At 33.0% G+C, this 55297-nt stretch overlaps 3 protein-coding genes across 4 annotated transcripts; 2 read left to right on the top strand and 1 right to left on the bottom strand.

The window, feature by feature from the left end:
• Positions 1 to 9118: 9118 nt before the first annotated feature.
• LOC112289991 (L-type lectin-domain containing receptor kinase VI.2) lies at positions 9119 to 12323 on the bottom strand. The gene is made up of 2 exons (XM_024535818.3): positions 11457 to 12323; positions 9119 to 11048 (listed from the first exon to the last, which is right to left on the bottom strand). Exons 1-2 carry the CDS (start codon positions 11647 to 11649, stop codon positions 9589 to 9591), a joined length of 1653 nt encoding a protein of 550 aa, XP_024391586.1. The 5' UTR covers positions 11650 to 12323; the 3' UTR covers positions 9119 to 9588.
• A 20427-nt stretch (positions 12324 to 32750) lies between these two features.
• On the top strand, positions 32751 to 35425 carry LOC112289228 (peroxidase 63). 2 transcript variants are annotated; one of them, XM_024534269.3, is made up of 4 exons: positions 32751 to 33001; positions 33189 to 33748; positions 33882 to 34047; positions 34204 to 35425. In XM_024534269.3, exons 2-4 carry the CDS (start codon positions 33236 to 33238, stop codon positions 34710 to 34712), a joined length of 1188 nt encoding a protein of 395 aa, XP_024390037.1. In that variant the 5' UTR covers positions 32751 to 33001; positions 33189 to 33235; the 3' UTR covers positions 34713 to 35425. The 2 variants fall into 2 exon arrangements, with proteins under 2 accessions (XP_024390037.1, XP_024390038.1); XM_024534270.3 differs by having other exon boundaries at positions 32796 to 33001; positions 33264 to 33748.
• A 1233-nt stretch (positions 35426 to 36658) lies between these two features.
• Positions 36659 to 37447, top strand: LOC112289942 (ubiquitin-ribosomal protein eS31 fusion protein). Its single transcript, XM_024535702.3, has 2 exons — positions 36659 to 36737; positions 36887 to 37447. The coding sequence occupies exons 1-2, from the start codon at positions 36716 to 36718 to the stop codon at positions 37330 to 37332; spliced, it is 468 nt and encodes a 155-aa protein (XP_024391470.2). The 5' UTR covers positions 36659 to 36715; the 3' UTR covers positions 37333 to 37447.
• The last annotated feature ends 17850 nt before the right edge of the window (positions 37448 to 55297 follow it).

Below are 55297 nucleotides of genomic sequence, written 5' to 3'. Positions count from 1 at the left end.
ATAAAAGAGGTATATAAGAGTATAGATGAAATTGAGTAAAATGGATAAATGAGTCATGTTTACCATATGATTGGTAGAACATTAAAGTTGAAAAGAATATGGAGTGATTGAAATTTACTCTTATTAGAATTTGCAACAAGGACTTTCATTTTAGTTGGTTAATTACATAAAAGATATAATTTGGTCGGATAATTTTTAGGTCTAGAGTTTACTTCTTTTTTTTCAAAAAGAAAAAAAATATAAATTTAGGATTCAAAGACTAGGTTTAAAAAAACTTTAAATTACAATGTTATATTATTATTTTGAATTTTTTAAAACATGTTTGAATCTTGTCGAAATATTATTTTAGTTGGATATTAAATTTTAGAAGATAGATTTTCTTAAGTAGAAGTTATTTAATGTTTAGAATTGTAATTTAAAATAGCTATTTTTTAAATTATAGTTGTAGGTTTAAATTATATATTAAAATATAAATATATTAAGTATTGAATTTAAGATTATTTGAGAATGATATTTTAATAAGAAAATTTAGATTCAATTTGTAGGATAGAAAATAATATGATTTGTGGGACAATTTAGATAAAAGAGTGTTTCATAAATATGTTTGAAATACCAAAAAAATCTAATATATACTTTTTTACATGTAATGAGGTGAAATAAGAACATCTTTTTTATTAATTCATTATAAAATATCCTTTGGAAATATTCAAGAAATATATATTCATGGTTAGGAGTTATTTACATGGTTCTTTCACATCAAGATCTTCAAGCATTGTGTCAAGGACAAGAACTCCATGAAAAACAATTCAGACAAGTAAGCCTTCACTCAAACAAAGGTAACAAAATATAAATAAACAAGTATGTATATTAAAAGAAAAATTGGAATGGCTATTGCCAAAAGTTAAGAAAACTAGAGACCCTTGAATCTACATTGGAAGCAAGAAAAGAGTTCACAAGAGTGAAGAAGGCTTCACTCTTGTCTCTATATATACTATCTAATTAGGGGCTACATGGCGACGTTCTATAGGACCTCCAATATGTGTTGACTTTGTAGGACACATGCCTTGACTTACTAGGCTAGTTTTTCTACGTGTGGGCCACATAGTTAGCTTCATCTTCAAGCTAACAACATGTGTTGCACATGGCCAACTTATTGACCACGTTTCTAATCCAAAAAGTCAATTAAAGACACCTATGAAGTCAAAGTAGTGTCTATGAAGCTTCTCGTAAGCTTCCATATTAAATACTATAGAATTAACTTATTTTTATCTACTTTTACTTACTTCTACCTATTTGTATATGTAATTACTAGCTTACATGAGTATGTCCGTGACATTACCCCCTCTTTTAGGGACGAGTTCCACGAGGAGCGGTCATCATATATTGAGGAAATCTATGATGCGACGAATTGTATTTGCTACATACTTTGATCTTTAATCTCTTCAAAGATGATTGATAGGGCCTCTCAACTGTCAATAGTGTCTCATACCAGGGTGGAAAGACCACTCAGTTATTTGATCATTGTTGAGGCCTTCATAACTTCCTTCGAATAGAATATTTAGAACACCATCAGGAGTTGTTCCTACCTCTAGTAAAGTCACCAAACTTCGGGAGTCCCTTCCCAAATTGTGATACCAAATGCATTGTATCTTGCCATCTATTCGAGGAAGAACGTGTCATTCTTGAAGATCTTCATCTCGATTGCATCATCTTGAAGGTTGTGACAATCGTAATGTCTCGTCCGACACATCAATAAATGAAGGCTCTTGAGCGAATGCATTAGTTGTTGATTCTCCATTTCTTGAACGTCACAACTACAAAGAAGCTATGAACAAGGATTGAAAGTAGAATGTTGTCTTGCCTAGATGTTGTTTATTTTATAAAGAAGGTTTTCATCTTGATTTTGATGGATGTCGTCGATGAAAAGCCTCCACCATCTTTGTTACATTTGCAAGATTCTTTACTGGCTCCCATATGCATTCACTAATACCATATCCGTACCAATGGACAAGATATTTCAATTTATTTTGACGTTGCCTTGAATCAAAGACATCTTCTACTACAAACCCTTCAGAATTGTCCACTTCTATAGGAGGAGGTAGAGCTTGTCGTCTTCTTGATATGTCCAGTGTCTTGTATGGTTCAAGAAGAGACACGTGGAATACTGGATGGATTTTCATTGCCTCCAATAGATATAAACGATATGCAACTGGATTGATTTGTGCAGAAATAGAAAATGGTTCCAACCTTCGATAGTCCAACTTGTCACAAAGACGAGTGGTCTTGATATTGCGATGAAGTAGCCATACCTTATTACTCAAGAGCAATGGTGGTTGTTTCTTTCGATAGACATCCGCATTGACCATTTGTTGTTCTTGAGCCTCTTTTAACTACGACTTTATCGTTGCATGTAGCTTTAATAAATGAATCGCCAAATCTTTCGCAGTAGGATTATCAACTTTTGAAAAGTTAAAAGTATCAAGTCGTGGATGATAACCATAATTAGCAAAGAAAGGTGTTTATTTTGTAGAAGAATGTATCGTGTTATTGTAAGCAAATTCTGCCAATGGCAAAAGAGTTGTCCAATCATCTTATTGGTAGTTAATGGTATATCTTAAATATTGCTCTAAAACTTGATTAACACGCTCCGTTTGTCCATCAGTTTGAGGATGGAATGCCGAAGATAGTTTTATATCCACTTTTAGAATCTTCAAAAGAGTCCGCCAAAATCTTCATACAAATTGAGTTCCCATATCTGATATAATATCTTTAGATAATCCATGATAGCAATAGGTATTGTCAAGAAAGAGCTTAGCTGTTTCTTCACCTGTGATAGATTTTGTACATGGTACAAAATGTACCATCTTGGTAAAATGATCTACTGTCATGAATATAAAATCATAAGAACCTGAGATTGGAAGATCCGTGATGAAGTCCATAGAAACAGAAGACCATGGTTGTTCTAGAATGGGTAATGGCTAAAAAAGTCCAAAAGGTCGATGACGAGGAGTTTTTGATCTTGAGCAAACATCACATGATTGTATAAAATCTTTGACTGCCTTCCACATTTGAAGCCACCAAAAATCCCTAGATATCAGCTCCAAAGTCTTATTATATCCAAAATATCCTGCTATTGGGAAGTCGTGACGATCTTGAAGAATACGTAAACGTACTTCTCCTTCTGGAACATATAGGCATCCTTCGAAATAGAGTAGGTTGTTCTTGAATTCAAATTTAGAAGGATCATGAGATTTAGAAGAATTATTCTTGATATCATGAACAACAGGATCTGAAGACATACTTAACTGGACTTGCTTAAGAAAAGTTAAATCAATAGTCAATGTTGATTTTATTGCTCGAAGATGAAATTCCTCCGGCTTCAAGAGAACCGTTCTTAATTGCTCAAAAGCTGTATCTCCTTCTTTTGGTACAAGATAAGAATGTCTAAACAAGGCATCGGACAAACCTTGTTGTTTTTCTAGCCGATAAGTGATGATGAATTCGAATCTTGATAAAGACATGCTCCAACTGGCTTAACGACGATTTCATACGCGTGCTAACATAAGATATTCAAGGTTCTTATGATCCATATATACGATGATTGGTCTGGAAGCGCTTTCTAGATAATGATGCTATTCTTGAAAAGAATCCACAATTGCAAGAAGTTCTTTGTCGTGGATCTCATAATTGATTTCTGCTGCTGAGAATTTTCTTGAATGAAAGGCTACTGGATGAAGTTTGTCATCTGTTCCCATTTGTGATAAAACCGCACCCAGAGCAAAGTTTGATGCATTTGTTTCCATAAAGAATGCTTTGAAAAAATCAACACGATACAAGATAGGTGTAGAAACAAACGCTGTCTTCAAAGATTCAAAAAGTAACTTCTGCTTCTTGATTCCATTGGAGTTTGTCTTTATAAGTCAAATGTATAAGTGGAGCTGCAACTCGAGAAAAGTCTTTGATGAAGATCCGATAGTAGTTGGCAAATCTCAAAAAACTTTGGACATCTCTTACCGTTTTTGGGATCTTCCAATCTATAATAGTTTAAACTTTCATAAGATCCATCATAAGTCCATCATTTGAAATGATGTAACCTAAGAAATCAACTTGAGTAGTGTAGAATACACACTTTTCTATCTTGGCATAGAGTCCTGCATCTCTTAATTTTAGTAATACACGACAAACATGATGTTCATGTTCTTCTCAATTCTTAGAATAGATCAAGATGTCGTCTAGATAACAGACCACAAAATCGTCCAAAAACTCTCAAAAAACATCATTCATTAGATGTTGAAAAGCTGATGGTGCATTTATAAGTCCAAAAGGCATGACGTTGTATTCAAAATGTCCATACCTAGTTCGAAATGCAGTCTTTCATTCATCTCCTTCTTTGATGCGTACTAGATTGTATGCTCTCCGAAGATCTATTTTTGTATAGATCTTAGCTTGATTCGGCTGATTAAGAAGTCCAGATATTAAAGGTAGTGGATATCTGTTCTTGATGGTAATCTTGTTGAGTCCTCGATAATCAATACACATCTGCAATGATCCATCTTTTTTCTTCACAAATAGAATTGGAGCTCCTGCCAGAGATTTAGAATGGCGTATGAAATTTTTAGCTAGATTTTCTTCAATATACTCCTTGAGTTCAGTTAACTCATTTTGTGATAAACTGTAGATTGGTCCAAATGGCGGTTGTGCTCCTTCTTGAAGGTCAATTGAGCAATCATGGGGACAATTTTCAGGAGTGTATTTACATTCTTTTTTTCGAATACATCTTGAAATTCTTAATATTGGCTTGGAATGCCACTTGAAGTCTTTTCACCAATAGAAACAAGTTTGGCATAAATAATATATGGTAATTCTTTCATAGCCGCATGCAAGAAGGCTTTTGTACCTATAAATACGGGTTTAATTGAACTGGACTTATGACTTTTTATTTGATTAACTACACTATTAGTTATATTTTTTAGAAAAAGTAAGAATTCAGAAATCTAATCTATTTGAGGGTTGTATTTTTTTAATCATGATAAACCTAAAATGACTGGATTAGAGAGAGATCTAATGATATTAAATACTACAAAACTATTATGACCATTGATTATTACTTCTATATGAAGGATTTCGTGAGTAATATCTCCAGAAGACAAAAAAATGATCATCTATGACTTCTACATGAACAGGTTTAGTTTTCTTTACTAAAGATATGCTATGTCTTTTAATAAATTCTTCATCTAAAAAACATGTTGAGGCTCCCGAATCTAACAAGGTAGAGACTTTGTAATGTTTAGGTCCTAAAATAGCATTTAATGTAAAACAAGGAGAGGGCTTTGAGGAGAGAATAGGACCTTTACTAGATGTTGTATAAGGTTCCAGCTGCACGATCTCTATTGTAGCTGGACAAACTTGTTTTCTGACATATTATCTTCTTTCACAATCATACTCCTCATTTTTTGATTGCATCGTTTCTTTGGACAATGTTGAGTACTGTGCTTTGGTTCTCCACAATATAAACATAATCCTTCTTGACAACGACGAGTCTTTTCTTGCTATATAAGAGGTTTGAAACGTACTGCATTAATTTGCATATCCTCTACTTTCGAATGTATGTGTTGAAGAGGTCTTGGTTTTGCCATTGAATTATAATAACGTTGAGGTCCAAAAGTACTGTTCTCAGATCAGAATTCGAAAAGGCAATTGTTGCAATTCATAGCAAAGTCAATTGCTTAACTCAATGTTTGAGGATCTGGTAAGTTGAGCATTAATTTTTTTACCATTAATCGCAAGGTGTCAAAATTGTGAAGCATACAACGTTACTGATTGATTGCCTTGTCGTAAAATACGGACCTTATTAGTTGCAACACGAATTGCATCATGTTCTCCATACATGGATCAAAACTTGGCTAGAAAAGCTTCTAGATTATCTAATATTGGATCTCGTCGTTCAAGAAAAGATAAAAACCACGATAGTGCTAAACTTGAAAGAAGTATATCAATGAATCTAACTGGTGATGCTGGAGTTGGATAGCTTTGGGGTTGAAGTTCAATCACAAGTTGCACTTGATTGATAAATCGTCAAAACTTGGATCTGGTTCCATCAAACTTCTCAGGTAGGACAATTCTTTGTTCTCTAACACTAGAAGGGCGTTCCACCATAGGAGAAAGGACATGATTTGATGCAGATGTTGAAGCAACTCCAACCATTTCTATATCTTCACTTCCTGCAAATCTTGTTGCTCCTTGTAGTGGTAAATTGAGTTGATGCATCGTAAGCATTAACTCCCTCAATTGCTCTTGCATTTGTGCCATTGCATTCTTCATTTCAAGAAGTTCTGCCATGATAACACTTAGAAAAGAGAAGATGTCTAATATTGCTCAAGACAAATAGAAGAGAGGACTTGAGAACAAAGAAAATACTAAGGACAATATCAGTTTAGAAGAGGGTAATCCGCAACTTCTAATATGCTTATATCTTATCAAGAAAAAAAGGTAATCCACTCTTAATCAAGTTTAGACAAAGCTTTGATATTATAGGTGTATTCTTGTCAATCTGTCAAGAATAAGAACTCGATAAAAAATAATTCAGACAAGTGAGCCTTCACTCAAAGAAAGGTAACAAATTATAAATAAACAAGTATGTACATAGAAAGAGAAATTGGAATGGCTATTGCCAAAAGACAAATAAACTAGAGACCTTTGAAATTAGACTAGAAGCAAGAAAGGAGTTGATAAGAGTGAAGAAGGCTTCATTCTTGTCTCTATATATACTATCTAACTAGGGGCTACATGGCGACGTTCTATAAGACCTCCAATATGTGTTGACTTTGTAGGACACATGCCTTGACTTATAAGGCAAGTTTTTCTACATGTGGGCCACATAGTTAGCTTGATCTTCAAACTAACAACATGTGTGGCACATGGCCAGCTTATTGACCACGTTTCTAATCCAAAAAGTCAATTAAAGACACCTATGAAGTCAAAGTAGTGTCTATGAAGCTTCTCGTAAGCTTCTATATTAAATACTATAGAATTAACTTATTTTTATCTACTTTTACTTACTTCTACCTATTTGTATATGTAATTACTAGCTTACATGAGTATGTCCGTGATACATTGTAGAAATATCTATATATATATATATATATATATATATATATATATATCAAGTATGCAAGGAATATATATATACTTGAGAAAGATCTAAAGTCTATATAAGAACATTTGATATTTTATTGAAGAAAAATAATTTGTGAAATAAAAATCAATTTACTAATTTGTATAAAAAATGATATATTTTACAAACATTTTTGACTACTTAATAACTTATACTTATGATAAATCTCAATTTGGATTTTTATTAAGTGAATTATTTTATTTATCAAATAAATCTTATTTTTAGTAGAGAAGTGTGAAAAATCAAATTGATATGAAGAAGTTATTTTTTTAATTGAATTATAGAGAAAAGAATTTAAGGAATTATTTTTAGAATTAAAATATTGTTATAATATTGCAAGTGATAGGCTTTTAAAGAATTATCCTAATAAATATGAGGACATCACATTTATTACTTTTAATGTTGTTACATGTGATGACGTAGAAGGTAATGTTAAATTTCTATATTTGATGTGGATGCAAATGGAAAAAAAGATTTTAAATATTATGGATTATCAAAGCATCTATTATAAATTTTGGAAGCATTTTTTTGCATAAGAGATAAGGAATTAGATTATTTAAAACTATTGTCAAACATGAAGAGTCTTAAAATGATAAAATATATAAGTGCTAGAAATTAAGGAAGAATTTTTGAATCACAATGGTTGGGAGTTTTAAGATTTAAATTTAAATATAAATATTTTCTTATTTTCTTTGATTTTAAAAATATTAAATAAAAAAATATACAAAAAAAATTGAAACATCTAAACAAATAATATCTAGTAAGTAGGTTATTTGGTAGTCAAACATTAAATACCACAATTTACAAGAACCAATGTAGAAAAAAATAAATAAATAAATAAAAATCAATAATTTTCTAATTGTAAAGTTGAAGCTTTTGAAAATTTGATATGCATACAATATGTGCTTTTAAGGAAAAAAGATGGTATGTAAAAAGTTCAAAATATAATATATTAATTAAGATTTTTTTTAATTAATACTCAATATTTATATGAAAAGAGTCATCTTTTTTAATCTACATATTTAAAAATATAAAATAATATGGAAAATTTTAACTTTAAGAAAGAAATAATTTTTTGGATGTAAAAAAATTAGGATTAAAAGTAATAATTATCCAATATTACTAGTCTATAATTTCCAACAACTTAGATCTATTTTATAATGGTACTATCACATTTCAAAGATGTGAGGTACCATTATAAAATCAAATATTTTATTACCTTAAAATAGTACCTCACATCTTTGACTATTTTTAATATAAGGGAGTGCTCAAACTTAACATCATTACCAAATGAATTAGTCAATCTCACAACTTTGACTACCTTAGATATAAGTAAGTACTCAAACTTGACCTCCCAACTACAACAATAGCTTAAAATAAGAGTTTATATAATAGATACTAATACAATATCAATACAAAAAAACAAAAACTCCATAGATTGTTTTGAATGTTTCAAAGGTTTGTTATTATAAAATTTAAATTGTCTCATTGAGATAGATATTGAAGCAATAAATTAAAAGTTAAAATATTCTTTCTAAACTAGAAATATTGCAAAATTTGTTAATACAAAACCTCCAAATAGCTTTGTGGAGAAATGATTCCTACTAATACAACAAAACAAAATTAGAGACAAGCCAACAATAAGCAAATACACATGTAAAAACTATCTTCTATTTAAAGCTAATTCTTCCAAAATCACTCAAAAGATCCAACCACTCAATCCATTTAAACGGCTGCTTTGAATATTCCACCTTTTAAGAATGGCAGGTTTTTTTGATCCTTTCAAACATATCCAGTCTAATTCTTGAGAAAAAATTCCATCCGGACACTCTTCAAAATCTCCCTCATGAATGCAGGATGGTAAACAAATTACTAGCACACTGCTCAGGAACTTCTTCGGAGGCAGATGAGAACAATACCAAAAACAACAAAAACATTAGAAGCTACAAACAAATGATTCCCTACATTAACTTTGAATGTTGTACATACTCGTTTACTTTAAACCGCAATTACTCTTCAGTTCACATCTACAGATTACTCAAAAACTACAAATTTAAGAAATTAGGGGTCGTGATAAAGAGAAGGGGAGAGAGGAGTTATGAAAGCTTCGACTTTACATGGATCGTCAGAGCTGCAGAGAGAGCTGGAAATAATGGCTCAAATGACAGGGATGATTGCAACAAGCACCCCCACAAACACTGAATTTTGTGCAATTAGCGGCGTATTATTGTTTTTTTCAGCAGCTGGCAAAGAAGTAAAAAGACATGCTTGGCAGCGATTGGGTAGCGTGAGATACAAAAGTGAAGCCTGGAGTCTGAGCTTCGGATTGTTCGAGCACCATGTACACAAAACAAAGTGAAACAACCGCAAAATCGACGTGAAGCGCTGAATCGAGAGTCGCACTGCTGACACGCCTATCGTGGATAAGTTAGGGGTGCTTTATCAGATTGGGAAATCCCATCGGTGCTCTGGTCCATGGAATTACTTACTTGCGTGGATTGTGAGCCGGAGCCCCATGAGTAGGAGATCACGGGACGGTTCCCGGGGATTTGGGGGATTGACAGGTCGCCGTCTAGAACCTGTCGGATGAAGCGCATGCTGGGCCGGGACCCAGGGTCAGGGTGGCATGCCAGCAGTCCGATGTGCAAGACAACCCTAGTTTGCATATCGTCGAAGTCGTCATCGAGGCGGGGATCGACACATGAGCGCAGCTGGTCGCACTGGTGCATCGACCACACCCAGTCGAGCAAGTAGACCTCGTCGTGCGGCAATTTGGGGTCGAATGCTCGTCGTCCGCATACCACTTCGAGAGCGAGCACACCGAAGCTGAACACGTCTGTTTTCGTTGTGGCTTTGTGCGTGTGCGGCAGCTCAGGGGCGAGGTACCCCATCGTCCCCGCCACAATAGTCGAGTGTGCTATTTTGTTGTGATCGACCAACCGAGCCATACCGAAATCCCCCAAATATGCATTGAATTTGTCGTCGAGAAGAATGTTACTCGGCTTTACGTCGCGATGCAAAATGCATTGCTGCCACTCCTCGTGCAGATACGACAACGCTGCCGAAACGCCACTGAGTATGCTATACCTAGTATTCCACTGCAAAGCGGGTTTTACTTTGCCATCCTGCGAAGGTATAATCCACTTGTCCAAGCTTCCGTTCGACATGTGATCGTACACCACAAGCAGCTTCTCCCTCTGCGCGCACCAGCCTCGCAACGGAACGAGATTACGATGCCGAATTTTCCCAATGATGAGCACTTCGGCCAGGAACTCGCTCTCCCCTTGCTGTGAATCTTTCGCAATGCATTTCACGGCCACGAGGGATTTGTCGCGCAGAGTTCCTCTGTACACGCTACCGAATCCGCCACGCCCAAGCAACTCCGTCCGAGAGAAGTTCTTTGTCGCTGCAGCTAGCTCCCTGAATGTGAACTCCCTTGGACCATCCTTTCCAAGAATTTCGATTGGTATCGACGTCGAGCTTCTAGGTCCAGAATTTCCGCTTCTGTGGCTACACGGAAAGTCGTCTAGTCCCTTGCGCCTTCTATAATAGCAAACAGCTCCTACTGCAACAAGGATCACTACTATAGCAATAATTACTGCAACAACGATTATGACGATGCTTTTACTCGAGCCACCCCCGGAAGGAGTCCCATCAGCAAGACTCTCATTGACGTATACTTTCATTTTCAGATTCCGATTGCTGCAGTGTTCCTGAACAGCGCAGAAGTAGTAATACCATCCTGTCCTGTTTAGGTCCATCGTTTCCGTGCCAGAGTTATACGTATTGATGACGTTTGATAAATTGCACATCTCGTACCCCGCTTGTGATGCAACAACCGCAACATTGTGAATGCCTTGCTTGTATTTAAAGACTGAACATCATCACACCAAACGCCATATTCTGTGTTAGAAATAAGCGAACTGCCCTCTCCGCTGATGTTGTAATTCGTAGAACGATGACAACAACTCTGTGAGTTGGTCAAGGACACGAGGATAGTCTCATTAAGATGAATAGTTAACCGCGCTGTTCTGAATAATCAATAGCCACTACTAATTCTGTTTCGTGAACAATGTACATAAGCTTAGTGTTTGAAGCTTATGATCATCTGAACAGTAAAGCCCCATATGGTTAACATTCTGTGCAATGTCAATTGGTGGTTCGGAAAAGGATAGCATTCGGCGAATCAAACTCGAAGAAACGTAACCTGATCCCAACAATACAGATAAAAAGTCCCAAGGAATTAGGGTGAGCGTAATGGAAAGCACGACGTAACACACACCTAACTGATCGCCAACTCTGAAGATGATGCTCTTCGCCCAAACCTCTTCGTACCAGAAGTCTCTCGGAGGGTAATCCCACCTCTGAGTTTCACCACCAACTGTATGCATGGTTGCTGCGCCATGGTGCACCGTTATAAAATCCAGAAACAAATGCAGCATCAACGTCTGCAGCACCCTTAAACGTTGCGCCATGCTGAAACCGCTTCTACTTGCAACTCATGCCACTCTTATTCCCTGTCCAAGTACTCCCACAGACCGAATTCTGCAACTCCTCCAATTCCACATAATCCGAATCCCCTACACACTACATACTCATGACTGCAACAGTTCCTCCCAAACAAACCACTAAAAAAAACACACCCCCCCCCCTCCCCCCGAAACCGCCTGCGATCGGAACAAACAAATCACGTGCACTCAAAACCCACCGCACAACGAAAATCTCTTAACTCCTTGCACTAATACCCACCCACAAGCATTCATGATTACGCAGCATCGCCTGGTATCAAGCGAGGTAGGAACAACAGATTCCAAAAGCATCGCCTCTCCACGGATTTCATACAAGACAAGCGTAGACTGCAGCTCACGAGCTACAAACACTGGAAACTTCACACCGCGCAGATGCAAAGTCGTCCAACTCACCCAATTCTCAACCAAACTTAGCAGAACAAAAATAAAAAACACACCCCCGTTCTGAACCCTTCTAGCGATGGGCACTGTGTACGAGAGAGGGCTTACTACCCCACGACGAACTCCGAAGGGGGGGGGGGGGGGGGGGGGGCAGGCGGGCGGGCACGAGGTGGACGGGACCGAGCTACACTTGAGAGTTGTTGAGAGCCGGCGCCCATGCCTCCTCGCGTGATGGTAGCGCCTGCTCGCTCGCTCGCTCGTCCCCACTCGCACCAATTAACCTTTTTTCCTATTACTTTTTCACAAGGCACGGTCATGGAAACCCGTGCTTAAGGCTTTATCCACATTCTTCCTATTCCCGGGGAATGCTTCGTCAATAATATCCAGATATTGCTGGGCTCTGAGAGGTCCCCTCTCAGATGCTTTTTTTCTTTTTCACCCTCCTTACCTTGACTTTGTCTGTATAACTCTATTTCTATATTATACTTGTTTTTTTAAATAATTTTGATATTATGTTTTTATTAGTTTTTACTGGGTTCATTTTAAGGTAGTTTTATTCTAGACAAATAATTTGGTCTTTCTGGAAGGGATGCAATGAACCCATGTTGCTGTAAATTTATGTTCTATTTTTTGGAATAATGGTAGTGTCTTGTTTCTGTGATTTAAAGGGTCAAGATTCCATGACCATTGAATTGCCCCCCCCCCCCAATAAGGAAAGCATTCTACGTAGATTCGGGAAGAGCATGCAAGGTCATAAAATTTGGAAGTAGAGTTCGTCATTAATGCACCAAATTGTGTGACTTTTTGTAGGTAGGGGCTATGGAAGGTCTTCACATAGAAATAAGCAATTTTTGGTATACAATTATATACTATCTCCTTATTTGAAGACATAGAGGAATAGGTGGATCCTTATCATACAAGTGTGCTTGTGGGTCAATTAAACTTAAAGAAACGTTATAATATTTAAAGTAGAGGTTTGGAGTGAATATAAATCAACACAAGAAAGACTAAGGATGCATGGCACGGGACATCACATACAAAAAAATCTAAAACTCCTCATCTAATCAGAAAACTTTTAGAAAAAAAATAATAGGCACTAGAGTAGGGAAGAAATTACATTAGAGCAACATAGTTTTTTTTTTTAAAAAGTGTCCTGTTATCTACTCCTTAGATGGTTCATAACAAAGTATGTTAAAAGTTGTTATGTATCATTTCTATATTTTTAGGTCTGACTCAATCAAATATATGAGAGTTAAGGTAGTCATGTTTTGTTTATGTATACATTTTATGATTATTGCAATAAATATACTCTAGTTGTTTTTTATTCAAAAAAAAAAACAAAAAATTATCATTATAACTTACCTTATGGTATTTATTTTAGACCAATACTATTGAATTTTTTATATTATTTGTACGTTGGATTTTTCGTGGACATAAAAAAATCATTAAAAGAACTTATAATTAATTTTATTTTATGTACTTGTGATGATTAAGTATATAATAATTTTTTATATAATAAAGTTAGCATTCAAGAAGCATTGTGATATGTCTAGAAAAAATAAATTAAAAATTAAAACTTACAATACTTGAATACTTAGTTTATTATTACAATAAAAATTAGTCATTATGATTTATTTATTCTATGTAATGCATGTAAATAAAATTTTTAATCAACTAATTTTTTCTGCACGCTATGTCTGAAAATAGTATTTTAAAAATATATAAATATTACATTTTATATTCTTATTTTGATATTTTTTATTTAATTATATTTTTATAATAAATAAAATAAAATATTTGCAAAAAATATGATATAATTGAAACATAGAGGTAGTTTATGGTTATTAGAATTTAAATAATAAGTGCAGAACATTTTACAAAATATAAGGTAAACATAATGATCTTTAACATTTGACAATTTTTTTATTAATTAACACATGTAAATTTGGATGGAAATTCTCTCTCTCTCTCTCTCTCTCTCTCTCTCTATATATATATATATATATATATATATATATCATGAATACAATTATTTCGTTTATTAAAAATAAAAAATAATAATCTTTGATTTAATTTTTATTAGATTTTATAAAGTAGAAGAATATTTGAATATTGTTATTAACCATGTTTTGAGGTAAGTATCTTGTTGCACATATAGTTTGAAAAATATTACTTGACAAAAGATTTGTACAATCAAAAGCTTTTACTCCAACACTCTCAAGGACAAGATGACAAACTTTGCCTAAGATTTATTATTGATGTTATCTTACAAATCAAAAATATCATCACTTTCAAATAGTACTTTAACAGCACGGTACTAAAGCCAAAATTAAATAAATTTATGAACTATAGTAATCAAGTTTGATCACATTGTGCGGTAATTTTTTAAAAAAATATTAAAACATTACCCACATATTCATGTATAATTAAAAATTGTATACTTTAAAACTTACTACTAGAATTAAGTTTTAAATAAAAATTGCCCAAGATTTATGAGTTTTAGATGAGTTATTTTAAATAATAGAAAACATAAATTTTAACTATTATTTTAACTTTTAGTTGTAGAATTAAAGCTTGTAAAATACATCTAAAATCAAAATTAGTAACATTAGGCTAAGTTGTGAACTTTATACTAATAATAAAAATATCATGTAAAAACTATAAAATAAAAAATAATAAATTGTGTGTATATATATATATATATATATATACACACAGACACACACACATACACACAGATATATGTATTTTATTTGCATGTATATACAATATTTGTCCATTTTATGAATTACACCAAATTTATCAACTTAGACATTCTATACAATAGTTTTTGCTAAGCATATAACAAGTAATTTTTAATAAAAATAAAAACTAGGCTGACAAACACCAGCAACAAATTGAAGGAACAATGAACAGACCCAAGACACAAGATGGGAAAACAACACGTTCACGACCAGAAATACAGAGTCAATCTGTGTACAATACATGCAATGTACTTGTCGATTAAACGCATACTCTGCAGTGAGTAAGATTCTTTACTTCTTAAATACAAACCGACGTCACGCCATTGAACTCTGAGCTTCGAGTACAGCATCTGGAAAGCTCAGCTTTAAAGGCAAACTATTGAACCGTAGGTTAACAAAAAGCTGAACACTTGGCTTCACATGTACAAAATCTGCAACTAGTAGTGCCATGCATACATATTATATAATATTTGTTGACCAGATCTGAGACTCAGATTCAAGTTCAAGAGATGGTTCTGGCCACACGTGGACACAATTGAGTGAAAGAAGGGAGCCGTACACGCAGGTGGAGGATCTAGGTGATGGGAACTGCGGTGCCGATGAAACCAGGGCTGACAATGCAAGCAACAGTTGCCGACGACCCTCACTATCTGGCAATACAGAGACCCACTGTATCAGTACCGCTGTGAATACACGGCTGGCGAAGAGGAACCCCCCGATTCCCTACTTGGATCGTGCACATTAGGCGCCGCTACGTGTTACTCGAGGACAACCATAGCAACGGTGCAAACAGAATGGACCCTGGCTTCATCGCACCAACCAGCGGAGTCGCGTTGCTGGACTCGTTTGAGCAATCCACGAAAAGTCCAGAGTTTCTCGTTTTCAGACGGTTGTGAAGATTTTTTCTGAACAGTATCACCCTCTGCTCATCGTATCGGTACCCCGTGTGAGTTGACATTGCAAAATAGATACACACTCGTAGACTGATCATGATCGTATTCATCTGATTCACAGCTCGCATTTGTGGGTGGAGAATATAGGGTGGTGGGATGTTCCACTTTTGCCAGCGGAATTGGTCAGTTGGAGGGTCCTGATTGGCATGCACTTGTTAATTTAGACTAAAATAATTGGATGCGTGTGACACGAGTGCGACGAAACAGTGCATACCGAGGGACTATTGCGAAGAAATGGATTCAGCTAAAGGCTGCTTCAACGTCAACTCTTAATTTAGGCTCCTGTCAATTGGATCGATTTATTTAAATAATACTGTAAAGCAAGTGAACCGGCGTCGTCAGTGTGCTACTGTACTGATGTTAACGATCACATCAATGGGATATTTCAGAAGAATACAAAGTTAGGAGGTCCCAAATATCGAGATTAGTAGAGACTCAGGCGGAAAAACAGCTTGGAAACAGATAACAGTGCCACCTTTCTCAGACTGTGTTACGAAGTGCGGATGTGTAAGAATGAATCGGAGGCTAGAACAGCGTTGAGACTAAATTGGATTACTGCAGTTTCTTTTTTTCTTTTCTTTTGAAACAAATAAAGATAAACTTTGCTGCAGAGTTGTAATACATAGACCATAAGATCTCAGCCAGGACCTATACCCAAAACCAACCTAAACAAAACTGTGTAAGACCAGGACTAATAAGTTTCCTGAATACCACAATTTCTCAAAGAAGTCTACTGCTTCATTTGTAAACGAGGATTAGTCTTGGCAATGTATGTGTGTGCAAGTGTGGTACCATTTCCCTGCTATAGACTCTGTACTAGACATGAGGTGTTATGGTATAGGTTGCCATGTTCCTCAAGTTGCTTAATTTTTTACAATGGATTTGCCATCATGTTCACTATCTTTCTGTTCTTTCAATCTCTATTAAGGACATGAACTCCAAAGAAAGATAATCTCAATACACTCTTGTGTCACTCGAAAATACTTAGAAATCACTCAAAGGTGATAATATATTGAACTAGAATGGCTGTTGCCAAAGACTAGAAAATATGACGACTCTTGAAACTAGATTGGAAATAAGAAAGGAGTTGATAAGAGTGAAGAAGGCTTCACTCTTGTCTCTATATATACTATCTTAATAGAGGCTACGTGGCGACGTTCTATAGGACCTCCAATATGTGTTGACTTTATTGACTTTGTAGGACACTTGCCTTGACTTATAAGGTAAGTTTTTCTACGTTAGGGCCACATAGTTAGCTTGGTCTTCAAGCTAACAACATGTGTGGCACATGGCCAACTTGTTGACCACGTTTTTAATCCAAAAAGTCAATTAAAGACACCTATGAAATCAAAGCAGCGTCTATGAAGCTTCTAAGAAGCTTTTATACCAAATACTATAAAATTAACTTACTTTTATCTACTTTTACTTACTTCTATTTATTTATATATATAATTACTAGCTTACATGAGTATGTCCGTGACATTATCCCTCCTTGTAGGGATGAGTTCCACGAGGAGCGGTCATCATATCTTGAGGAAATCTATATACAACAAATTGTATTTGCGACATACTCTGATCTATGTTCTCTTCGAAGATGATTGATAGGGCCTCTCAACCATTGGTAGTGTCCCATACCAGGACAAGAAGACCACCCGATTATTTGATCATTGTAGAGGCCTTCATAACTTCCTTCGAATAATACATTTGGAATACCATCAGAAGTTGTTCCTACCTCTAGCAAAATCACCAAACATCAAGAGTCCCTTCCAAGGTCATGATACCAAACGCATTGCATCTCGCCATCTATTCCAAGAAGAACATGTCATTCTTAAAGATCTTCATTTCGATTGTGTCGTCTTAAAGGTTGTAAGAATCATAATGTCTCGTCCAACAAGTAAGCAAATGAAGGCTCTTGAGTCGAATCCGTTGGTTGTTGGTTCTCCATCTCCTAAGCATCACAACTACAAAGAAGCTACAAACAAGGATTGAAAGTAGAATGCTATCTTGTCTAGATCTTGTTTCTTTCATAAAAAATTTTTTTTATCTTGATTTTGATAGATGTCGTTGATGAAAAGCCTCCACTGCTTTTGTTGCATTTACAAGATTCTTTACTAGCTCCCATGTGCGTTCACTAATATCATATCCGTGCCAATGGATAAGATATTCTAATTTATTTTCGTGCCGCCTTGAATCTAAAACTTCTTCCACTTCAAACTCTTCATTATTGTCGACTTCTATAGGAGGAGGTAGAACTTGTCTTCTTCTTAGTATGTCCACTGTCTTGTATGGTTGAAGAAGAGACATGTGGAATATTGGATGGATTTTCATTGACTCTAATAGATGTAAACGATATGCAACTGGATTGATTTGTATAAAAATAGAAAATGGTCTAAGCGTTCGATAGTCCAACTTATCACAAAGACGAGTGGTCTTGATATTAGAAAGAAGTAACCATACCTTATTATCTATGTGGAATGGTAGTTATTCCTTTCGATAGACATCCGCATTTATCTTTTTTCGTTCTTGAGGTTCTTTTAATTGCTCCTTCATTGTTGTATGTAACTTTAACAACTGATTTGCTATATTTTCTGTCGCAGGATTATCAACTTTTGAGAAATCAAACATGTCAAGTCATGGATGATAACCATAATTGGCACAGAAAGGTGTTTATTGCATAGAGGAATGTATCGTATTACTATAAGCAAACTCTGCCAATGGCAAAAGAATTGTCCAATCATCTTTTTAATAGTTGATGGTATATCTTAAGTATTGCTCCAAGACTTGGTTTACGCGCTTTGTCTGTCTGTCAGTTTGAAGATGAAAAGCCAAAGATAGTTTTATATCCACTCGTAAAAACTTAAATAGGGTTCTCCAAAATCTTGATACAAACTGAGTTCCACTATTTGATATAATATCCTTTAATAATCCATGATAGCGACAGATATTGTCAATAAAAAGCTTAGCTGTTTCTTCACCTGTGATGGATTTTATACATGGCACAAAATATACTATCTTGGTGAAGCGATCTACTATTACAAATATAGAGTCATAAAAACCTGAGCTTGGAAGATTTGTGATGAATTCTATAGAAATAGAAGACCATGGTTGTTTTGGAATGGGTAATGGTTGAAGAAGTCCAAAAGGTCGATGACGAGGATTTTTCAATCTTGAGCAAACATCACATGATTGTACAAAATCTTTAACTGCCTTCCACATTTGAGGCCACCGAAAATCCCTAGATATCAGCTCTAAAGTCTTATTGTATCGAAAATATCCTACTGCTGGAAAGTCGTGATGAGCTTGAAGAATACATAAACATGTTTCTCCTTCTGGAACATATAGACGTCCTTCAAAATAGAGTAGGTTGTTCTTGAAGTCAAATTTAGAGAGATCATGAGATTTAAAAGAATTATTCCTGATATCATGAACAAGAGGGTTTGAAGACATACTTAATTGGACTTGCTTGAGAAAAGTTAAATCAATAGATAGTGTTGATTTTATTGCTCGAAGATGAAATTGCTCCAACTTTAAGAGAACCATTCTTTGTTACTCAAAAGTTGCATCTCTTTCTTTTGGTGCAAGATAAGAATGTCTAGATAAGCCATCGGATAAACCTTGTTGTTTTCTTAATTGATAAGTGATGATGAACTTGAATCTAGATAAAGACATGCTCCAATGAGCTTAACGACAATTTAATACACATGTTGACATGAAATATTTGAGGTTCTTATGATCCATGTATACGGTGATTGGACTTAAGGTACCTTCTAGATAATGATGCCATTCTTGAAATGAATCCACAATTACAAGAAGCTCTTTATCATGGATTTCATAGTTAATCTCAGCTATTGAAAATTTTATGTAATGGAAAGCTACTGGATGGAGCTTGTCATCTATTCCTATTTGTGACGAAACAGCACCAAAGACAAAGTTTGATGTATCTGTTTCCATAAAAAATACCTTGTAGAAGTCGACACAATACAAGATTGGTGCAAAAGTAAATTCCTTCTTTAAAGCATCAAACGCTACTTCAACTTCTTCACTCCATTTAAATTTGTCTTTACAAGTCAAACTCGTAAGTGGAGTTGCAACTTGAGAAAAGTTCTTCATGAAGATTCGATAGTAATTTACAAAGCCCAAAAAGTATTACACATCTTGTACTGTTCTTCAAATCTTCCAATCTATGATAGTTTGGACCTTCTTGGGATCCATCATCAGGCCTTCGTTGGAAATGATGTATCCTAAAAAGTCAACTTGGATAGTGTGGAATACACTCTTTTCCAACTTGACATATAATCTTGCATCTTTTAGTTTTTGTAACACACGACGAACATGGAATTCATGTTCTTCTATGTTCTTAAAGTAGATTAGAATGTCGTCTAAATAACAAACGATAAAATCATCTAAAAACTCACAAAAAACATCATTCATAAGATGTTGAAAAGCAGCTAGAACATTTGTGAGTCCAAAAGACATGATATTATATTCAAAATATCCATACCTAGTTTGAAAAGTAGTCTTCTATTCATCTCCTTCTTTGATGCGGACCAAGTTGTATACTCATCGTAGATCTATTTTTGTATAGATCTTTGCTTGATTGAGTTGATCAAGAAGTCCTAAAATTAAAGGTAAAGGATACCTATTTTTGATAGTGATCTTATTAAAGCCCCGATAGTCTACGCACATCCATAGAGATCCATTTTTTTTCTTCACAAATAAGATCGGTGCTCTTGTTGGAGATTTTGAATGGCATATGTAGTTTTTAGCCAAGTTCTCGTCAATATATTCCTTCGGTGCAGCCAACTCGTTTTGTGATAAGCTATAGATTGGTCCAAATGGCTGTTGAGGTCCTTCTTGAAGATCAATTGAACAATCATAAGGTTGATGTTCTAGAAGAATATCTGCATTCTTCTTCTCAAAAACATCTTGAAATTCTTAATATTGACTAGGAATACCACTTGACGTCTTTTCACTATTTGAAATGGACATGGCATATATAGCAAAAGATGACCCCTCTTTGGCTGCATGCATGAAAGCTCTTGCCCTTATTAGTAAGGGCTTAGATGCACTAGACTTATATATTTCCTCTTGATTAATAGAATTTTGAAATAAACTATTAGAAAAGTTAAGGTTACGGGAAATCCAATCTATCTGAGGATTGTACTTTTTTAACCAGGATAGTCCTAAAATGACTAGATTCAAAGGAGATCATATCATATTAAATATTACTACACTATTATGATCTTTAATTACTACATCTAAAGGAACAGTTTCATGGGTAACATTACCAAAAGATAATGAATGACCATCTATGACTTCCACATGTATGGATTTGATTTTCTTGACTAATGATATTTCTTGTTTTTTGACAAAGTCTTCATCTATGAAACAACTGAGGCTCCTAAATCTAATAATGCAAAGACTTTATGATTTTTGGATCCTAAACAAACATCTATTGTAAAAGAAGGTAAAGGATCTGAGGAGAGAATAAGACCTTGACTAGGTGTTGTACATGGTTCCAACCTCACGGTCCCTATTGTAGCTGGAGGAACTCGTTTTCAGACACATTGTCTTCTTTTGCAATCGTACTCCTCATTTTGTGATTGCGTTGATTCCTTGGACAATGTTGAGCAATGTGTTTAGCTTCTCCACAATATAGATATAAGCCCTCTTGACGTCATCGAGTCTTTTTCTGCTCAGTGAGGGATTTAAAATATATCGTATCAATTTGTATTAGCTCTCGCCTTGATGGAAAGGTTTCCAAAAACTTAAAAGGTGTTGCCATGACTTGACTGGTTCCTCTCCATCCATATCTTTGTTCTTAACATCTTTCAAATAAACGATTATCACATGGAATAGCTTGAGCAATGAATTATTCTAAAGAATCTGTTTTTGGTATTGACAATAATAAATCTTTGACATTATTCTTTAATCCATAGCAAAATTGATTGATAAGGGCTTTATCATTCTAGTCCACATCACAAGCAAGACTTTGGAATTCAACGGCATACGTAGTGGCTGAACGTGATCCTTGTCATAGTGATACAAGCTTGGTCTTTGCTATCCTTTCTCGATCACTTTCTCCAAATATAGCCATAAATACTTCAAAGAATGAGTTCAAATCATAGAGCAGTGGTGAATCTTTTTCAATCAAAGATATGAACCAAGAGAGAGTACTTCCAGATAGAAGTGCACCTATGAATCCAACTTGAGTAAATCTATTAGGGTATTGGAAAGGATGCAATCTTAAGTAGAGTTTAACTTGTTGCAAAAACCCTCGAAATCTTGATCTTGTTCTGTCAAACTTTTCAGGCATATTAATCCTTGCCTCCCTCAAGCATATAGAAGTAAAACTCCCGAAATTTGGTTGCGAGGCTGATCGACTTGTTTCCTTCAACTACACAACTTCTTGGCGTAGACTCTGAACTTCTTCCATAGTAGTAGGAATAGTACTTCCATAATTAGTATTAGTGATGTGTGAAATTTCGATCCTAAGAATGTTAACAAACTCATGAAGATCTGCAATAGTTACAAATCTATTTTCACTTCCACCAAATATAGCATCTATGATTTTTCCTTCCATAGATAACTCAAACAAATTCAAAAGTTAAATAAGAGGAAGGTAATCCACAACCTCTAAAAACAAATTCCACAAAGAGGGATAATCCACTCTCTTTAAGAAAAAGATCAATGTAAGAAAACAAGATTTTTTGTTTCAAGGTAGGCAATCTGCAACCTTCAAAATACAATAATAGAAGTGGGGTAATCCACTCAGTTCTAGAACAAGACAGAAACAATATGTTATCACTCTTGTCAAACTATCAAAGATATGAATCCCAAAGAAAGATAATCTCAATACACTCTTATGTCACTCGAAAATACATAAAAATCACTCAAAGGTGTCACGGCCATAATCATGTAAGCTAATAATTACATATAGAAATAGGTAGAAGTAAGTAAAAGTAGATAAAAGTAAGTTAATTCTATAATATTTAATATGGAAGCTTCCTAGAAACTTCCTAGACGCTGCTTTGACTTCATAGGTGTCTTTAATTGACTTTTTGGATTAGAAACGTGGTCAACAAGTTGGCCATGTGCCACACATGTTGTTTGCTTGAAGATCAAGCTAACTATGTGGCCCACACGTAGAAAAACTTGCCTTGTAAGACAAGGCATGTGTCCTACAAAGTCAACACATATTGGAGGTCTTACAGAACGTCGCCACGTAGCCCCTAGTTAGATAGTATATATAGAGACAAGAGTGAAGGCTTCTTCACTCTTGTCAACTCCTTTCTTGCTCCTAGTCCAAGTTCAAGAGTCTTTAGTTTCTTGTCTTGTGGCAATAGCCATTCCAGTTTTCTTTTAATATACATACTTGTTTATATTTTGTCTTATTATATCAAGATAGCCTTTTTGTGTATATTTTCCCTCATCGAATTTTTGTCCTTGACAAAAGGTGATAATATATTGAACTAGAATGGCTATTGCCAAAGATTAGAAAACATGACGACTCTTGAAACTAGACTGGAAATAAGAAAGGAATTAACAAGAGTGAAGAAGGCTTCACTCTTGTCTCTATATATACTATTTTACTAGGAGCTACGTGGCAACGTTCTATAGGACCTCCAATACGTGTTGACTTTGTAGGATACTTGGCTTGACTTACAAGGCAAGTTTTTTTACGTGTGGACCACATAGTTAGCTTGGTCTTCAAACTAACAACATGTGTGGCTCATGGCCAACTTGTTGATCACGTTTTTAATCCAAAAAATCAATTAACGACACCTATGAAGTCAAAGCAACATCTATGAAGCTTCTAGGAAGCTTTCATATCAAATACTATAGAATTAACTTACTTTTATCTACTTTTACTTACTTCTATTTATTTATATATGTAATTACTAGCTTACATGAGTATGTCCGTAACAATCTGATATGAATGAAAGAGAATTCTTTCTATGTATAGCATAAAATAAAAGAAATAATTATCAACCTTTGACAAATGTTAAGAACTCTTATGGTTAATTAAATAAAAATTATGTTGTTATTTTATATAGTTTTTAAAAAAAATATATTTTAAAAAAATTCTTTATATTATTTTCATTCAAATAAGAATATAATTTTATTGGTTGTAAGAAAATATAAATTTAAAAACATAAAAAAAACTAAACATTATCTATAAAAATAAAAGAAATGTCATAAATCTTAATGAATAAACTTATTAGTTACATCATTTGAGTATCTAGGAGGAAATATACAATTATTCTACTATAAAATTTTTTTAACTATTTTTTAATTATAATATTTTCCTTCAAATAAAAGATGTCATTAGTTTTATATAATAAAAATTATGTTTCAAAAAAATTATATGTGATTTTTTTATATTATTATTTTTAAGATTTTTTTGTAAATAAAATTTAAGATTATTTTATTATAATCTTATCAATGTTATAAATCTTGAAGAAAGCAATCCTCAATACACTCTTGTATCATTCAAAAGAACTACAAAATGATTCAAAAATGATATAGTATTAAACTAGAATAACTAGTACCAAAGATAAGAAGACTAAAAAAACTTGAAATAAGACTAAAGACTAAAAAGATATCAATAAGAGTAAAAAAGGCTTCACTCTTACCTCTATATATACTATTTATTTAAGAGCTATATGGATATGTTCTATAAGATCTTGAAAACGTGTTGACTTTGCTAGAAACATATCTTAACTTGCAAGGTAAGTTATTTATATGTCTGCCACATAGTTAGCTTGTTCTACAAGCTATCAATATGTGTGGCATGTAACTAATTTGTTCACCAAGTTTCTAACTTATGAACCAACTACAAACACATGTAAAGTCAAAGCAACATCTATGAAGCTTTTAGGAAGCTTCTCTAAAAGATATTATAAAATAAATGTACTTTTACTTATTTTTACATAATCATATAGTTAAATATTAAAATAAATTTGTATGTGTGGACATTACCTTCCATTTTAAGAATAAATTCTATAAAGAGCGATCAACATTTTTTATGGATCTTATTATTTTTCATCTTTGTTTTGATGGATGTCATTAAAAAAAAAAACTTCAACCTCTTTGCTACATTTGTAAGATTCTTTGTTTGCTCTCATGTATGTTTATTAATATCATATCTATGCCAATAAACAAGATATTCTAACTTATTTTAGAGTTGTCTTGAATCTAAAACTTCTTTTACTTCTAATTCTTGATTATTATCTATTTTTATAAGAAGAGGTGTTATTTGTGTATTTTTTAAAATATTCACTATCTTATATGGTTCAAGAAGAGATACTTGGAATATAAGATGGATTTTCATGAATAGTGATAGATATAATCAATAAGTAATAAGATTATCTTTTTCACAAATAAAAAAAAAATCCAAGCCTATAATAGTTCAACTTATTATAATGATGAATAATCTTAATATTATAAAAAATAATAGCCATAGCTTGTCACTTATAATGAATTGTGGTTGTTTTTGTGATAGACATTTGCATTGACTTTTTCTTGTTTTTAAACTTTCTTTAACCACACCTTCATTCTTATATATAGCTATCACAAATGATTTATAAAATCTTGCATCATAGGATTATTAATTCTTGAAAAGTCAAAAATATCAAGTGATAGATGATAACCATAATTGACAAAGAAAGATATTTATTGAGTAGAAAAATATATCAAATTATTCTATGCAAACTTTGTCAATAGAAAAAGAGTTGTCTAATCATCTTAATGTTAATATCACTCTAGATCTTGATTCTTCAATTCTATTTGCCCATCAATTTAAAGATGAAAAGCCAAAAGAAGCTTTATATCCATCTTTAAAATCTTAAAAAATATTTTGTAAAATCTTGATATAAACTGAATCCACTTATCTGATATAATATCCTTGGCAATCTATTATAATGATAGATGTTGTTAAGAAAATGCTTAGTGATTTCTTTACCTATGATAAATTTTTTATATGGTACAAAATATGCCATCTTGGTAAAATGATCTAATATCACAAATATAGAATCATACGAACTTGAGATTATAAGATCCCTAATAAAATCCATAGAGACAAAAATCCATGGTTGTTCTCAAATAGATAATGGCTAAAAAAGTCTATAAGGTCAATAATGAGGAGATTTTGATCTTAAATAAATATTATATGATTATACAAAGTCTTTAACTGCCTTCTATATTTAAAGCCACTAAAAATCTCTTGATACTAGTTCCAAAGGCTTTTTGTATCCAAAATATTTAGCTACTAAAAAATCATAATGAACTTGAAGAATGCATAATTATACTTTGTCTTTTCAAATATATGATTGTCTCTTGAAATAAAATAGATTATTTTAAAACTTGAACATGAAAGTATAACAAGGCTTAAAAAAATTATTCTTAATTTAATTTCGAATTAATAGTCAATGTTGATTTTATTACTCAAAGATGAAATTACTTTGACTTCAAGAAAAATTTTCTTTGTTAATCAAAAGTTGTACCACCTTCTTTTGATATAAAATAAGTACATTTAAAAAGAACATGTGACAAACCTTATTATTTTTCAGATCAATAAGTCATCTTAAAATCAAATCTTAATAAAGACATGGTTTAATGTACTTAGCTACAATTTAAAACATGTGTCGATATGAAGTACTCAAGATTCTTGTAATTTATATACATGATGATTAAACTATAAGCACCTTCAAAATAATAATGCTATTCTTAAAATAAATCCATGATTGTAAGAAGCTTTTTTTTATAGATCTCATAGTTAATCTCAACTACTAAAACTTTCTTAGAATAAATAACTACTAAATAGAGCTTGTCATCTGCTCCCATTTATGGCAAAACAATACCTATAGCAAAGTTTGATGGATTTTTTTCCATAAAGAATGCCTTGAAAAAATTAATGCGATACAAAATTGATATAGAAATAAATGCTATCTTTAAAGCTTCAAAAGATGCTTCAACTTCTTTGCTCTAGTCAAGTTCATCTTTATATGTCAAATGTGTAAGAGAAGTTGCATCTTAAAAAATATTCTTCTTAAAGATCTAGTAATAATTAAAAAAATCTCAAAAAAAATTACACATTTTTAATTGTTTTTTGAATCTTATAATCCATGATAGTCTAGATCTTTTTTGAATCCATCATTAATCTTTTATTGAAAATGATGTATTGTAAGAAGTCACCTTAAGTAATATAAAATACATACTTTTTCATCTTAGCATACAATCTTGCATCTCTAATTTTTTGTAATACACAATGAATATAAATTTTATATTTTTCTATGTTCTTAAAATAGATTAAAATATTGTCTAAATAATAGATAACTAAATCATAAAAAAATTTCAAAAAATATCATTCATGAGATATTGAAAAGTAATTAGTGCATTTGTAAGTCTAAAAGACATGACATTATATTTGAAATAACCATATCTACTTTGAAAAGTAATCTTCTATTCATCTTATTTTTTTAATATGAATTATGTTATATGCTCCTTAAAGATCTATTTCTGTATAGATCTTTACTTGATTGAGTTGATCAAGAAGTCCTAAAATCAAAAGTAGGAGATATCTATTTTTTATGGTGACTTTATTAAATCTTCAATAGTCTATGGACATCCGCAAAGATCCATCTTTTTTCTTCACAAATAAGATAAGAGCTCTTGTTGAAGATTTTGAATGGCATATAAGGTTCTCAACCAAATTCTTGTCAATGTACTCCTTTACTGTAATTAATCATTTTGTAATAAGTTGTAAATTGATTTGAATGGTAATTGAGTTCTATTTTACAAATGAATTGAACAATCATAAGGTCAGTGCTTTAAAAAAAATATACATTCTTCTTTTCAAAAACATCTTTAAAATCTTGATATTAGCTAAGAATATTACTTGACATCTTTATACCATCAAAAATAGACATGGCATATATATAGCAAAAGATGATCTTTATTTTTCCGCAATAGAAAAGGCTTTTGCATCTATTAGTAAGAATTTGGATGTATTAGGCTTATGTATTTCTACTTGATTAATGAAATTTTAGATTAAACTACAAAAAAAGTTAAGGTTACAAAAAATCTAATCTATATGAGGGTTATATTTTTTTAACCATGATAATCCTAAAATAACTAGATTGAAAAGAGGTCTTATTTTATTAAATATTACTACATTATTATAATCTTTTATATTACATCTAAAAAAACACTCTCAAGGATAATATCTCCAAAAGACAACAAATGACCATATGTGACTTTTACATGTATGAATTTAGTTTTCTTGACTAACAATATCTCTTATTTTTTGACAAAGTCTTTGTTTATAAAATAGAATGAAGCTCCTAAATCTAATAAGGCTAAGACTTTGTGACTTTTTGATCCTAAACAAATTTCTATTTTTAAATAAGATGAAGGATCTAAGAAGAAAATAAGACCTTTATCAAGTGTTCTAAAAGATATCAATTGCATAATTTCTATTGTACTTGAAGAAATTTATTTTTTGACAAATTGGCTTTAGTAATAAATTAATCTAGTGAGTCTACTCTTGATATTGTCAATAATAAGTCTTTGATATTATCTTTTAATCTATATCAAAACGAATTAATAAAGACTTTGTTATTCTATTCGATGTTGCAAGTAAGATTTTGAATTTAGCAGCAAATGTGATAATTGAATGTGATCCTTGACATAGCAATACAAGCTTAGTCTCTATTATTCTTTTTTTATCATTTTTTTCAAATGTACCTATAAATACTTTCAAGAATGAATTCAAATTATAGAATAATCATGAATCTTCTATTTATTATAGATGCAAACTAAGAGAGAATATTTCTTGATAGAAGTATGCCTATGAATCCTATTTGAGAAAATCCATCAAGGTATTGGAAAAGATGCAACCTTAAATAGAGCTTAACTTGTTGTAATAATCTTCAAAATTTTAATCTTGTTCCATCAAACTTCTCAAGCATACTAATCCTTACCTTCTTTGTGTTTGTAGAAGTAAGACTTCTTGAACTTAGTTGTGAGACTAGTCTACTTACTTTCTTAAACTGCACAATTTTTTAGCATAGACTCTAGACTTCTTCCATATGTGTAAGAATAATACCTCAATGATTCTCATAAAAAATATGTGAGATTTTTATTCTTAAGGTGTTAACAAACTCATGAAGATCTGTAATAGTTGCAAATCTATTCTTTCTTTTGTTGAGAGTAGTATCTAAAAATAAGATTAAGGTTTTCAAAGATATTGAAAAGTATAATAGGATATAAATAAGAAATTTGTACTGTTGATACATAAGGATAGATAGTTGGAGTCATGTTTGAGAAGTTTATAAAAGTTTCTAGAATTAAGGCTAGATCAGTGGACTATATAGGATCTACCATAGAATATTCAAGAAAGAGCTTAAGGTGGTTATTTAGGTAGAATCTATCATTAAAAATATTTTAGAAATTTCCAAGATGATTGGGCAAAGTTTAAATAGGACATGTCAAGATCATTTGGATATTTGGTTAGGTATGCATTCAGACCTTTTTTCTTAGTAAAGTTTGATTTTCCTATTCAATTTTTTTTTTTATTTTTTGTTTTTTGTTTTTTGATTTTTTTTTTTTTTTTTGTCTACTATGACATACATTGCAATGGAATTCATGTTGCTGTGGATTAGAAGGATCTTAAATTTTTGAGATAGTCTAATTCCATTTCAACAAGAGTGAAAAAGACTTCACTCTTCCCTTCATATATACTATGTATTTAAGAGCTATGTGGTGATATTTTATAGGACCTCCAAAATGTATTGAATTTGCAAGACACATATCTTAACTTGTAAGACAAGTTTTCTATATGTGCGCTACATAGTTAGCTTGTTTTGCAAGCTACTAACATGATTGGTACATGATTATCTTCTTAACCAAGTTTTCAACCTATCAATCAATTACAAATACATGTAAAATCAAAGTAGCATCTATGAAGCTTCTAAGAAGTTTTTTAGAATATATTATGAAATAAATGTATTTTTACCTAGTTCTATTTAATCATATAGGTAAATATTGGAATAAATGTGTATGTCCATGATCAATGAAGGATTTTTTTTTTTTTTTTTTTTTTTTTTTTTTAACAGCTTTTATAAGAGGTTTTATCTATCATTTATTTTTTTTCAAAGTTTTAAGATTACATAAATTTTATTTTCTTAAATATTAAAATACATCATTTGATTCTAAATAGAATTATTTTATTGATGAAATGGTATATGTTCCAATATTATTTTTTTATTTTTTCGGTGCTTAATCATGCATGTCCAAGTCATATATCATTTTTTTTTATTATAACATCTTTTAATATATTTTATTATTCTTATATTTGAGTTGAGAACAATGTTATAATGATACATAATTCTTTGAATGCATCAATTAATAGAAGATGGTTACTATTCATAAGATTCTTAAATCATATTTATATGATATTACTAAAATAAAATAATAGATATTTCATGTCATTTTTTAATCTTTGATTTTAAATAATTAACGTCTATTTTATCAATAAAGATTTTGGAAACATAACTTCTACAATTTTTACTTAAGTAAAAATTGTGAGTGGCTTAATTTATTATTATTATCATTATTGTTTAAATAAAATTATTATTATTTCTTTCATATTTTTTACTACTAAGTCATGCTAGAATTTTATTTTAAAATTTTAATATCTAAATATTGCAAATACTTTTGTAATCCTATTTTTATTGTAGGATAAATTTTAGGATTATATTTTATATTTAAATAATATTTTATCCAATTAAAATTAATAATTTAATAATTTTATTATTATTAATCTATAATAGGATTTTTTAACTTAATATTTTTTCCGCCTATCTTTAGATTCTAATATAAGATAAAATTTTAATTTATAAATTTTAACCATTATTCTATGATGTGTTGATTTCTCTACATAACTTTTATATATTCTAATAATGAATTTGTGTTTAACATCTTAAGATGCCTTCAAATTCAACCAATTCACTTACTAATAATTTATAAATAATTTATTATCAAAACTAACCTTATATTAAGTTACCAATATTGTAAAATTTTCAACAAGACATCCTCCAGAATGATACTATAAATAAATACATCATGACAAGATTTCATCTACAACCATCTACTTGGATTTTTTACAAGCCATTGTTGCTTGTTATTTTAAGCTAATATTTAAGGCAATATATAATTTTTAGTTAATGCATGATAAAAAAAAATTCAATTTTATGTAAAATATTTGTAAAATTTAAAAAGATCAAATATTAATTTGAAAGGTTGGTGCCATTGATTGATAAAAACATATTAAAACCACAAGGCTAAGAATTCAAATCTTCGTGGTAGTAGAACCAAATATAGGTTGTACATGTTGGAAATTAGGATTAGGCATGGCATGAACACTAGTTTCTGGAAATCCTTTTCCTAACCCATTTAAGGAAAGTTCCACGGTAGCCGTCGTCAGCCGCTTCCCAGCACGTAGAATCTCAGTAAAAAAAGAAAAAATGGTTTTTTGCGTTGTGGATTTGTATCCAAGTTGCACTTCGCATCTAAAGATTCGGCTGTGGATCCGGACGAGGACTGCGTCCCATCCTGTGCCACTGTCACCTAGCGGGACCCACGCCAATGAGCCGGAACTGGATGTGAGGGCGGCACGGTAGCTTAGGAGAAAGTGTCGGACACGAGCGCTGGAAGACTGCCTTAAATTGAAACTCAATTATTTACTCTCCTGCTTGATCCCCATTAAGCCTGGTTCTAGGTCGTCATGCAACCGATTCACGACAACGTAAGTCAGACACATGGATAAACCCTTCAGAGTTTAGTTGGTCGCAATCACAAAATTCAGATTGATTTCTGAAACTACACTTTTGAACTCAATCGGATCTGTAGGGGAAAGGTAAACCAGTTAGAGGAGTTCTGCAGGAGGTAACTGAATGTCGACATCACTCAAGATCACTCGTTCAAGAAGGAGCGTGGGCATCATGACAATGAAAAGGATTCCAGGACCTGCTGCGAGATTCGCAGGTGTGATAGCATGAATCCAGATTGCAGCTCAACGAACCTAAATGACCATCAGCCTACTGAGACAATTCGAAGAAACCTGATACCTTCAAAACAACACAACCTGGAGAAGGTGAAATTCTGCGAGCCCGCCCAAACGTGATACTATTTTGGGGGGCTTTTGATTGGCTCAGAAAACCTCTATCTGTTACTCTGCAAGCCGATTTGATTTTAGGTGAGTATCTCAATAACACGACGTAGTCAAAACACTTGCTTCAGATTATTATTCATATATATATATATATATATATATACATATATATATATATAGCAGTAAAAGAAAATTTTCAAAATTTATTTACCCTTTGGTATCGTAAAACTCAGAAATGGGATAGCCCTCTGGACAGGCTGGCGCATAATCTGAGTTGTGAATATTTTCCTATCAAGCAAAAGAAAACAATGCACAGTATCGAATGATAGAACAGAAAGTTCTGGCGAAAGATTAAACTCGGCATGAATTAAAAAAGAAGCTGAAAAAAAAAAAAAAACAAAAAGTTGGCAAGCAAATAAATTTGTATTTACACAATTGTCGTTCCAATATTCTCACCCATCTATAATTTCTTTGTGTCATTTGTCCTTGATCATGGTTTACACTTCCAAAGGAAAGGCGATCAACATCCAAGCAATCACATATTCTACATATTATACACGTTTTAGAATTTTCTAAGGTTGTAAGGCGGCGTAAATTTTAATACGGAGTTGTTTACGCAACGTCATTTCTCGGCAGCGAGTTGTACTGTAGCGGAGTGATTCTCAATTTCCGGGAACTTAGCTTAAGCAAGATCCCCGCGCTTTCTGTCATTCGTCGAGTTCAGGAGAGTTGAAGGTTAACCGACTTATTTTATAATATTGTATTCAAAGTGAGATCTTTTTTATCTGACATGCCGACCCAAATGTGTCGTCTGGATCCCGGGCTGTTTGTATTACAGTCACTCTTGCACCGTGCTTGGTGTACTAGTTTTGGTTTTGTAAAACCTAGACGTGTGTTTTGTGCAATCAAGAAACTTGGAAGCTGCATCTTGAACAGTGCTTGCACTACGCATCCTCCACCAGAAACTAGCCAATCTCGGCGAGCATTTGATTCGTCTGATCGAAGACTGCGTTTGAATCGACCCCGATTTGCACCGTGAATTCTAGGTATGGTATTTTTTTGCACTAACTTCTGAAGCTATTCTAACTCAAGGTTCATAGATGCAATGGGTGAATGAATCAGCCTCTCTTCTTGGAGCTTGTGCGAAGTCAAACACAGGTGGTCAGTCTTACATGTTGCAGAGGCACAAAACCCGCCTCTTTTGACCTAGTTGTTTCGATTTCGATCTAGCAGACATCCGTGACGTGAAGGTCACACTAGATCGCAGTTTTCTAATCGCAATGAAGAATCTCGGAGTCATTGGTGTAGTATATGGCCTGATGGCGTTGGCAACTCTCCAAGTCGCAAGCGCTTGGTGTCCATTTGCCGGGAGGCGTAGCTTGCTTCAAGCAGCAGCTCCGGCACCTCTACCCGCGCGTCCTACTGGACCAGACCCTTCCAACTGGACAATGTTGAATTACGATTTCTACACGGCCGGGCTTCCAGAAAATGCATGTCCCAGTTTTCAGAATATTGTAAAGAAAGAAGTGGCTAAAGCCACAGTATTGGATTCACTCACTCCGGCATTTTTGCTTCGTTTGTTCTTCCACGACTGCTTCGTAATGGGATGTGACGCATCTGTTCTTATCAACTCGACTCTCCTCAATTTAGCAGAGAAGGATCAAACCAAAAGTTTTTCCCTAAACAAGTTTAATGTTGTCGACGACATCAAGACCGCCTTGGAGGTTGCGTGTCCTGGTGTAGTGTCATGTGCTGATATTTTGGCTGCCGCAGCTGTGGAATGTGTAGAACAGGTATTCTTCACTCCTCTATGTGGCCAGTGCGCAGTTGGGTCTGGGTCCAATTTTTATTTTCTTTCCGTAGTTGCATATCTTGAAACGCTTACCGTGCATTGATGGTCTTCATCTCTGGATTGTCCTGGAACAGTCGGGAGGGCCTCACATTGATTTGGCGTACGGCCGACGAGATGGTCTGGAATCCTTCGCGGCCGCTGCGGCGACCTATATGCCAGGGGGGTTTCTTCGCGTGCAAGGGCTCATTGAAAGTTTCCAGATGGCCGGATTGGATGAAGTCGATTTGGTTGCTTTATCAGGTTCACTCTCAATACTAGCCCTATCGAAATCTGTCATTACTTCACATCTTACACACTCAGTGATTTTTTTCTCTTTCTTTCTTTTGTTTTTGTTTTTGTTTTTACTTTTTTTTAATGTGCCAATCGTAACTTGTGCGACGCTTTAACTCTTCACAGGAGCCCACACCCTCGGCCAGGCCCGCTGTTCAGAATTCATTCAAGAAAGATTCATATCCCCAGGAAGCAACAGCTTCAGAGACTCTGATTACGGCCTAGCTTTGCAATCGTATTGCGCAGAGGGAAAAAATTTGGGGTTGGACCGCAAAGTGACGCTTGATTCGAACACCTCCACCATTTTTGACAACGGCTACTTTCAGACCTTAGTCGATGGTCGTGGCGTCTTGACATCGGACAATGATTTGACACTCGACAATCGTACCGCACCGCTCGTGCAACTTTACGCTAGTGATCAGAATGCGTTCTTCACCGCTTTCGCAGCGTCAATGAGAAAGATGAGCAAGATTGGCATTCTGACAGGCACACAGGGCCAAGTTCGGAAGAAGTGCTATGTCCGCAACAGCGTTGACGTAGTCAAAAGCCCTAACAGCAACACCGAGTTTAGTCCCATCTCTCCCACTATATGTAAGCCTGCACCCCAGGTCGACCAGAAGTGCGACGGTACGTGATCGATGCACCGATCCACCCACCCACCTACTCACCCACTCAATCACTTGGGTCAATCAAGTCACAAGTTGCCGGGATCGAGTATTGTAAGACATCCAGACATTATTTCTTCTCCCCACTTGTAATATAACACACGGTTTTCTAGAGCACAAGTGATTGTAGATTTGTCGCACTCTTTTGATCCCAGTAACCGATCGGATCATCTCTTTTCTCGCATGAGAGTGTCCGTGTGTTGCCTTTGATTCACAGTATCGTAATGAGCATTCTCAAGGACTGCACCCCAGCAGCATTCGGAACCCCTTCCTCCTCCTCACAGTCCTGTCTGTGGTGCCCCCCCCTCCCCCCATTGTGACGAAATCCCATTGCTACAAACAGTCTCAGCTCAATGGAGCAGAATTCTCGTCGCCGTACCGATATTTTCTTCTCGTCGCGGATTTCAAACCCCCCTTCGGCGTCGGCCCACTTGCATCGTTCTGTTCGCTACGGCTAATCGGCACCGTCCATCAGGGAGATGCACATCTGCCGCACATCCTCAATTCGATGAACGGATGTGGATGAATGTTGTATTTTATGGTCGGCAATTGGATGTAGATGACGAATGGTTGTCCTCGTGATTGTTGAGGGTTTAGCATTTTGTGTCAACACCCCAAAAATAGTTTCTAAATTGAGATTTGTTTTTTATTATATTTCTTAATTTTTAACCTATTTCTGAAGATTGCAAGAGTGTTTTGATTGCTCCCTCACTTTACTTTACGAATTGTTATTGGTTGAATTTCTTCGTACTCTTGATTCCAGTTTTTGTTTTTTTTCTATTTTTTATTTGCTATTTTTAAGTAAAGGGGATTGTTAAATACACCCAGGCTTTTACTAAATTGACCCACCCATACTACCCATCATAAAATAAAATAAATTACCACTATATTCATTTCTCCATTGTTAGATCTGAAACCAATGAAAAACAATCACATTCATCATGATTACCACCATGTGTTTCATCATGGGTAGGTCTATTTGATAAAATCTTGGGTCTACTTAACATTCCTTGAAAAAGTGTTTATATTTTGTAACATCTTTAATTTACTGCACATTTTTAATTGAGGCTTTTGTTCATGCGTTCTATATCATGCTGCATTAAAGTTCAAGCACCAACTTGCGGCTAAGTGAATTTCAGGCCTTTGTGGTACATTTAATTATATTATACTTCAATTTTAGTCGATTATCAATTATTTCCCCCCTAAATGCACGACAATTAACTACAAATCTAAACTGCAACTTAGTACAGAAATTATCAATTATTCATCGTCATTTTGTAACGAGAATTTTGTGTAATTTGTTCATTTTAAACAGATTTCAAGAGCACAGAATATTAGGTACCGATGCTTTGCACCCCGAACATAAACTAAATATGATTTTTAAATCATTCTATATATATATATATATATATATATATAAACGTTTTCAATAAATACAACTGATGATGCCTAAAACCCAAGTAGCCACTACTTGATATTGATACCAATTTACATGTGTTTACTTAAACAACGTTAGCAGTATCATATTCTAAACGATGAACATAAACTAGTATAATACAATTGTAGCATATGAAGAGAAGAAATTAAAGTCAATATCACATACATTATAGACTTTTGAACACTAAAATAAATAAAAATCGTTAAAAGATAGTGTCATAATTTTTTTCATGTATTAGTAAGAAATAAAATGTTATTTTTACTCCATAGTCTTATCTATATTTAACATTTTCTCGTATATATTCTTCCCTATTCACACTGAATAATAAAGATCACACTGAAACATGAGTAAAACAGGTGCGTCCGGTTTGGATGAACGAAAAGATAACGTAGATGGATGATACGGAACCCAAATGGGATGGAAACCTAATCGGGCTATAATGCTTGGCACAAACCCTAAGGGGGTCCTTTTTCCTTTGGTTTCCGAACTACGTTCCTTGACGCCACAGCGGAGCGGGGCGTGCCGATCTGCAGCCATGCAGATCTTCGTGAAGACCCGTGAGTTGATTGTTTGTCGATTATTTTGATCAACTTGGCTACTGCGTTGTATTTTATTTGTTTTGTTTCTTGAGTGAACTCTGACATCCGTGTATATGGTTGAGATTGCGGCGCTGATGCGAGCGCTCGTGTTTCTGTGATTTATTCAGTGACGGGCAAGACTATCACCCTCGAGGTGGAGTCTTCTGATACCATCGACAATGTGAAGACGAAAATCCAGGACAAGGAGGGAATTCCCCCCGACCAGCAGCGGTTGATCTTCGCCGGAAAGCAGCTCGAGGATGGACGTACCCTGGCTGACTACAACATCCAGAAGGAGTCGACCCTGCACCTGGTGCTTCGCCTGCGAGGTGGAGCGAAGAAGAGGAAGAAAAAAACCTACACGAAGCCGAAGAAACTGAAACACAAGAAGAAGAAAGTGAAGCTCGCTGTGTTGCAGTTTTACAAAGTGGATGACTCCGGTAAGGTGCAGCGGCTGCGGAAGGAGTGCCCTAACCCTGATTGCGGGGCGGGTACGTTCATGGCGAACCATTTCGACCGACACTACTGTGGGAAGTGTGGTCTGACCTACGTGTACCAGAAGGCCGAGGCTTAAGTGGGCCTGGTGGATACATCATATGTAGATGCTAATCAGAGGCACTATTTCCTTAACGTGCGTTGTGAGTGTTTAGACCGTTTGGAATGAAGTTTGATTCTGTCATTTGAGGGCACCCCAACGCTTGTTAAACCTTCAGTGGTAATGATGGAAATGTTCTGAAATGTGAGTGTATGAATCGTTTTAGATAGTGTACACACTTGACTACGATTGTAGTCGTTCCTTTTCAGATGTACATCTATCGGTTCTTGGCTGCGTAGGGTTCCGCTTTTCTCGATTGTTCCGAATTGCCAACGTATGCATCTGTTAAAATAGTTTAACGATCATCAACTTTAACCGGTTATTTTTGACATCGAAGTTACTCCACTTAGAGCTCTCCTAACACTGACAGCCATGTGAATCTGCACTGTTCACAGTAGCCACAACCCACTCTACTTGGAAAATTTGGAAATATCGTCTGCTTGAGCGATCAACTATCCGATGACGTTTGAGACGTGTTGAGCTTAGATGATGGGTTTCGCTTCTGAATTGCGATGGATGTATCCAAGTAGGCTGAATGCGGTTTTGCATTGTTAAGCAGTGAACCGTAATAGATTGAGATGTTTCATTTTAACTAATTCGCGTGCAGCCTGTCTTTGAGTGCCTGTACATTACAATCGAATAGTATGTGAAGGAACATGTTTTTGATGACGTATCAGATTGAATGTGATCGGAATGTAATTGTGCGCTGTAGCCCTCTTCAAACAATGCTACATCATAAGTTGTGTTTGTTTGGAAACAAACGATCATGTTGTTTAGGGAAAGTAAATGCGGAACTCTACGCCGCTCATTACATCTACTCACAGTGGTATTCTGTCCAAACTACCGTTCCATTTGGTTTTCTGAATTTCTTCTAAAGATTTTCTGATAACTCGCTGGATCTTAAAGCTTAAATTCTTAGCATTCCATACGTTTTTCTTCAGGAATTATTAAAGTAAATTCAGACTCACAGGATGGGGCTGTACCCATGATGTCTTTGAACTTGGAATTCCGTAACATTCCGTACTGTTGAAGTAGCTTGACTAGATCTGAAAGTCGGTGAACTAATAAATTACTATATTTAATAGCACAAAGTTGAGGATCGGTCTTTGTATGCTACGTTGTTCTCACGGTTGATGACGATATATGAGTTGCTGAGTTCTAAATGTGAGGTGTTAGACATAATCTTGCAAGCTTCAAAAGATGAATTCTTTAAGTGATTTGCTATCCATTCATCAAATTGTTTTCCATGATTTGCAACAATTGATTATATGATTATGGTTGATTAATCACAGTTATCTTACTTAATGGCAAGTAATGAATGAATAATTTGTCAAGTGTACAAGGAAGTTTTGTTTATATATTTTTATTATGATTAAAAATGATCTTTTGTATTAAAAATACTAATTTAATATTATAAATATTTTTATTGAAATGATGTATTTCAAATTATTTTAATTATTATTCTTTGTAAGTTTTTGTTTTAGATAAATTTTAGCTTTTATCCAACCAACATTGTATTCATGTTAACTATCATCTAAAATAGGGAGTTGTAAAAGCCACACCTTCCAAATCATGTGATGATTAATTTTGGAAGATAGGAAACAATGGATGGAGATAGGAAATAAGGCATATGGATTGGAAATGAGAGATAGAGGATATGGAACAAGGGACAAAGATGGAGATGGACAAAATTGATTGTGAGATGGTAATGTAAGGTGTGGCTTTAACAACTTCTTTAAAATATTGTAGGAATTAAAATTTATTATATTTTAAATTTACTTTAAAGATCCTTTATCTTGGCGTTGCCTTGAATCTAAGACTTATCATACTTCAAACTCTTTATTATGTCCACTTCTATAGGAGGAGGTAGAATTTGTCTTCTTCTTGGTATGTCCACTATCTTGTATGGTTCAAGAAGAGATACATGGAATACTAGATGGATTTTTATTGACTCCAATAGGTGTAAATAATTGTTAAGGACAAGAACATGATAAAGAAAAATAAACAAGTGAGACTTCTCTCAAAGAAAGATGATAAAATAGAAATAACTTAATATGTATATTAAGAAAGAAACTGGAATGACTATTCCTAAAAGTTAGAAAAACTAGAGACCCTTGAAACTAAATTGGAAGCAAGAAAGGAGTTGATAAGAGTGAAGAAGGCTTCACTCTTGTCTCTATATATACTATCTTACTAGGGGCTATGTGGTGACGTTCTATAGGACCTCTAATATGTGTTGACTTTGTAGGACACTTGCCTTGACTTACAAGGCAAGTTTTTCTATGTGTGGGCCATATAGTTAGCTTGGTCTTCAAGCTAACAACATGTGTGGCACATGGCCAACTTGTTCACCACGTTTTTAATCCCAAAAAGTCAATAAAAGACACCTATAAAGTCAAAGAAGTGTCTATGAAGCTTTTAGAAAGCTTCCATAGAAGATATTATAGAATTAACTTATTTTTATGTACTTTTACTTACTTCTACCTATTTATAAATATAATTACTGGCTTACATGCATATGTTCATAACATTATCTTCCCTTCTAAGGGCGAGTTCCACAAGGAGCGGTAATCATATGTTGATGAAATCTATGATGTGACGAATTATATTCGCCAAACACTCTGATCTTTGTTCTCTTCGAAGATGATTGATAGGGCCTCTCAACTATCGGTAGTATCCTATACTAGGGCAGGAAGACCACCCGATTATTTGATCATTGTTGAGGCCTTCATAACTTCCTTCGAATAAAACATTTAGAACACCATCAGGAGTTGTTCCTACCTCTAGTAAAATCACCAAACATCGGGAGTCCCTTCTAAGGTCGTGATATCAAACGCGTTGTATCTCACCATCTATTCGAGGAAGAACATGTCGTTCTTGAAGATCTTCATCTCGATTACATCGTCTTGAAGTTGTGACAATGGTAATATCTCATTCTGCAAGTCAACAAACACAGGCTCTTGAGTCAAATCCACTGGTTGTTGGTTCTCCATCTTGTAAGCATCACAACTACAAAGAAGTTACAAACAAGGATTGAAAGTAGAATGTTATCTTGCCTAGATCTTGTTTCTTTTATAAAGAAGGTTTTTATCTTGATTTTGATGGATGTCGTTGATGAAAAGCCTCCATCGCCTTTGCTGCATTTATAAGATTTTTTATTGGCTCCCATGTGTGTTCACTAATATCATATCCACACTAATAGATAAGATATTCTAATTTATTTTGGCGCCGCCTTGAATCTAAAACTTCTTCCACTTCAAACTCTTCATTATTGTCCACTTCTATAGGAGGAGGTAGAACTTGTCTTCTTCTTGGTATGTCCACTGTCTTGTATGATTGAAGAAGAGACACGTGGAATACTGGATGGATTTTCATTGACTCTGGTAGATGTAAACGATATGCAACTGGATTGATTTGTGCAGAAATAGAAAATGGTTCAAGCCTTCTATAGTCCAATTTGTCACAAGGACGAGTGGTCTTGATATTACGACAAAGTAACCATACCTTATCACCCATGTGAAATGGTAGTTGTTCCTTTCGATAGACATTTGCATTGACCTTTTGTTGTTCTTGAGATTCTTTTAACTACGCCTTTATCGTTGCATGTAGCTCTGACAAATGAATTACCAAATCTTTTGTAGCAGGATTATTAACTTTTGAAAAGTAAAAAATATCAAGTCTTGGATGATAACCATTATTGATAAAGAAAGGTGTTTGTTTTGTAGAAGAATGTATCCTATTATTGTAAGTAAATTTTGCCAATGACAAAAAAATTGTCCAATCATCTTGTTGGTAGTTAATGGTACATCTTAAATACTGCTCCAAAACTTGATTAACACGCTCTCTTTGTCCATCAGTTTGAGGATAGAATTTTGAAGATAATTTTATATCCACTTTTAGAATCATGAAAAGAATCTGTGAAAATCTTGATACAAATTGAGTTCTCCTATTTGATATAATATCTTTGGATAATCCATGATAGCGATAGATATTGTCAAGAAAGACCTTAGCTGTTTCTTCACCTATGATAGATTTTGTACATGGTACAAAATGTGCCATCTTGGTAAAACGATCCATTATCACGAATATAGAGTCATAAGAACATGAGATTGGAAGATCCATGATGAAATCCATAGAAATAGAAGACCATGGTTGTTTTGAAATGGGTAATGGCTGAAGAGGTCCATAAGTTCGATGACAAGGAGTTTTAGATCTTGAGCAAATATCACAATATTTTACAAAATCTTTGACTGTTTTTCACATTTGTGGCCACCAAAAGTCCTTGGATATTGGTTCCAAATTTGTTTTGTATCTAAAATGTCATGTTGCTGAAAAGTCATGACAAGCTTGAAGAACACCTAATCGAGCTTCATCTTCTAGAACATATAGGCGTCCTTCAAAATATAGTAGATTCTTCTTGAATTCAAACTTGGAAGTATCATGAGACTTTGAAGGATTTTCCTTGATATCACGAATAAGAGGATCAGAAGACATACTTGACTGAACTTGCTTAATGAAAGTTGAATCAACAGATAGTGTTGATTTCATTGCTCAAAGATAAAGATGCTCTAGCTTCAAGAGAATTATTCGTTGTTGATAAAAAGTAGCATCTCTTTCCTTTGGTGCAAGGTAAGATTGTCTAGAGAGTGCATCTGACAAACCTTGTTGTTTTTTTAGTCGATAAGTGAACTTGAATTCGAATCTTGACAAAGACATACTCCAACGAGCTTGGCGATGATTTAAAACACGTGCTAACATAAAATATTCAAGGTTCTTGTGATCCGTATATAGTGTGATTGGACTAAAAGTACCTTCTAGATTATGGTGCCATTCTTGAAATGAATCCATGATTGCAAGAAGTTCTTTGTCGTGGATCTCGTAGTTGATCTCGGCTGCTGAAATTTTTTTGGAATGAAAAGCTATTGGATGAAATTTATTATCTATTTCCATTTGTGACAATATGACACCCAAAGCAAAGTTTGATGCGTTTGTTTCTATTAAAAATGGCTTAAAAAAATCAACGCGATATAAGATTGGTGCAGAAACAAAGGCTGTCTTCATAGCTTCAAATGCTACTTCTGCTTCTTGATTCCATCGAAGTTTGTCTTTGTAAGTCAAACGTGTAAGTGGAGCTGCAACTTGAGAGAATTTTTTGATGAAGATCCGATAGTAGTTGGCAAATCCCAAAAAACATTGGACATCTCTTACCATTTTTGAGATCTTCCAATCTATAATAGTTTGAACTTTTTTAGGATCCATCATAAGTCCATCATTTGAAATGATGTATCTTAAGAAGTCGACTTGAGTAGTGTGAAATATACACTTTTCTATCTTGGCATAGAGTCTTGCATCTCTTAGTTTTTGTAATACATGACAAGCATGTAATTCATATTTTTTTCTGGTCTTAGAAGAGATTAAGATGTCATTTAGGTAATTGACAATAAAATCATCTAAAAACTCCCAAAAAACATCATTAAGTAGATGTTGGAATGTTGTTGGTGCATTTGTAAGTCCAAAAGGCATGACGTTGTATTCAAAATGTCCATATCTTGTTCAAAATGCAATCTTCCATTTATCTCTTTCTTTGATGTGTACCAAATTGTATGCTCCTCGTAAATCTATTTTTGTATAGTTCTTAGCTTGATTCAACTAATCAAGAAGTCCAGATATCAAAAATAGTGGATACCTATTTTTGATAATAATTTTGTTGAGTCCTTGATAATCAACATACATCTGCAATGATCCATCTTTTTTCTTCATAAATAAAATTAGACCTCTTGCTAGAGATTTGGAATGGCGTATGAAATTCTTGGCCAAATTCTCTTCAATATACTCCTCATTTTATGGTTGCATCGCTTCTTTGGATAATGTTGAGCAGTGTGCTTAGGTTCTCCACAATGTAAGCACAATCCTTCGTGATGACGACCAGTCTTTTCTTACTTAGTAAGAGATTTGAAACATAGTGCATCAATTAGCATATCCTCTACTTCCGAATGTATGTGTTGAAGAGATGTTGGTGTTGCTATTGAATTATAACAGCGTTCAGGTCCACTTCTACAATTGTCAGATCGGAATTCAAAAAGGTGATTGTCGCACTTCACAGCAAAGTCAATTGCTTAACTCAATGTTTGAAGATCAGGTAAGTTGAGCATTAATTTTTTTACCTCATTGTAATTCGTAGAGAAATTGGCTAATAAGTGCAGCATCATCCCACTTGATATCAGTTGCAAGTTGTCAAAATTAAGAAGCATACAATGTTATTGATCAATTGCCTTGTCGTAAAATACGGATCTTATTGGTTGCAACATGAATTGCATCATGTTCTCCATACATGGATCAAAACTCCACCAAAAAAGTCTCTAGATTATTCAATATTGGATCTTGTCGTTCAAGAAAAGATAAAAACCATGATAATACTGAACTTGAAAGAAGCGTATCAATGAATCTAACTTATGATCCTAGAGTTGGATAGCTTTGGGGTTGAACTTCAATCACAAGTTATACTTGATTGATAAATCCTCTAAACTTTTATCTGGTGCCATCAAACTTCTTGAATAGGGTAATTCTTAGTTCTCTAACATTGGAAGGGCATTCCACCATAAGAGAAGGGATATGATTTGGTACAAATGTTGAAGCAGCTCCAATCATTTCTATATCTTCACTTCCTACCAATCTTGTTGCTCCATGTGGTGGTAAATTGAGTTGATGCATCGCAAGCATTAATTCCATCAATTGCTCTTGCATTTGAGCCATTGCACTCTTTATTTCAGGAAGTTCTGCCATGATAACACTTAGCAAAGAGAAGATATTTAATATCGCTCAAAAAAAATAGAAGAGAAGACTTGAGAACAAAATAAAAATACTAAAGACAATATCAGTTTAGAAGAGGGTAATCTGCAACTTCTAATATACTTATGTCTTATCAAGAAAAAGAGATAATTCACTTTAAATCAAGATTAGATAAAGCTCTAATATTGTAAGTGTACTCTTGTCAATGTAAGAATATGATAAAGACAAATAAACAATTGAGACTTCTCTTGAAAAAAGTTGACAAAATAGAAATAACTTGATATGTATATTAAGAAAGAAACTGGAATGGCTATTGCCAAAAGCCAAAAAAACTAGAGACCGTTGAAACTAGATTGGAAGCAAGAAAGGAGTTGACAAGAGTGAAGAAGGCTTCACTCTTGTCTCTATATATACTATCTTACTAGGAGCTACGTGGCGACATTCTATAGAACCTCCAATATGTATTGACTTTGTAGGACACTTGCCTTAACTTACAAGGCAAGTTTTTCTACGTGTGGGCTACATAGTTAGCTTGGTCTTCAAGCTAACAACATGTATGGCACATGGCCAACTTGTTCACCACGTTTTTAATCCCAAAAAGTTAATTAAATCACCTATAAAGTCATAGAAGCGTCTATGAAGCTTTTAGGAAGCTTTCATAGAAGATATTATAGAATTAACTTACTTCTATGTGCTTTTACTTACTTCTACCTATTTATAAATATAATTACTGACTTACATGCGTATGTCCATGATAATAATATGCAACTGGATTAATTTGTATAGAAATAGGAAATGATCCAAGTCTATGATAGTCCAATTTGTCATAAGGACGAGTAGTCTTGATATTGCAATGAAGTAACCATACCTTGTCACTCGCGTGGAATATTGGTTGTTCCTTTTGATAGACATCTACATTGATCTTTTGTTGCTCTTGAACTTCTTATATTTGTGCCTTCATTATTGCATGTAGCTTTGACAAACGATTTGGGAAATCTTCCTCCATAGGATTATGAGCTTTTGAAAAGTCAAAAGTATCAAGTCGTGGATAATAACCATAATTGGCAAAGAAAGGTATTTGTTTTGTATAAGAATGTATTTTTTTATTATAAGCAAACTCTGCCATTGGCAAAAGAGTTGTCCAATCATCTTGTTGGTAATTGATGGTACATCTTAAATATTGCTCCAAAACTTGATTAACTAACTTTGTTTGTCTTTTAGTTTGGAGATAAAATACCAAAGATAGTTTTATATCTATTTTTAGAATATTAAAAAGAGTCCGCCAAAATCTTGATACAAACTGAGTTCTCCTATTTGATATAATATCTATGGATAATCTATGATAGTGATAGATGTTGCCAAAAAAGAGCTTAGTTGTTTCTTCACCTATGATAGATTTTGTACTTGGTACAAAATATGCCATCTTGGTAAAATGATCTACTTTTACAAATATAGAATCATAAGAACCTAAGATTGGAAGATCTGTAATAAAATCCATAGAAACAGAAGACCATGGTTGTCCTAAAATAGGTAATAGTTGAAGAAGTCCGTAAGATCGATGATAAGGAGTTTTTGATCTTGAGCAAATATCACAAGATTGTACAAAAACTTTGATTGCTTTCCACATTTGTAGCCACCAAAAATCCTTAGATATTAGTTCCAAAGTTTTATTGTACCCAAAATGTCCTGCTGTTAAAAAGTCATGACCAACTTGAAGAACATCTAATTGAGCTTCACCTTCTGGAACATATAGGCGTTCCTTAAAATATAGAAAATTATTCTTGAATTCAATTTTGGAAGTATCATGAGACTTTGAAGGGTTTCTCTTAATATCACAAATAAGAGGATCAGAAGAAATACTTGGCTAAACTTGCTTAATAAAAGTTGAATCAACAATTAATGTTGATTTTATTATTTGAAGATGAAGATGCTCTGGCTTCAAGAGAATTATTCTTTGTTGATCAAAAGTAACATTTCCTTCCTTTGGTGCAAGATAAGATTGTTTAGAAAGTGCATTTGACAAATCTTGTTATTTTTTTTAGTTGATAGGTGATCTTGAATTCAAATCATGACAAAGACATACTCCAACGGACTTGGCGATGATTCAAAACATGTGTTGCCTTAAATATTCAAGGTTCTTATGATCCGTATATATGATGACTGGGCTAGGAGTACCTCTAGATAATGGCGCTATTCTTGAAATGAATCCACAATTGTAAGAAGTTCTTTGTCGTGAATCTTGTAGTTGATCTCGACTGCTGAAAGTTTTTTGGAATAAAAGCTACTGGATGAAGTTTTTCATTTGTTCCCATTTGTGACAATACGACACCCAAGGCAAAGTCTAATGCATCTGTTTCTATAAAAAATGGTTTATATAAAATTGATACTATAGAAGATTGATGCAAAAACAAAGATTGACTTCAAAGCTTCAAATGCTACTTCCGCTTCTTGATTCCATTGAAGTTTGTCTTTGCAAGTCAAATGTGTAAGTAGAGCTGCAACTTGAGAGAAGTCTTTGATGAAGATATGATAGTAGTTGATAAATCTCAAAAAGCATTAGACATCTCTTACTATTTTTAGAATCTTTCAATTCATAATAGCTTGAATTTTCTTAGGATCTATCATAAATCCATCATTTGAAAGGATGTATTTTAAGAAGTCAATTTAAGTAGTGTGAAATATACACTTTTCTATCTTGGTATAAAGTCTTGCATCTGTTAATTTTTGTAACACACGACGAGTATGTAGTTCATGTTCTTTTCTATTCTTAGAATAGATTAAGATGTCATTTAGGTAACCGATAACAAAATCATCTAAAAACTCCCAAAAAACATCATTAATTAGATGTTGGAATGTTGTTGGTGCATTTATTAGTCCAAAAGGCATAACGTTGTATTTGAAATGTCCATACCTTGTTTAAAACACAGTATTTCATTTGTCTATTTCTTCGATGTATACCAAATTGTATGCTCCTTGTAGATCTATTTTTGTATAGATCTTAACTTGATTCAACTGATCAAGGAGTCCAGATATCAAAGATAGAGGGTACTTGTTCTTGATGGTGATTTTGTTAAGTCCTCAAAAATCAACACACATCCGCAATGATCCATTTTTTTCTTCATAAATAAAATTGGAACTCTTGCTAGAGATTTGGAATGGCGTATGAAGTTCTTGGCTAGATCTTCAATATACTCCTTGAATTCAGCCAACTCATTTTGTCATAAACTATAAATTGGTCCAAATAGTGATTGTGCTCCTTCTTGAAGGTCAATTGAACAATCATAGGAAAGATGTTTCGGGAGAGTATTTGCATTCCTTTTCTCAAATACATCTTGAAAATCTTGATATTGGCTTGAAATGCCACTTGAAGTCTTTCCACCAATAGAAATAAGTGCGGCATAAATGACACATGGTGATCCTTCTTTTGTGGCATGTAAAAAAGCTCTTGCATCTACAAATAAAGATTTAATTAAACTAGACTTATGACTTTTTACTTGATTAACTATGTTCTTAGTTATACTTTCAAAAAAGTCAAGACTACGAGAAGTCTAATCTATTTTAGAATTATATTTTTTTAGCCATGATAAACCTAAGATGACTGAATTTCAGGGAAATTTAATGATATTAAATATTACAAAGCTACTATGACTATTAGTTGCTACTTCTATAGGAAGGGTTTCATGAGTAACATCTTCTGAAGACAACTGACGACCATCTATGACTTATACATGAATAAGTTTAGTTTTCTTCACTAAAAGTATGCTATGTCTTTTAGAAAATTCTTCATTTAAGAAACATGTTGAGACTCTTGAATCTAACAAGGTAGAGGCTTTGTGATGTTTAGGTCCTAAAATAATATTTATCGTAAAACAAGAAGAAGGTTCTGAAGAGAGAATAGGACCTTTACTAGGTATTATATAAGGTTCCAGTCGCACGGTTCCTATTGTTGCTGGATAAACTTATTTTCCAATATACTATCTTCTTTGATAGTTGTATTCCTCATTTCATGGTTGCATTCTTTGAAAAATGTTGTACAGTGTGTTTAGGTTCTCTATAATATAAGCACAATCCTTCTTGACAACGACAAGTCTTTTCTTACTCACTAAGAGGTTTGAAATGTTGTCGTACTATAAAAGCTTATAATATGTAAAAAATTAGTTAAAATATATTATATGTTAATAAATCTAGATTTATGTTAGAATGATTAATAGATTAATTTAAAGAGAGTGGATTTAAGAAACTTTATTTTGAATTTTATCTTTTTTGATTATAACATTTAAAACAATCGTAAGACTTAAATGTTTAGTATAAAGCCTTGAGAGGAGATTAGAGCCTAACGAAGAAAATCTTAATAAATACGAGGCTTATTAGGAGGGATGAAAGCAAGAAATGGTTGGATGAAGGCAAGAAATGGAAAACTTCATTCCTATTGGTCGAAGGCCATGCCCAATGGACTTCAAGGAGGCTGCCCGAGGCCTTATCAAGGATTAGGGTTTCTCTTTCGAAGTCATTTGAGCTTTACAAGCTAAGGACAGCAAGTTCAAGGTTTGAGGTATAATTTGGGTGAAGAATTTGTGTGATTTCGAGTTTTTGTGAAGGAGATATAGGTGTTCAAAGTTAAGGTGTCAAATTTGTACCTACTATCACTCTTTGAAGCATAACATATGCGTACGGAGAGCAATGAAAGATCGACAATTGAAGTTGGAGAGAACACTTTCTTGGCTACACTTTATATATACTATTTGATGAATTTTAAGTCTAGATGAAGGAGTTATAGGGCATTGAAGACAACACATGTAATTCAAAGGCAGTAAGTGAGTCATTTTGTTGATAGTAAAGGTTGGAGCCATATCTTGAGTTTCTGGACGAATTTTTAGCTCAAAATTTCTAGAAGTGTGTGTTATTAAGTTAAAAAGCTATAGATTAAAGTTTCATGGTATTTGAGTACTTATTTTATGAGATATAAAGAAATTAGCACATGGATGTATGTAAGCTAGGGTTTAAAGCTATTGTTAGGATTTTAGTGATATATGAAGATCTGTAACAACTTTGTAGTTGAATTTTTTTGTGGTAGTTTTTGAAAGCATATCAGTACTTCATGTAAAATTTAGGATTGTTTGAATAGTCCGATCATGAGATATGAGCTATTGAAGTTTGGAAAACATCTCTCATAAGGATATATAAGGTTTCAAGATACTTTATCATACATTTGGATGTTTTTTTGGTACTTGGGCTTATGTTTTGATGTAATTGCCCTGAAAGAAAATATATTATATATATAAAATTAGTACTTTTATATCTTAGACTTAATTGAGCATTTAGTGGCAGCTAAAAGTCCAACGCTTTCTTGAGGCAAACTCTCTCTACCCCGACAATATATCACATCAATTTGCATATCTTCTACTTCTAAATATATGTGTTGAAGAGATGTTGGAGTTGCCATTGACTTATAGTAATGTTGAGGTCCACTTGTACGATTCTCAGATTGAAATTCAAAAAGACGATTATTACACTTCACAGCAAAGTCAATTGCTTGACTCAATGTTTGAGGATCAAGTAAGTTGAGCATTATTTTTTTTACCTCATATCATAATCCATAGAATAATTGGCTAACAAGTACAGCATCATTCTATTTGATATCAGTTGTAAGTTGTCAAAATTTTGAAGCATACAACGTTATTAATCGATGGCCTAGTTGCAAAATATGGTTCTTATTGGTTGCAACACGAATTGCATCATGTTCTCCATACATAGATCAAAAATCTTCCAAAAAAACATCTAGATTGTCCAATATTGGATCTTGTCGTTCAAGAAAAGATAAAAACCATGATAATAGTGAACCTGAAAGAAACATACTAATGAATCTAAATTGTAATCCTGGAGTTGAATAGCTTTGGGATTAAAGTTCAATTATAAGTTATACTTGATTGATAAATCTTGTAAACTTTGATCTAGTGCCATCAAACTTCTCGGGTAGGGCAATTCTTGGTTTTCTAACATTAGAAGGGTGTTCCACTATAGAAGTTGGGATATGATTTGGTGCAGATGTTAAAGCAATTCCAATCATTTCTATATCTTCACTTCCTGCCAATCTTGTTACTCCTTGTAGTGGTAAATTGAATTAATTCTTCGCAAGCATCAATTCTTTCAATTGCACTTGCATTTGTGCCATTGCATTCTTCATTTTAGCAAGTTTTGCCATGATAACACTTAAAAAAGAGAAGATGTCTAATATCGCTCAAGATAAATAGAAGAGAGGACTTGAGAATAAAGAAAATACTAAGAATAATATCAGTTTAGAAGAGGGTAATCCGCAACTTCTAATACACTTATGTCTTATCAAGAGAAAGGGATAATCCACTCTTAATCAAGATTAGATAAAGCTCTGATATTGTAAGTGTACTCTTATCAATCTGTCAAGGACAAGAACTTGATAAAAATAAATAAATAAGTGAGACTTTTCTCAAAGAAAGATGACAAAATAGAAATAACTAAATATGTATATTAAGAAAGAAATTGGAATGGCTATTGCCTAAAGATAAGAAAACTAGAGACCCTTGAAATTAGACTATAAGCAAAATAGTAGTTGACAAGAGTGAAGAGGACTTCTTTCTTATCTCTATATAAACAATCTAACTAGGAACTATGTGACGATATTCTATAGGACTTCTAATATGTGTTGACTTTGAAGGACACATGCCTTGACCTACAAGGTAAGTTTTTCTATGTGTGGGCCACATAGTTAGGTTGGTCTTCAAGCTAACAACATGTGTGGCACATGGCCAACTTGTTGACTACGTTTTTAATCCAAAAAGTCAATTAAAGACACCTATAAAGTCAAAGAAGTGTCTATGAAGCTTTTAGAAAGCTTCTATAGAAGATATTATAGAATTAATTTACTTTTATGTCCTTTTACTTACTTCTACCTAATTATACATGTAATTACTGACTTACATGCATATGTCCATGATACTACTAGAAGGCGTATATCTTAAGAATGCTTTATTGAAGTACATTTTATAAATACATTACAAGGTACGAACATTAGATGTAGAAGGTAAGGTCAAAGAGGATTTGGAGGCAAGCAAAAAGGTGATATTGGAGCTGAATTGAAGAATTGTAGAGAAAGAATGGATCATCCAAGTAAATGCTGATTCTAAGTTGACATTGGAATGGAAGTTTTTACAGAAACAAGAAGCTTGGACGATAGAAAAAAAACACACCTTCAAGATTGTGGAAGGTCAACGGGATGAATTGCTCTAGAATTGCCGAACATGGGATTTGGAATGGGAGAAAGTTAGGTGTTAGTTGCAAGCAAAATGAGAAAAGGTTGAGTTCTTGGTGCAAGAAAAAGCAGTATTGAGTGACCAATACAGATGTGAAATAGAGCCGTTAAGGGCTGAAATTGAGGCATTGAACTCTGAGGTGACAAAATTGGCAAATGATTTAGTTAATATTGGTTAGTCACAAGTATCAATGATGCTAGTTTTCAAAGTTCGAGATTGGATAATTTAGTTTCAGCATCAATTGGAATTGAAGGATGTCCAGATCTTAAAATTGGAGGCTCAAGTTCGAGAATTGGGTAAGTACAATGAAGACCTTTCAGCCCAGTTGAGGAACTAGCTGATAGAAGGATTGGAAGAGGATGAAAGTTTACATTTGGAAACAAAATTGGTGGAACCAATAACAGATTATGCGGTAGTTGATCAATTGGGTGGACCAAAAGGATAGTAATTTGGTAGAGTTTTATTTAGTTTTTTTTAGATATGTATCAATTCTGTGTTTGCAAGGATACTGTATAATTAGGAGTGGGGCTATGTAGAAGGGGTAGAAATTTATTTTTGTAAGATATTGGTAAAGTAGATTAATCATTCTTAGGATAGTCAATTCAGTAGGACAGGTGATTGAATTAGTTATAAAAAATGATTAAGTAGGAAATGTGAGTTAGAATCTGGAATTTCAGAAGTAAAGCATAAGTAAGTTGAAGAAGATATTATAAGGACCAGACTGTAATAGTCATGAGTTGCGATAAGCTTAGTGATACTTCTTTGTTTCTTTGTTATTGAAGAGTAATGGATAGTTTCTGAATATTGAAAAGTGAATTTGTGGAATAAATTAGAGATTGATTTATGAGTTATTGATTATATAATTGAAGTAATATGTGATTAAATTATATGAGAAGTTATTGGAAGATTGATTATGGATGAAAGATTATGATTGTTGTTTATTGAGAGTTGTGGGTGTTTCAATAGAAGAAGTTTGTGATTACAAAAATTGTGTGAATCCAAATTGGTTGGAGTAAAGTCTGTTATTTCTAGTGTTGGATGGAATTTATGTGATTTGAGTAGTCTTTTGAGAGTGCAAGGTTGCACATTATTGTTATCAGTTGATGAAGGAGTATTATTACTAGGACAAAGTATTGTAGTGTTTCTTGGTGTTTTAGTGGTTCGGATTATGGTTGATTGTGTGACCCTAACGTATAAGCTCATGCAATAGTCTTTCTTTGTATTCAAATCCACTTCTATGGATTTATTTTGAAAAGAATTTGTAGAATAAGTAAAATGATAATCACAATTTCTATCCCATCTTTTTATTATATTATCATCCTTATATGTTCTAACTTTTGCTAAAGATTGTTGATATCATCTATGACATTGAAAATATGCATGCTAAATAAATATCAAATATTATTATTTTATCTATATTTATTTTAGTTAGATTATAAAACCTTCTAAAACATAAATTATTTTAAAAAATAATCAATGTATTATTTTAAGGATTTTTTCTAAGACAAATCATATGAAAAGGTAATCATTGAATTTTAACAATAAAATAAAATAAAATTCTTGAATAAAATCTATTATCAAATTATAGTTGTCATACCATTTTCCATAATATATTGTTAGATATATTTTTTCTATGTTTAAAAATATTTTAAGAACTATTGATGATATAAAAAATAAAAAAATCTTGATACATATTTTTTTTAGATTTTATAATTTTATCTCTATATCTTTATTTAATTGAATTTGATTCTATAAATAAATAAATCAAGTAGAACAAAAAAATTGAAAGAGATTCAAAATGAAATATTGATAGTTATTTGTAAAATTTAAAGATCATTAAATATCTTCTATTATTCTAGTTTTTTTCTTATTTCATTTATTATTTCCTTAATATATTCAAATATACAATCATAAGAATATTATTTGTATAAGACATGTATATTATTTACTTAAAATTTATCTTATTAAAATTTTAAAAATATTACAAATTCTAATTAAATAAAAAATATATTAAATAATTCTATTAAATATATTTTTAAAGTATAATAAATAGATTTTTAATGTTTATAGATTTATATTCCATGATAAATTTTGTTATTTATTTTAGATATAATAAGAATCTCTTTGAAATTCTAAAATTATTAATTTATTTTAAAAATATTATTACTAAAATAAGTCTAATATAATATAATTGGTTAAAATTTTTAAGGATATTAAATACTAATAAGTTTTTATAACAATTTACTATTACATATATTGAATAATTTAAAATTTAATAGCTTTAAAAATAATTAAAAAAATCTTTAAATTCTACATTATAATATTTTTAGATTTTTTATTTTAGATTTAAAAATAAATTCATTTAAATCAAAGATTAATATTTATCTAAAATAAAAATATTTCTATTTATTTTTTAATGAATTAAAAAAGATCTTATATTTTATAAAGAACAATCATAGAACCATGACATAATTATAAAATAAGAAGCTCAAACATGCCATATAATATGGTTATCAAATCAAGACATAGTTATAATTATAAAAAAGATATAATATATGTTGCAAACAATACATTTGGTTCTTATCTTTGAAAGTGTGCTTGATTATGGTATACTAGAAGTTGATTTTGTAAGCACAATAAGAACTCTATTGTTGCATTAGAAAGCCATTGTTATACACAATATACAACTTTTGAATCCTTCAACTTTTTGGATGTTTTAAATATCATTTTTCAATTGAAGCTTAATAAATCCATGCACCATAGGTTCCTATTCCTACCTAATCTTAAAAGAATTTCTTAACTCAGCTCTCCATGGACCATGTGTACATGAGTTATGGTAAATACTTGGATTTACAATAATCTTATTGATAACTTATTGGTAACTTTATAACAACTTTTTGATTTCTTCAAGACAATCCCACTTTAGACAACCTAGTAGTACAAAGATGTATTTGTTGATAAATTGATCTTCTACTCTTACAATTCTTTCATTTGGTAATGACATATTTTGAAGATTTTCAATTAAACTAAGTCAATAATCTTAGATGGGACTATTTATTTTGTAAAGTATAAAATAGCCTAATAGGATTTAACTACTTTAAAGTATTTATAGTAATATTAACAAGATTAAAAAATATATTTATTAAACTATAAAAAAGTGATGAGCATAATTTCAACTTTAGAAATAAATAAAAAAAAAACACACTACTTTCAAACTTTGTAGTCTAGCAATGCCTAATATCTATTATTACAAAAATATGTTGGCTTTGTAGTAATATCTATTACTACAAAAATATCTTATATTGAAAATAATGCATAACAACATAAAATGATCTATAATGTACTTATGTAGTTCTATCTATTTACTTTATATTTCATATAATATGTTTTTATGTTCCAAAATCTTTAAAAAAAATTACTAAATTTTCAAAGTTCATTAGCAAATACAAAGAACAAGTTCATACAAATGATCTTTGAAAGTATATCATATAAAATATATATTATCATTTTTTTTTTTTTTTTTTTTTTTTTTTTTTTAATTCTTAAAAAAACACCAAAAGCCAACCAAAACTAACATTTGAATGAATTCATCTTTAGATATGATATAAGAACAAATAATATGATAAAATACTCATAAAAATTAATGAGTTGTGATTTATACAGCTCAGGTTTATATTTTCTTTCAATCTAAATGCTTCGCAACAAATAAAAAGTATGGCTTCAAAAAAAGAAGATAACAACAAAAAGCCTAATTGACCAGAAACATGAAAAAAATCCTTTGGTAATGCTAATAATTGATTTGTATATTCTTTCCTAGATTCCATGGGCTAGACATATTAAAAAATTGTTTCATAAATCATTGGATATAA

This window comes from Physcomitrium patens, chromosome 12 (genome assembly GCF_059467195.1).
Source record: "Physcomitrium patens ecotype Gransden chromosome 12, ASM5946719v1, whole genome shotgun sequence".
Classification (NCBI taxonomy): Eukaryota; Viridiplantae; Streptophyta; class Bryopsida; order Funariales; family Funariaceae; genus Physcomitrium; species Physcomitrium patens.
This window is presented reverse-complemented; position numbering and strand designations above follow the sequence as displayed.

Bases quoted from the DNA above. Each gene is read 5' to 3' on its own strand.
- LOC112289991 (XM_024535818.3), bottom strand. From the start codon at position 11,649: ATGGCGCAACGTTTAAGGGTGCTGCAGACGTTGATGCTGCATTTGTTT. The intron at 11,049-11,456 runs GTGTGTGTTACG...GATGATGTTCAG, and splicing joins CAGAGTTGGCGATCAGTTAG to TCTTTAAATACAAGCAAGGC.
- LOC112289228 (XM_024534269.3), top strand. From the start codon at position 33,236: ATGAAGAATCTCGGAGTCATTGGTGTAGTATATGGCCTGATGGCGTTG. The intron at 33,749-33,881 runs GTATTCTTCACT...GTCCTGGAACAG, and splicing joins CTGTGGAATGTGTAGAACAG to TCGGGAGGGCCTCACATTGA. The intron at 34,048-34,203 runs GTTCACTCTCAA...AACTCTTCACAG, and splicing joins CGATTTGGTTGCTTTATCAG to GAGCCCACACCCTCGGCCAG.
- LOC112289942 (XM_024535702.3), top strand. From the start codon at position 36,716: ATGCAGATCTTCGTGAAGACCC. The intron at 36,738-36,886 runs GTGAGTTGATTG...TGATTTATTCAG, and splicing joins GCAGATCTTCGTGAAGACCC to TGACGGGCAAGACTATCACC.